Here is a 72,089-nt window from a genome sequence, read left to right as displayed (position 1 = left end):
ATATGCAGTAGTATTGCAAAGGTAGTACAGTAGAATTAAACATACTAGGGATAAGTCTTGACCAGGAAATAGAGAATCTGTAAGCCTCCAAACCTGTTTCAACCATGCGCTGGACATCATCCTGAAACAGATAAATTTCCTAGAGTGAACTGCATTAAGATTTCATCGTGGCGAAATCATGTATCTTCACACAAACTCGGCCGAGTCATAACCGGAACAGAGGGACCGGTACAATACCGATCACCGAATTGTGGATAATTTAATATCCACAACGATTTGCTTTGACTTGACCGATATTGACTGATTCGAATCTGCGATACATACAATTGGCCAAAATATCATAGTCAACTCGGATATTTTTTTTAGATTCCGCCTTTTATGGTATTTTTTATTTTTAGTAATTTTTTCAGATTTTTTAGAAATTTTAGTATGTTATAACGTGCGTATCACCCTGTATCCAACCGATATTCCGTGACACGACTGCGACCCACGACGACGAACTAAGATCTTAATATTAAACAAAATACATGATTTCGCCACTTGCTATCCGCAATCTTTGTGCTAATTGTAAGAAGATTCGAGTAGCAGGCTACTGAGATCCAGGTATCTCAGAATGTACTATCTCTCAGCCAACAAATGCATTCAAGCAGCAGGACACTGGAGCAGAATTCAATACTAGAGCAGAATGTTTACGGGTACCTCTGGATGGAATCTGGAATGGCCTGCATCTTTGAACATTCAGTCTGATAAGCAGTGATGATAGTTGCAGCAGGTTGTTTTGGTTTTCTTAATAAGTTTTTTGTTTGGGTGCATGTTCTTCTGATGCAATGACCAGCTATGCTGCCGGTAACTTTCGGGTCGCTTATCAATAAAGGAACTATTAGAATTGCCTAAAGATTATAGTTATTGGTTTTCAGTTGTAACTGTATACAAAGTTGAGATTCAGATGCTGCATCTGCTTGAAATAGAAGGTAGAAGACCAGCTCACCGACCAAGTCATAAAGGCGAGAACTACTTTAGATTCCTTATTCAGTTTTGTAGGGAGAAGGGACATTGAGAGATAAAAATTTGATCCATTTTCTTGTACTAGTTGCAGTTACTATTGGCATATATCTAGTAGCCAATTCTATCCCACTATCTCTGCTTAAGCGTTACTTCTGGTGGTAGTTGGAAAATTTGAGTGTCTTAAAGCTTCTACCCTTACAATCTACTGCTAAAATCACTTTCATAGGTGATCAATAATACATTAGGAATAATACAAATCATTCAGAGTTTCTAAACCTTTTGATCTTTTAATCTCCCTCACACAAAATTCATTTTGGGATGTGATAACCATTTACTGTCTCTAGTGAAGACCCGAATTTGGCACATTAGTTAAACTAAGTTTGGCTACTGAAGTTGCAATTGCATCAGTATGCCTGAAACCTAAAAGGCAGGAAAGATATATCTACCTTGTATTTGTGATAGTGGTCACATGCTATGTCTCCTGTGGCTCCATTAGATAGACCTGATCATTTTATTCAAGAGTAAAAGTTTTACATACATAGATGATAAAAATTAGAGCACAAAAAATAAAATTTTCTCAAAACAAACATACCTTTATTGGCATGGGTATAGGTATCCCAAATGCTAGGAGTCCTTCCATCATCAAGAGCTGCTCCCTCTACCTATATATACGTATTATATGATCATAAATTTACTGAGTTCATGTTACTATATTTAATCATGTACAAGAAAATGAAACACAGAGAGTAATCAGAGTATTGACTTGATATGAGGCAGTGCCAGCGCCAAAAACAAAGTCAGCTGGGAAGTCTGATCTTGTATAATTCTCCACTCTGGCTACTACCATTACAGCCAGAGACTGCAACAACATTAGCACCATTAGTACTAGAATCAATGGAGCAGAAGTAAAATACATTAGACTCCTCTGTTTCTGTTTCAACATGGTGACTAAATTCCAGAGATTGTTAGTCTGCTGTTTCATATTTCCATTTGTGGGCTTGATTTATTTTCTTTGTTGACTTAAATACACATTCAATCGTTCTCAGAACTACGAGAAATCTCATTTGGCCGTTTATAAGACAGAAAAGTGGATACTGGCAACAACGTCATTGCTTTGATCATTCAGCGACCAAGTGTAATTTTACCACAATAATCAAACGAAATCTACAGTACACAAATGAAATATGTGGTATTTTTGGGAAAATTTGGAAGAAGGGAATAAGGAAAAGTGGAAATTTATAAATATGCTGTAAGTTATGTATTAATATTCATATTTCGTAAACTGTAAAAATATTTTTGCTGCATGCAAAATTACAAATTTACTCTCATGTGCACATACATACATTCATACATACATATGTGGGCGCGCATATTTTGATATGCACTGATGTTCACCAAAATATACATTTTTTATTCGTTAAGGCACACATTTGTATTCAATAGAGTGCACTGTTACGAGAGAAGAATTATACATTTATTAATTATTTAACTAGTAAATAGTAACCCATACTCCATTCACAAATTTCTTAATACTTACACTGTACTTGTAAATTTTCAATCTTCATATTACATTTTTCCAAGTTTTACCTAGTGTTTTTGCAAACTAAACTCCATAAATATGAGTTTAATCTTGTGTGTGTTACTGCTTATCTCACTATTTTTGAGTTAGTTATAATGTTAATGTATTGTGAATTGATAGTACTCAGGGGCGGATTTAAAGGAGGGCACTGGGGCCCTTAAATTCCTATAATACATTTACAATTTTGACATAATTTTAAATGTGTCTCCAGAATTTTTTTTAGAAAAAATATGAAAGAATGGGTCACAAAATTTATATCATTCACTTTCCTCCTCTAGTCCCCATTTTCTCCCCAACAGGGCCAAGTACCAATTATATCAGTCATTCCTTTTGATCCCCACTCCCCAAGTTCCCTTTACTCCTGTGGTCCTCCATTTCCCTTCACAACCCGGCTCCTCTTCTTCCACACCCAAGCCAACTACTCTTTCTTTTTATCACTTCATCCAATTATCATTTACTTCCTTTGTCCCCACTCCCCAATTTCCCTTTCCTCCTCTGGCTCTCGGTTGTCCTCACTCCCCAACATACATACGAGAGCCACTTTTTCTTCCACAACCAAAGCTTGTTACTCTTTCTGTTGATCACTTCATCCGATTTAGAGATTGCATCAGAATCAATTGATCTTCTAAGACCTGGGTCCCGCACATTTTGCAGCTCTTTTCACCAACTTTAGGAGACCATCAAAATCAGGTTCTAAACAATTACTTCTTATTATTATTATTTTAAATTTGTTTGCAAATATATTTCTAGAGCATGAGACTATTATTGTTTTAAAGAAATTTGAAAATTGATTAGTTAATGTAATAACTAATAAATGGGTTATTTGATAAATATTTTAACTTGTGAAATGGTGATTTTATGCATGAGACTTTTTTTTTTTTGCTTAAAAAATTAGAAAAAGAATAGATAAAAAATTTTAGTGTTATTTTTGCCCCCACTAAGATTTTTTTCTGGCTCCGCCCCTGATGGTATTGTTGAATTGTAATGTGATTGTATTGATGTTACAATTGTGGGTTAGTTTATAAGGAAAAATAGATTACAATCTATTACCACATGCCCTGCAAGTATGGTATAATTATATGATACAACGTTTGAATTAATACGATAGATATTGATGCTAAACTATAAAGGTAAACATTAGAACGTGAACATATGCACACCGTATACAAGTTGTTCTTTTGCAATTTGATCATTTTGTCTATATTACTCTCGTGCCCATATTCATACTAGTTTATGCTAATAACAAAGCATGACTTAATCATAAGAAGCTTCACTTGTAACCGAAAAATCACAAGATCGAATCATCACAAGAGTAAATAGAGAATCATTGTTAATCTTCTTTTTTTTAAAAAAAAAAATAGTGTATGCTTTGTATGCTGCAATTATCACTAATAATAACAGAGACCCTGAATCCACATGCATGGGCATACCAAAAATTAGAAAAAAAAATTCTAAAACTTAATTAAGCAAGTCCGATGCCCGCTCCACTTAACTAAAAATTGATTAAAAGCATAATTTTACTTAATTAGGTTTTTAAATTAAAAACTTAATTAAAAAAAACTCTTAAACTGAAAACATACCCTATGCCCACTAAAGTTATGAAATCTCAAATTTCTATATAATATAAAATTAGATAGGTGTCAACTTTTGATGTGATGATGGGTTGCACAACCTAGTGCATTGGACAAATTGAAACTGGCTTTGAAGATTACTTCCTAAGCTCATCCTGAACCTTCCAGTCGTTGTTATGCTTCACATCACAGAGATGTTGATCAGTAGGAAAACTAAGAATGCAAAGGCAAATTTACTATCGTTATGAAAAGGACAATGCTTTAACAAAACAACGCATTGAAAAAAGAAACCAATCCAGGAGCCATCCCTGTATACCCATAGATAACTGTATATTTTTTTCTACATTTTTTGTCTCTTTGTTTTTTGGTAATTGACAACACTACATTTTTGTCTACATCATGTATACAAATTTTTTATGGCTTTGGTCAATATTTCGTGTCGTATACAAATTGAACTGAGCCTGCAAAATTCAAGTTTCTTAATCTAAATGCTCGACAAAGTTTCCTCGTGATATTGTATACTCTGGCATAAGTTAGACCTTGTTTGAAAAGCTATTTCCTTTCAAAAAAATTTTAATTTTTTGTAAATACATTTTTCAATCATCTTTTTATTTCATATAAATCAAATCGCTATAATATTTTTTTTTCTCTTGGAATGTTGGACCAATATACCTTGCATAATATGGTCGTTCGTGGTTATGGATTCAAAGTTTTCGCCCTGTGTAGTTGGATAATATCACCACAAATGTTCGTGGTCGTGCTCTTCTCTCCCATTGTCACTTGGCGAATTCTGAAGTTTTTTCCATCATGTGCCTAGTTCTCATCATATCAGACTTTTTGTTGGTCGTCATTTTCACGGAAAAGACAGTGATAATATTTTTGTCAAGAATATGCGATTTGTATCCTGTATTTGCCGGCTCCATTTATCCCACTAAAATAGTAGTAATAAATTAGCCTTACATGAAATGAAGCGTGAGATACTTGCCTAGTCCTTCTGACCATATGAATGTGACATGTGGGTCATTTATCTAAATTGTGCCTAACTATTTCAAGAAATACATTTTTCGTCCCCCAACATTGAAAGCAATAAAAATCATCCCTTACATTTTGAAAACATACCAATTTCATCCCAGAATCCAATTCCGATTGACCTTCAGGTGCAGTATAGGAAGATAAAATTCTTCCCTTCTGTAAGTAGAAGAGAAATTGACTTACTTTGTCTCTAAAATTTAAAAAAAAAAAACGCATATTTTTCTCGTCCCCTTCATTCAAAATGATGCAAAACTATGGCATCTTGAGAACACACCAACTTTCTCACAAATCAAAGTTTCATCAACTTTTATGGTGAGGGTCGCACTTTTGGTATGTCTATATTATTTTAGGGTTTCTCTCAAATGTACTATAAATAAAATATTTATGTTAATTTATAAGAAAAAAAAAGGGTTTCAGCCTGTTTTAGCTTAAACAAACGGATGATACCTCAAACATGAGGGGAGATACAGCAAGCCACATTGGAGATGAATTTAATTCTACCAGAGGGTATGTTCAAGTTAACTATTGTCGCCTTACGCATAAGATACTAGCTTTGCCATAATATACATCCATGTAGTTATACGTATATATATATATATATATATATATATATATATGTTGCGGCATTTGTTGCACAATGAGCTTGCATTAAACTTTTGAAATCTAGAAAAAAAAAAAACTGCAAAACAGAAAGTAAGGTTTCTTAAGTACGAAGCAGCATAGAAGAAAGTAAAAAATAGAAGGGGATAATCTGATGATCATGTCGATCATGTATCATCTTCCATATTTACTTAAGAAGGAAGAATCAACCTTGCACAATACATGAATGAAATAAAAGATTCTTTCAAAAGAAAAATAGAAGTGTTGAAAACTTGGCAAGCATAAAGTTTGAAATGTCTTCTTGCTAAATTTGATTACTCGTTAGTAAACTTCCATTTTCCAATGTTCACCTAACACATTTAGACTCTTAATTTGTCAACATTCTATTGTTGTAAACACCAATAGCATTAAGTTAGCCAATTTACCCACCCTCCCTCCCCCCCCCCCCCCCCCCCCCTTCCACCCCTTAAAAAAAAACTCAAAAATAACAGTAGAAAAAGTTACAAATGACTGTGATCTACATCTTTAAAAAATTATTTCTTCGACCCTTAATATAATTATAAAAAATGAATAATCTTTTAATCGAATCTTAGGACAAGTACCCTTTCATAGAAAGTGCTACCTTCAATCAACATCTCGTAGCAAAGAAAAAAGAAATGTCATAGTAAAATGTTGATTCTCATTTCAAAAGGTCTAAACTGCATTGCACTGAGGGAATTGACCATTTGAAATCAGTCTTGTAAGAACAAAATAAGTACTCTTAGGCCGTTTTCTGAAATAGTTGCCATGGTAAAACGTCTTGCACCAACTGTTTGATTGGGTGTAAAATATTTTCCCTGGAAAATATTTTCCAAAGAAAATTTTTTCAGAGAAAATAAATGCTTTCCTATTCATTTTCTGGTGTTTGGTTGACTATTTTGGCCTCCTAGAAGTTTAAACCTGTAAGATCCCGAATATCCAACCCACAGCAACACCTTGCGTCCCAGTGCTTGCGTCCCAGTATACGTTTTGTTCCGTCATGCCAGCCAAGCTGCCTGCCATCCGTATTCTTTTTTCCCCTTGTTACCACAGTTGCAAAAACCTCCTCCTAGTACCACTATCACCACCATTGCCACCACTTCCTCCTTGCCAGCCCCAGCACCATCCCTGCCGCATCCTCACGGCAAAAGAAATTTATCATCAATGGGGAAGTCTTATGAAACAACAAGAAGTTTTTCAAAAGGAGTATCAGATTAGTTCGTCAATAAATTAGTATCAGATTAGTTTTTCAAAAGGATTATCGGATATTGCAGAAATTAAGATTCATCGAATTAGTTCGTCAATAAAGGAGCATCTCCAATATCAAATCATGATCAGATAGGTAATCAAATCCAGAATCTGCTTGTGAGATGTAAAAGTTGCCCGTGATTGACAAAGCAAGAATTTGGGTGTTTAGAGAGAGATTGCTATGGAAAAGTGCCGATGAGATCACCAACGAATCATATAGGTAAAGATTGTGTGACAGATTAAGTTCATAACGATGGCCTTTGAAGGGTGGTGGACGGATCATTGTCCGTTCTTTAAATGAAGTCGCAGAACGCGAGGAAACTGACTTCAGTATGGCGAGAAAGGAAGTTGTTTTACAGATGCTGGTGTAAATGTTTTCCGGCAGAAAAGATTTTCCCACACACTTATGCAACCAAACATTGGAAATTCCAAAAATATCTTCCGGAAAATATTTTCAGTCAAATCAAACAGACCCCAAATTAAAATTATTTTCCTATGAACTTTCTCAATTATCTGTGCATAGGTAAATTAATTGGTAAAATATAAGAAATGGACTAAATGATTAGAACAAGCCATAATACAGAAGCGGTGCCATCTTTAAGCTGATTTTCAAATGAAGAACCATACTTTGACAAGACAGTCTTAAGTTGCATTGTTATTATGTATGTCATTAACAGTCAAGCTAATAACTTAAAAGACAATAAAATTAAGAAAAGTAGAGATTCAGAAAAAAAAAAAATCTTTAATATGCAGAAAGTGCAGAGAGAGTTTATTGAGTTAGTTTAGCAACTCATTCCATAATAATTGGCAAAAACTTGAATAGATCTGGTCTTGTAGATCATGTGATCCAAATTTTGTCACATCTTCAATTCTTGGGTTAGTGAGATGGTGTGTACAATTTGAACCTCCGACCAAACCTGGCCAAGTATTTGCCTTTGAAGAATACCTTGTTTCCTTGACATTGGTCCACTATATTTTGAAGGATACTCAACTTCCCTCGCTTTACCACCCCAAACAACCAATTTCTTTTAGGCATCTCTCTTATGGTACAATAGTTTCAAAACTATTAAATACAAAATTGACTACTATTAGAATATAAGAATCACTTCAAAAAGCTAAAAAAAAAAATCCCAAATGGAATTTTTCTTTACATAACAAATACATTATTTTAGGTATACAATCTTGCCCCTACTGATCATAAGTCTTGACTGAGATCTAGTTCAACTACTAGGGTGATAGGTGTCGAGCCTGTTCAATAATAATTACCTACTCGAGAAGAATACAAATTTTGAGTATAGCGGTGAGTAGAGTCGAATCCTCAGGGACTGGGGGTATTTGCCTATTTGAAGTTCAAGTTAACAATGGGGGGATTTAGGGAAATTAACAATAAGTTATGCTAATCAAATAATGCAATTAAATAAAAATTAAATAGCAAACTGCCGAAACTCAAATAATATTAGACGGCTCTAGTCAAGAAGCAACTTCGAAAATGATTCTTCTAATTGATCATCGATGCAAGAATAATTCCACATATAAACTGATAAACAAGTTATAATTGTCAAACGAGCGATGACAATCAATTTCTCCTTAATTATCGATAACTAATGTATGACCGTTAGCTATTGCCCTAATTGCAAGATAATCCTAAGAACGACCATAGAATTAAATTTCACAATTGCCTTAAGATTTAGAGAAACCCTGTTCTAACCAGACAACACGCTACGAGGGTTGTCTACAAATTAGCCCCTATATTTCCCTGACAAAACCGTGATTATGCCAGTTGTCACTAATTTAGAACAATCAAACAATTACGGATTTAATTATTCTAATTGGCTCTAACTTATTGAATTAATCTAACATCCGTACCCGGGACAATTGAATAATGCAACAACCATAGGAAAATAAAGCAGGAAATATACGAATACCGGAAAATAATAGGAAAACTAAAATTGATTATATCTCACAATTTAAGTCGAACCAAATCATCCATTGTTCCTTAACTAAAAAAAGGGATTTAGTTCATCCCGTTGAAGAGAATGCACGCAAAATCGTAGAGAAAATTGTCGCATCCACCTGTCTCCCCCTGAGAGGATTCAATTTGATGGAATCCGAATATTGTCCCCCAATTACCAAGTCAAAAAGATGACATACGAAGGAAAAGAATTCCTAGATAGGAATTGGTCAAAAACCCAAAAGCTAGTCTCCTAGTCTCAATTGACTTTCCTACTCTTAAAACTACCAACAAAAGAAAAAGGAGGATCCCAAGAAAATAGCTCCTAGTCTGCGTAATCTCCGAGGACTAATTACAAAGAGTCCTGTTTCTTTTTGGTTTTCTCTGCCAACGCACCAAACGGCCATCAAAATAGGAAACTTTTGTCCTCCAATTGGAATCAGCTTGTAACTCTTTGCATATTTGCACGTCTCATCCCTCACTTTTTAAGATTTTGTACTCCACCCCTACAATTATATCCAAATGCCAATTATAAGTAGAATACGACAATTAACAAAATATTTGGCACAAATAATGAGGGAAATCAATCAGGAAATGACTAACAATTAGCACCCTATCATAGGGAAGTCTCTGAAATTCTTAACTCGACTCTCAAAATTTCTACTTCTCCTTCCTCTTTGTAAAGTTCGAAATCTTCTTTAAACCAGAAAAAGATCTTCATCTTCATCTCCACAAGAAGTTGACAGACAAACACATCTGCATGCAAGAAACACATTTGACTCTCAAGCTATTTGAAGATGGTTATTGCTCTGTCATATAGACCATTAAACTTATGTTTGTTCCAATCAACCCACTCAACTCTCAGAAGTGCTCATATAGCCCATTCTGTCAATTTTTAGCTAGAAGATATGGAAAATGTTCCACCATGCTCCATGCACCAACTTACTAGGGCAAATTTGGACATATCTCTTCAACCACCTCCTTCCCCAAGCTGCGAAGCAGCAGTCTAGAAAAGGATTGGAAACTGAAGCTAATTACAGACCAATTTTCCACTCTTCTGCAGCAACCTATACAACTCAAGCGCATGGCTTGACGGGTTATGTTAACGTAGCCGGATACCATCATAGGCCAGGAAAATTTATGTCTTGTGGACATTTCATCGAGCAATTTCCTCGCTTCATCACTTCCACCATTTATCAGACACGTAAAAATCGATATATTTTCGGAACACAAGTCCCTTTCACCCATGTAGTCAAAAAAAAGTTTACATGCATGTTCAAGACTTCCACACTTGCCAAAAAAATCAAGAATCCTCTTCTAAGTAAAAATCTAAGGCACAAAATTAGATAGCTTGATCAGATGATAAACTCTTTTGCCTACACACCTCATTAGATTTACACCCTAAATGCAAGTGAGAGAACCCAAAAAATCCCTCATTGAATTCGGGCCATCTAATTGGGGCCGTTCATTGAGGCATGTAGCAAAAGGGCTCTGCTTTGCGAAGGATTCAGTGACTATAGACAGCGGCCTTTGGGGCGTATGTGGGAGGGGGAAAGATGAAGACGACACTCGCAGAGTTCTTATGCCCGTAATTTATTTTAACCACCATTTGTCCGTGGACTTGTAAATGGAGGCTAAAAGATATTATGGGTATAATGATCTTGTTGCAAGACAAATTCCTTGTCGGAAATTCGAACTGGAAGTGTTAATATGAAATTGTAGCCGCTGCAATTGGTGGTGGAAATAGCCATGGAAGGTGGAGCTGGAGATTACTAGGACATGAAAGATTGGAGATTATTTAGTTACACTGAGATTTCCAAAATGTCCCTCGTAAGGTATATTGCCGAGCACATGCAACGTTTTCCGTTTGTTTTTGCTGAGAAAATTGACGGAATGAGTTAAATGAACATTTGCTGGAGTTAAGTTGGGTTGACCGGCGTAAAATTAGTTCAATGGTTTAAATGAGATTTTCAAATAGTTAAAGTGGTGTACCATATCCAAATACAGTAAAAACTTCATAAATTAATACCCGACTCCATTAACTAATAGTTTTTCATGATCCCAACTTGGGCTAATGAGTTAAAAATTTAGACAAAATAATAAGATAATTATTTTTTTTAAAAAATCCTTCATAATCCTTTGATTCCATTCATATCATAAATTAGTAATTCACTAAACTAATATATCATAAAATAGGAGTCTATTGTTGATTTATGAACACCTTCTAGATGGGAAGTCATAGTTTAACAATGAGATATGTAATAAGATATTGTATGTGTTTATCATAAGAAGATTTCTTTTTCATTTATATACATAATGTTGTTAATCTGATTTATTGTATGGATTTAATAAAATGAAAGTCTTTTTGACCTCTTAGTAATAGAAAAAAGATATCAGTTGCATACATACATAGAATACATTTATAGAATTACATTTTATTTGCAAATTAAGTCGATGTGGATTAGTTAATATTCCTTAGACTTTTAGTTTTCTTTTATTAATAGAATAATTCATATTTTTATAAAATAAAATAAAGCTTTAGTTGATTAAATGAGTGTTTCTTTAAACTATAAGTGCACTCCATAAATTAATATATTATTAATTTATCAATTAATTAATATCTCTTTAAATTAATAAAATTTGCATGATCCGCACTTATTAATTTATAAAGGTTTTACTAGAGAATACATTATCAGACCCAAAAAAAAAAGTAATTGTGAGGGAGAGATAAGTGGGACAGAGCATTAAATGTTGTTGCCTAATTAGTAGAGAAAATCATGCATTCTAATTGGCTATTATTAAATGTGGCATGTAATTTAATAAGGTTCATTGACCAAATTTGAAAATATTTTGGGCTCAACTAGAGTTGGGAATGATCCAACCAATTCATCAAAAATTGATGATTTTTGTAAGGATGCCAATTGGACTTTCTCAGTCAGATTTTGACAAACTCAAGTTCGACTCACAAATTATTATAGATTTTTGTGATTTGGCATTTCAAGCTTCAAACACAAAAAGTTCCAATTCCACTCACAGTATATGAGCTTCAGGTTCAAATGGAACTTGGTCCAAACTCATAATTAAATGTATAATTATACACAAAATATATTTTGTAATTATAAATCACTATAAATTTGTATATAAATTGTTAACATTTTAGGCCATAATATGTATGACCATAAATTATAGATATTATTATACATACTTTATATGTATAATTATACTTATAAAAGGATCGAACCTTAATGGGGCCTAAATTACTAGAAACTGAAGGAATGCAGAGTTCATGACCTACCAAAAGCAAGCCCAGCATCCATCAACAGATAACCAAGATTAGTAGTAAATTTACATTCGCAGCATCAACCAAGAAAAAAAGTTTTACTTATTAAGCTTGAAAACATTGGTGAGCGTACAAATTAACCGCCTCCTACAAAACCACGAGGCAAAATCTTAGATGCCAATCATTCATTGCTCTTTGAGAATATTGACTTGGGGCAAAATTACAGCTCAAGCACATTTGACGAAAGCCAGATCTATATCAAAACTAACATATATCTCATATAAATGGAAAAACAATCAACCAATCCACTGCTATCCTGGGAACTATCATCTCTAACTGCTTTCAAGAATAGCAAGAAATTTGAAGTCAGATGTTTCGGATAAACAGAGATAAGAATGAACCAAAACCCTGACACCATCACAATCTAAGATGCCAGCCTTGTGTACACATTGGATGATCCCAAACTTTGAAGGAAGCAAACCTCGTTCTAACTAATGCCCGTAGTAGTAGTTTATCTAAAGTTCTGCCTTGTTTTTATCATACGTTTCAGTGTTGCTAGCCAGAAGTTGCATTCGTCCCAATCACTTGTCGTAAGCTGTACCTGTCGAGGCACAAAAATACACAGCACATTGAAAATCCATATCAACCTAGTGCTTTAACGGAGAAATCAATCACAAATTTCTTCTGACAGGTACCTGAATTTGAAGGGCAGTACTGAAATCACCATTGTCCAGTGCCTGACACAGCTGAATAAGCTTCTCAGCGGCATTTTTTGATATATCACCACTATTTAGTTTCATAAATAAGGCACCCAACTTCCTCGAATTATCCTCAATTTCCCTCCTCTTGCCTGCAGTAGCCCGTGACCCTCCGAAAGCTTCTGATGTCTCATTAAACAGTCTAGTCAAAGTTGCGATCACAGGCTTTTGTTGAGCTGCAACAGCGAACATAAAACAGCTCAAGTATTACAGTGGAAGGGATTCACCATATGTCAACAAGAAAGATAGAAAACAACTAAAGAAAAGAGTTGGAGGAAAAAGTAAATATTAAACATAAGCTTCAATGCAACCACCAAAAAGTCACTACACGGAAAAACAGAACTTTTTGGTTGGACATGAGGACAGGAGTAAAGGATTAAACTTAACATAGTTTTCTTTTCCAAGCACCAAATTAAAAGACAAAGGATACTTTCACAGGCCTCTCTTAATGTTCCTAATAATGGTAGCTGGAATAACTGAATTCATTAATTCCACAATTTCCAGTGAAGAATGATGTTATATTACTGACTGAAATAAAATAATGGCCTATAGCATGGATCCTGGGAGTTAGGTAATTCAGTAAATTCTCTACTCAATGGCAAAAATGATCTCCAAAATAGATGAATTACATAATGCAAAAAAAGTTGTAGAAAGTAGCCATATGGCTTAAAAATTAAGCATATATGTAATAACAAATACTACATTTCGTCCATAATCTATCTAACTGCGAACATATTCCCTTTGGCAGTAGCTCTTTACATCCTAGATACTGGAAAAATTACTCCCTACCTTCTCTACATATAGATAATTCCTTCATTATTGTGCAGTATGAAGTTAAACAAAACATGAGAAACTTGCATAAATCAGGCACTGACTTTCATGTTTTACCCTATTCAGAAGATGGACCCAGGAAATCCGGCTACACACTTGCAGATATTCAAATTAGAGGAATTAAATTTCAACTTGATGTGCATGTTTATTAGATTTAGTCAATCAAGAGAGATTTGCCTCAAACTCAAACAGTCAACAGTCCAATTTCATCTGCCCTTGAAGCTTAGCTAACCTTCCAACAGGGAATTTGCAATTAAATCACTAAAAAAAGGTGGCACTCACAAGAGAACCAAAACAAAAAATTTCTTGGACAACTAGAGCCCGTTTCCGGTCACACTTGCAGTTTAACTTTGCACCAGAAATGATTTCATCAACAATTTGAGTCCACAAGGAATTTGGACAATGCACAGCATCACTTAAGCTGCATCTTTTCTCACTTTGCACTTAATCCAGACATAAATCAATCTCCTGTTCATCATAGTCCAAGGATTCACAACCATACATTGCAGACAAGTGAGAAAGCAAATCATTTAGTGCTGATGATCATGTTTGCTACAGTAGAATGGATTACTTATTTTGTATCTCTGTTAACACATCTTTCAAGAAATTCAAGGGAAGGAAAATCCAGAAGCAGGTTTGTAACAATCGGAGGAAGGTCCTGATACAACCACATAAAAACACAAAGCTCAGGTAGTATTCTAGATTTCAAAACAGAACAGGCTTCCAATTACGCCTCTTTAGGAGGATCTAAAAGGAAACTATTAATCTCAAATTTAGAACTCTATCAAGTCATCTTTGCCAGGGGTCATGCCAGTTTCCAGGTTACTGTCAAATCCAGTCTAACTAATAAAAGGTTCCCCACTCTCAATAGGAATAGGACCAAAAACAATGGCTTCCAAATGTCATTCCACTGAGATGATTCAAGAAACCATCGAATCATTTGCCAAATGCGGGCAAGTAATACCAACAAAACTTTGGCAGATCTGCAAGCAATGCAATTAACAAGGAAACTAATGGGGCAAGCAGACTCCATTCATGCAATAATAATATAATCTTCAAAAGGGAAAAATGCAAAGCAGAAAAAAGCATACCAGGTACGTTAGAAGTATCAGCTGTCTGGACTGTGGGTGGGGGTCCAGGAGAGGTTACTGGTGTTTGAACTGGAGCTGCCTGGTTAGGGCTAGGAGGCTGTATTTGATTCATTCCAGGTCTTTGAATTCCTGAATTACTAATTGGCACAAATCCTCTGGATGCTGGGCTAGGAGCCACAACCTGAGGCATCTTCTGTACTGGAGGTGGACGAACCATCTGGGGACCAACCTGATAATTAGGGTTAGCAGGCCCCTGAAACAAATATGCAAGGCAAGTTTTAGCTTATAACCAAAATCAGTATATTCTGTTTATTATTGTCAAAAAACGTACAGGATATAATTGGGAACCCAGCGTTGGCTGCTGATACTTCTCCACATTTCTCAACATAGGGGTGTCAGAAGGAACAAAAGGTCTCAAGGGTGGCTGAGTATTAACAGGTGGTGGAGCAAAGTTACCCTAAAAGGAACAAAAACAACAGGATATCAGAACTATAATCTACTATCAGATTTTAAAAGCCCAATAATCTCATAATATAAAGTGTGACTTTTTCAACTTCATATTAACATTTTGATGGTGATAGGGGAAATGATATCTACAACATTGTTTCAATTTTATGCACCCTAGTAACAGTGAAAGGAAGAATTTTCAGCAATTTCTGCAATGCAATCATCTAAAATAAAATAGATTGATGTCACAACCACAGAAGGATAGTGTTGCAATAACCATCCATATCCAACTAACTAATTTTGTACCAAGACTACCAGATTCAATAAGACTTTCATAGACAATATTAGACAACCGTCACACTGCCTTGCCCATCAATACAGTCCAACTTTAGAAATAGAAGCTAGCAAGGATGTTGTATGATATTAGTTACAGCAGTAAAAATTCCTCATTCACTTTCAGGCTGTTAATGCGAGGGCTGCAATGGATGCCAGCTGCTTGTGAACAGCTTGCTTGGAGAAAGACACAGCTTCAATTAGGCAGAGTCAAGTTCACAAACTTCGATTAAGCATTGACTTCAATTACTCATACTCATCTTGCAATTTAACCGAGCTTTAAATAACATATTTAAGACCAAAAGATAAAAAATTAAAATAAAATAAATAGGTTGTGTTATGTTTTTTTCCTTCCCATAACAATCCTTGATACCTCTAAAATCCAGTCACCAATCTAGAAAGTCAAAAACTATTCATGAAGAATAGCACTAAATATTACTCCATTCCCTCTGCATGTCATGTCTTCCACAAGGCAAAACCCAATTAGTCTTCATTCTCCCAGTCTGAAAGTAACATCATCTTCTTCTCCCTCCTTGCCTTTATCTTCCCCTTTATTGTTTTTTTTTTTAGTTTCTCTGTGTACAAATTCAGTGGCAGACAGCAACCAACAGCTATCAGCCATCTCGCTTCTACTCTTCAACACTCAGTCTTGCCGATACTTTGGTACAACAGCACCCCACCTCAAGACTTGGTCAGATCAGCAATTTTAGTTTACAACATTTTTACTCTCTTTCCAATGAATTTTTGTAATATAATGATTGCTTGATGTTAGTTTTGTGAAAAGTTGCAAAATTCTAATACCTTTTTTGGTACATATTTAACTGTATTCAGTACAGGATTTTTAATCAAACTTCTTGCCAAAAAATCAAGACAAGCTCGAGCTCAAACTTGAGTTCGACACAGTAAACTTTAGTTTGAGCCAAATATAGGAGATACCCAACTCGATGAAGACAGCAGCCCAAGCTTACACCAACTTTCAAATCATACATGCAGGCCAATAACATAATCTCTCAACATCACAAAACATAGAAGTGAATTTAACCCAACTTTGTGCATATACCTGGGAAGGTTGCGCAACCTGAGATGGCATAAACATGTTGGGCTGCTGGATGCTGGGCTGGTGAGTGGTCTGATATGTGGGAGCTGGAGAGTAACCCCTTGAAAATGATGAAGCAAGTGGCTGTGGATAGTTGTTGTCAGCATATGGACTGCTAGGAACACTAGCCTGAAGCTGTGGTGGAGTTGGCTCCTAAGCAGGAAACGGACAGTGATCAGATATAGCCAGAATATCCAAAAAAACCACACAAGCAGTTCACTCTGAGAAACAATGGAAAGAGTACCGGATAAAAACTGCGAGATGCATCAACACCACCATAACTTGGTTGATCAAATCCATGAACGGGTCCAGGTTCAGGCTGTTGTACATCTTTATCTGTCAAGTCCAGAGGATCAATATCAAGTTTCTGGTAGCAAAAAAAGAAACAAAACCATTGTTTTTATTTCATTGGCAAATAACAAGAATTCTCTTTTCCTAGAGCAATTAGACATTGATATAATCTAATTGAGAAATTGATGCCAGCCTTACTCGGAAAAACTAAAATAATTGTTGTACAGGAAGTATTCAAAATCTGTGTTTGATCAAGTTCGTAGTTCATTTTTTCACAAACTTCATACTAGCTATGAGGGTTCCATTGTATGCGGTCTGAATTCAGTTCATAAAGAACATGTCATGTGTCACTTGTTCATAACAATCACTTCGAGCACTCTAGAAAACAGTAGTCAATTGAGTGAGACCTGTCCATGACATGAACCTAGCTTAGGGAGGCAAAAGACTTCAATTGCAGGATAACAGAAAATAATAAATTCAAACTTAAATCTAGAGGCCTACCAAACTAGTTCTTTCATTTAGCTATTACTATATTTTACTGTCAGATGATTTATCCCCAAGCCAATTGACAGATGAAGGGAAAAAGTATTGTGAGTCAGTAACATGTTTCAAAGTCAGATTTCTCTTCAAGAAACGTTATTAGTTACATTATTGATCTATCAAGTCCAGAACAACGTTGAACAGCCTCCAGAGAATGAGAGAGATGGAGAGGCTTGGCAAATCCATCTCCCGGTAAAATGCTAACAACCTAATTATGTATACAACATGTTCGAAGAACAACTCATACACTAGAAGAAATGTTTGCCAAGAGCTCAAACTTAATAAGCCCTTGGATGAAAAAGAGTTGTCGCCTTACGAACTCTAAAGCATTTAAAAATCAGTCAACGCATCGGAGCAGAATTTGCTCTGCAAAGAATGTAGTCCTAATATTTAAGCGCACATTGAGGACAAGAAACAGAATCCCCTATAAAAAGTGTGATGACTAGAAAAAAAAATTTTGAACATCCAACTCAACGTCAGTATGTAACATGTAAAATACATCTAAACTATGACAAACCTGGTTCAATGGATAATGCAATACGATCTTGTAGCACTTTAAGCTCTGGAGACAATTCCTCAGTGCCAAGGAGCTTTAAGTACTCCATTGCTGTACTTAAAAGGCCTTGACTAGCCAATATTTCAGCATACTTTTCAATAAGCTTGTAGATAGAAGCACTAAATTGCTTCTGCCCAGTTGCCAAAGCCAGGACAACCGTCTTTTCCATCAAATCCTTTTAATAAAAATCCAAAGGCAGAAATTAGTCTTCTTGCTCAAAAAAAAAAAAAAGCAAAAAGCAAAAAACTTAATGAGCATCAAAAGAGAGCAAAGAACCTGAAGAAGCTCAACATAGGATTTTCCATCATGCTCGCTAGCCAGAATTCTCGACCAAATTTCAACTGTTTTGTCAATATTTCCAGCACATATAAAACACAGTGTTGCGGGAAGCGTATAACCAGCAGCCATGAGTCTGGAAGCTAGTGTATCACATAGAAACGTCCACTCGTCTGGCTGTGCAAACTACAATCCACCAAAAATACAGTAAATCCACAGTAAAAGGAAGGAGAAGTGCACCACAGGCCCTATAAAACCTCACAAATTCTACATTTCCCCCCTTTGATCACGTGAGACAATGTTATAAAATCAATAGCCCAAATTTTCAGGTTTTCTGATTGGAGCCTTCCAAGTAAATGAAGTGCTACATAACAGAACTGTAAATTTTAGTTGACTTTTTTTTTGGGTGGGTTGGGTTTTTTTTTTTGGGGGGGGTGGGTGTGGGTGGGTGTTGTTTGGGGTGTTTGAAAGTACTCCAAGGATCTCCAGAAAGGGATGGCAATAGACATGCAGCAGCAAACAGGAGGGATTCAAGCTCATTCACAATTAATAGGTATTAAATGATAAATCATCACTCGTTAAAAATGACTAACACTAGAACAACAATTTGGCCGTGAAGTGCAAAGCAACATGTCAAACTTATGTAAATTGTACACATAATTGAACATGATATTAATTGTCAGTAGGACAACAGCAGCAAAAATAGGCAAAAATTCTCCAAACTAGAAACTTACACTGCAGAGAAGAGCAATTGTTTCTTTCCAGGATTTCAAAGGCCTCATACTCACAAGGCTCGTGAGGTCCTTGGTGACCATCGCGGCAACAACCTGTAACATATCAGCAAACCATATAATGTAAAATCTGTGCAACAATACAATGAAGACAATTGCCACTGATGAAACTAATAACAATCAAACTTTGCCAACCCAAATAAAATCTACTATGATTACCTTCAGGTAAGGAGAATGGCTTGTTTTAAGATATTTATTGCGAGTACTCTCCCACAATGCAGAACCACCTGCATGAGCAATAACCAATGCATCTGCCATTTTACTTGCAGATATGCATTGTGCAACTGCCCCTTTGTAATCGCCAACAACCAAAGCACGTTGAACAGCATCATCAAATGATGAGTCATCAATATCCTCCTGTTCCGTTTCTTGTTGAGATCCTTCCTCAACAGGTACAGAATCACCACCTATAAATTTGCTCTCGGAAGTAGAAACTGGTGTATCAGCTCTGGGACTTGGAAGATTGTTAAAGAAATCCTCCCCATTATCATTGGCATACATGACAGTTTCCTTAGTTGTAGTAAATCCATCCTTATCTTTTCCACTCTCATTGAGATCGAGAGCATTCACCTGCTCAGAAATATGATTCTCAACTGCGTCTGTTTCCTCAGAAGGGGGACTGAAACCAAGGTGGGACAGCAAATTTGATCGTGCTGTCCCATCATCTTCAAACATAACCTTTAAGAAACCCCATATTTCTTTCTCATCCTCAGATCTGGCCAAAGAAGCAAAGCAAAATTAAAGTCAGTAACTCAGATTACAGCTACAATCATAATAGTAGTATTTTCCTTCAACAAGCCTTTAAAAAAAAAAAAAAAAACCTACTCTGATTCTTGAAATTTCTTTTCACACAAAAGCCTCAAAGAAGACCTCTCCCCATTTTGTATGGCAGCTTGAAATTCAGAAGAACGGGTTGCCAAACTATGCTCCGTGACCAAGCTGTGCACATAAACCTGCAATTCACACGCAAGCATCATATTTTACATTTTTTCAAGGTGAGTGAATTAGCTAAATTGATCTGCATAGAGGCACTGAGCATGCCTCTGACGATCCAGCTGGAGCCTCGGTAGAGTTAAATGAAACAAGCTTGCCACCAAATCCAAATGAAACTCCGGCTTTACGCTTGTACCATTTTGGTGCCTTTAAAGGTGCTGAAGAAGATAAATCAAATACAAGATAATCAGCCCAAAAGTACAGTCAAATAAATAGGATAATGGAGCAAAACAGCACTTCAGTCAGAGCTAGGGATGGACACAAAATGGGAATAGATGGCCACATGAAATAACGCACAAGCAAAATTTGCGTGCCACTAGACACATGATGTGTAGTATTGAAAGGCGGTTGGGACTGAAATTTAACCATGGTCCTTTCCCATGCTTGTTATTACACACTGGTTTTCAGAAGTACTTGTCACAATCCTAATAGTATTTCAAGCTACCAACACCTATGCAACCAGTTCCAAATACCAGAAGTGAAATCATACAGAATGTACCCCACCATTCTCGGAAGCAAAAAATCACAAGTGAAACATCTCAACAAGTCAAAAATTCAGAGACACATCAAACCCTTCAAAATTACTTTCTGTAGCTGTTAAAGATGATTTACTCAAATTACAATCAGAATGCTTCAGCAAAGTCAATAAAAAACAATGGATCACAATGGAAAGGAAAATTCCAACTTATTTTCTTATAATAGCATAATATATTGGTCCAAGAGGACAATGAATTCCTGCTACCACATATCTTGTCCACAAGCAAGAAAGATAGTATTCAATATTTATATCAAAGGCAAAAATAGGTGAAATCATATTATCCAGTGGAAATCATACCTGTGCTCAAATCACCTTCCCCAGTCCCATATCGGCCACAGCCCTGCAAAATGAGGCATAAAACCTTAGAAGCAATCCATTATATAAGGTATGATATGATGGTCTATCAGGCAGATCTCGATACTACTATTGAAAACCAGATGTCTCTTGTTTGGAAAAGCAAAATTCCTATTTTACTGCTTCACATTCCTATTGCAATTGTACCCAACATCCTAGCCAAAGCCATAATATGACTATCAAAAAAAAGAAGGCATCAGTTGAAACTAACCATGCTGATACAAGCTTACATGCTTTTTCAAGATATGCATGCATTTACATACATCCATATGCATAAAAGGGCACCATACTTTACGTGTGCATGTTGTGTCCAACATATCATAAAGGGAAAAAGAAAAGATCGATACCTGATCACACCTTTACTTAAAGGTGCATTGAGCCACCCAAAAGAGTATTTCTTCACTCTAAATGCAAATAGGACACTAAAATGTCATGGAAAACATGAACACCACTAAGTAAATAGTGTCCTTTTAGTAATCAGGATATGTCCACCCTAATTGATTATCATAAAATTTATAAACAAGAGCGGTATAAGGATCCTTTGAATCTACAATTTCCACACAATCACCTCCATCACAGATAAGGACCACAATCATTTTGTAACATATACTTGTGTAAGATACCTTAATTTACCACAATCAAGGAAACATGGAGCTTGAATGTATGATGCAAGTTATTTCAACAAGTACCAACAAAGAAATACTTCATTGGAAAACCACTAAAAAGAGTACATAACAAGAATCACGATTTACTATCACAATGTAACTACATAATCGCATAACAACTCAAAAACCTCTAGCATTTAGGTACAGCCTCCTTCAAAGTTATGTCTCAACGGGTGATCCAAGTTATGTCTCCTTCAAAGTTATGTCTCAAAGGATAAGGAGAAAAACAGAAACAAATGGACATTTTATCCTCCACAGATCCAAATACAATTGGATAAGACAATGCCATAGAAAACCGGCAGCAAACATAACAAACATTAAGAAAATCAAAGATACTAACCTCTACGTTATAAATCCCAATCTTTCCATCAAAAGAAGATGCTGATATAACCCCTGGTATCCTAGGATACCAGTGTACGTCAAAATTCCAATTTGTTCCAGCTGGCAACTCAGAAATGATCTGCATAACATTGAAGGACACTTAAACTATATAGTACGTATTGCAGATGCCTTAACCAACACGGAGACACACCCAGAGGAAGACATGGAGGGCGTAAAAAAAAAAGGCATCAACTTGCTTGTTTACCTCTCCAGATCCAACGTCCCAGCAGATAGTGCGGTTATCTTTGGCACAGGTAAGCACATAAGAACTATCAATGGGACACCAAGACATTGCAATCACACCTGAATGTGAGAGACAAAACATGGAGAACTGAATCTCAAAGACTTCATTAAGCCTAAATTCTCATCAGACAAACATGTAAAGAAAAACAAAACTGAAATACAAACACCAGCAATTCGCAGACAAAATTTTGATCTGCAGTTCTGTTTATCTCCCACAAGCAATATAGAAGTACCACTAACCAAGGTGCTACTTTCATACATCCTACTCCCTCCGCCATCTCCTAGCTTTAAAGTGAATGCCAGGTACAGACATCCAACATCCATTTTTGCGAATTAGAATTCATTTACTATTCTTTTCAGTCTACAGTATCAGGTCCAAATTATTCGCTTAGATTTCAAAGACAAATATCTACTAAGACACCCAATCTTATTATGACAAATCTGTTTAACTACTAGGGAATGGCCATATAGACCAGAAACGAACACCAGAACCTGCTATTTGTAGACTTGTGTAGGCTTTCTGCTAACAAGACTCACCAGAAACCAAATATGAGGCAGCTCTATTAAAAGTTCCAATACATCAGTTAGTTAACTAAATCCATTCCATCTCGCTAAAAGCACCCAAATCGCGTTGACACTTGCATTAATATGTACTAACATGAGCTTTTCTGAATTCTCTAATGCCCCAGACAAGGCAAAGGCATCTTTCAGACCTACCTCTACACCAAAATGACGGGAGATGAACTGGCTGTGCTCAATACATCCAACACAAGGTAATCCAGTGACTCCCAACAACACAAATTGAAAAATGACCTGAGAGTAACCCACATTCAGCAAAGGCCCTATGCCTCTAGGGCAAACCATGATGAGCTGTACTCTGTGCTAGGCTTTTCATTGTGTTATGCCTTTTGCAAATTCCATTTTCGTATTGGATCAATTGCCAAAGTGACCAACCAAGAATAGCTTCAATAAACCAGGACATTTAATGTTCATTCTGCTCCACTGAACAAATTGCATCTAGTGGCGAATCCAGAATTAGACATTCAATAGATTCACATTGGTTTATCTTTCCTTTTCCTCCCTCCCCCCCCCCTCTCTCTCACACACACACACATTTGGAAGATGCAATTACATCTAGTAATTAAGGCACACCCATTGCTAATAAAAGAGAGACTTGTAGAAGAAATTTTTTATGTATATTCATGAATAAAACAAATTTTAATTGATTTCACATGTGGACAACTAAAATATGTAGAAAATTTGACAAATAAATAAGTGTGAACTATATCAGGGACTTGCCAACTTGTGGATTGAACCCAAGATAGTTATTTGGTACATGATTAAGTACAAGATTCCTCAACTACAAAAATAAAAAAGCAGAGAAAGACATCTTATGCTAAAATCCCCTTTAAGGGCATTAATCTATGGACTTGTTGTGGAGAGAGATGCAGATGTTTGATAGTTTGGGGTTTTGCCTTGGGAGTTGATCAATTGTAGTAGTAATACACGTGGGTATTGGTAAAGGAAATTAATTGGCAGCGCAAAAATAATATTATAAAGTGACAGAAAAACAGCTATCCCTCTCAATATACAGTAGAGATAAACAATTAGGTCCAGCAACTTGATTTATAGAACCAAAAAAGGAACAGAAGATAACCAAATTTTGATTCAAGTAAAAATTCGATCAGGTGAATGAGTAAAACACATAGTTTTGCAACAAAATCATAAATAACAAGTTTTGCAAATAGCTTCGATAGATGTTCTATATAACTGGAAGAACCAGCAAATACCAAACAAACCATATCCAGACATGAAACCTGAATCAAGACCTCAGTGACAAACTAATTGAACAAGTATAGCAGATTAGAGACTGGCCATCAGCCACTTGTTCTGATTTACTCTAAGTTATCCTGTGCATGCAAGACAGGAAAACTCTTACCATTGAGACAGATCCATCCATGCACTGATAATGATGCATGAAAATCAATGGTTTATGAAGAACCTCTACAATTCCAGCTAAAATGAATTAGATTGTGATTATGTTGGAGTTAAACACATGATGATTATTGTAAGGGCTCAAGAGAGGATAAAATCAATATTAAAGACCATTTTCCTACAGAATTAGATACACAGCTGAAAAGAACACAAGGAAGTCCAGCTATAAACCACTATCATAACGCAACTAAACGGAAACAAGTTGATTAAAGATAAACTGAAATACCTTTTTTGTGCCCCACCAATTCTTTGTTGGGAGACATTACATTCCGCAGATCCCAGAGCTGAACCAACATATCAATGAGTTCGACTTAAAGTATTGTATTTAATGACTTAAAGAAAAAGCCACCGTGCATATGTATTACCCTCAGAGATGGTGAACTATCTTCATCCGAAGCAACAATTAGTTGAGTTGCAGCATCAGGATTCCACTGCAAAACAGAGCATCGTCTCCTAGCTGAATCAGCGAAACTGCAAGTTGCCAACTATATGTGAGCTCATCAATGATAAAGGCCAATAGAGATGGTTACACCATATCAGCAGACAACACCAATGATACAAATGCTTTTCTCATCAAAGGCATAGAGCTTTACCTTAGCACTGGCTTTTGCCTCCGCAGATCCCAAACCACTGAAATTACAGAAAATTTCAAAGTCCAAGTTACAACTAACAGGTAAGCAGCAAACATTTCACTAAAAAGGAGCCATTTCTCACCAGTTGTGCCATTGTATGAAGTTGAGGCCAATATGTGCGAAGTTACGCAGTTCCATGATAAAAACGATATTTCACCTTGAGTGGCAGACGAGCTACCCTGCAAAAGGTTCTAGAAAACTAAGTGAAATACCTTAAGAAAACTTACACATCGAAGCAAGCAAGAGAATCCAAGAAAACTTAGTGATCAAAGCAAAGCAACAGAAACTTTCAGCCAAGTGCAGAAAATACAGACTCAATTGCAGTACTTTTAATGCTAGAGGTAAGTATGGTACCTTCTCACTAGGAAATAAACATAATTTAGCACACCCTTAAATTTAACACAAACCATGAAATCCATCATCCAGTTGTCTTAGTTGTAAATAAGGATTTTGAATAATTAAAACCACATCCCAAACTATCACTTCTTTGAACATACATAAACCATGGAAATCCACAAGTCAATCGCCTTAATTATTATGAGGTTGTTCATTATAATTAACCACACATCAATTTGATAATAACATATAAGAAAGCTGATACACTGATCACTGGATTAAGAAGACACAGGTAGTTAATGGTTCTGTCACACTTAATCCAGGAACATGTATTTCATTTAGTAAAATACATCTCCAAAAAATTCCAAAGCGAATTAGTGGCCCTACAATCTCTACCAAAGTAACTGCCTAACATTTAAAACAAATGGTGAAACTCATCTATCTAGAATGCATAAACTCCCGCTACTTGGTCCAAACAGTAAGACCTCATTAAAATACAGGCAAGCATTAGATTTCACACTTTCCCACTGTCACCAAATAAAATTGCATCAAAAAAAAGGAAAATGTAGTCTAAAAGCTGCATGATGATATTTTTACAATTAAATCAAATCTCCATAGAAACTGCAATTCCATGCGAGGAACTGATGTACCCAGAACAAATTTTGCAGAAGGATTGGCAGCATTGTGACAGTAACCAATTAGTAATAGTACTTCAACAACTTCTACTACTCAGGTTATTCTCTTAGAGTTAATTGTTCTTGAATATTTGTTCAGACATTTCAGGAAGAGGCAAAAAATATTCTGGCAACAGTTTCAATTATCTTTTTGACAAAATTATGATCCATCAAAAGTTGAGATACAAGCAAAAGTAGAAGAGCCATTCTACAAAGAGCAAATATAGTAAAAGGCTATACCCTGAGAGGAGGAAAATGAGTGGGTTCGGTTGGGTTAATAACATCCCATATACAAACATCACCTTCATCAGCTCCAGAAGCAATCAGATTTGGAGTATGAGTACTGAATTCCAGTCCTCGAACCTGAAAATTAGAAGGTTCAAAGGGTTCGCATCATGCATTCTCTGATTGTAAAGAAAAAATTAACAGCCCTACCTCTCCTCACAGAACAAAGAAAACAATGAAAAAGGAGCACTAAAAAAGCAGATTAGCTCACTTACAGGCCCTCTATGCCTTGAAAGATGGCAAAGAAAAGCACCAATTGCCTCGGAGCTTCTATTACCTGATTGAGCACTGAAGAGATCCATAGACTGAGTGAGGATTGGCTATATCGCTTTATACCAATAAAAAAAAAACCACAAGAAGAGAGAAGCGGATCAACAGAGTTAAAATTCACATAGATCAGATACTGCAATATCTTCAGAACCAATGTTTTTCATTTTTTACATCTTCGCAACCAATGTTTTTTCTACTTTTACGTCTTCACAAGCAATGTTGATATTGTTAACCCCAAAGTTTCAAGATAACAGTCAAATCACAGTCTATGAAGCAAGGATTTAACTGCCCTCATATTCATTTGTTTCAATTACCAATCTAATCTGCCAAGATGCCCTTGCATAAAATTTGCTTTAAGTGAAAACTTCTTCCCCTTTTTCAATAAAAGGTCAAAATGCAATTTTCCATTCCCAAATCTCAATTACCTGGATTGATTAAGCATTAGGAAAACTTATGCCATCAACTGAATTTCAACCAACCGTAGCTTACCTAACAGCCAAATTAATTTCCCAATAATTAGAGTAAACTGAGCCAAATAGATTCATCCACTTCAAAATTGATCCTTCAAGCCCCGGTTGGTATCCTGGTTTCCCAAAAAAAACTAAAGCCTCGTACTCTAAAAAGACAAGCATTCACCCCAAACCACAACCATTTTCTAATTCCAGATTTCTAGAACTGCACATTATGAATCAAAAGCACGTCAAGAAACAGATTCAATTATGAAAATCAACGTTTAATGACAGTTATTAAATTCACTGGAATTTTTTTCCATCCAGGAGGTGCTTATGTGGCAATCCAATCAAAGATCACTTGCATCACTATAAATCCGTAGCCTTCCGATCCTCAAATTCAAGAATGCACTAATTGCACAACAAACAACCATCAAAGAAAGCATATTTCAAGCAACACACGGATGAAAAATCAAGCTTTTTCGTCAATTCATCAAATTATAAAAGAAATGGGATTCAGATCGAATTACGAGATCAGACGCTTTGGATTCCACAGTCCAATGTTCCCATCGACAAGTCCACCAGCGATAAGTCCGAGCGAAAATTCCTCAGAATCCGACGGCCCTTTCCCCCAAGACAACCGATTGAACCGCTCCGTGCTCGGAGCGGAGCCAGTTAAGACCAATTGCCGATCATCCAACGCAAAATCCAGCTCGAAGATATCAAGATTCGCCAACGAGCTGAATTGCAGATCCACCGCCCCCGCCATCGTCCCGGCTGCCAAATACGGCCCCTCCGGAGCGAACGCCGCGCAGGCCGATCTGTTCACCACTTTTATAGACGCCATCACCCCCAATTACAAATCTAAATCTCTATGTCCCTATCAAATCCAACGATCTAGGGTTAGGGTTCCGAAACCCACTGTGTGACTGTGTGAGAGAGAAAACCGAGAAGAAGAACAGATCGAAAGGGGAAGAAGAAAGAGATGCAGCGAGTGAGAGTGGTGCCTGATTTTTCGCTCTATTGTTCTTTCTTTTTTATCTTTCTATTACTCGAATTTTTCTCTAGAACTGGAAGATTGAGAATTTGGGAACTAATTTGAGTGATTAGTCATATTATCCAACGAGGGTTTGCCACGTAGACACTTGTATATCAATTTAGCTGGAGGACGGAAATGCCCCTCTGCCACCTCTAATTACCTGAGTATGGGCGCCGTGCCAAGGCTGAGCCACCACAGAAGTGGTGTTAAGCCCAAAAGGAAAAAATGAGAGAATTTTTGAACGGTATGAGTTATGGGCATAGTCATATTGAATTTTGAACTAATTATGCTGCCTGCTCGGCTCCGTTTGGATTAACATTTTTTTGGGGTATTTTTAAAAAATTTTATTGTAACAGTGTATATGAAAAATTTTTATTATCAAAATTTTTTGAAATATTTGATATATTATATAGATAAAATATTTTTGTGAATTATTATGTACTATTGTAACATTATATTTGAAAATTTTATTTTTGAAAAAATGGCCAATCCAAACGGATTCTTGGAATTAACTTATCAAATTACAAGCAAATCTTGTAAAATATTCATTTGTTTCTAACTCAATTTTCTTGACTCCCCCTCGCATGGCATTATTGCGCATGAAGGGCTCCTGCAATTACTGATGGCAATTGCATCATGCAGTGTACGAAATTAATGCAACATAGAAAGACATTAATATTGTTCGCTTGTGCAAGTTATAGTTTCAGGTTAGTATTTGTGGTTTTTAAGTTGACATTTATCATGTTAGTGCATAAATTATACGATTAATCTTCTATCTTACTGCGTATACAGTGCTATGCTTAGATGAATGCCACGGCACATATGCGGAATTTGAATTTCAAACATAAATTTCACTTATGTAGCATTTATCTATCCATAATAGTATACACACTATCAATATATACAAGATTTATTCTAAATTATATAATGCAAGTGTCATAATGCCATTAGTTATTGACTTTTTGTAGTGGATCAATCGTAGCTTTAGCCACTATCATTTAGTAGTAGGAGTACAAGGTATGAATAACCTTTAATCATTCATTGCCATTTATATATTACCAAATTTTAGTCACAAGTTATTCTAACTCCAAAATTCTAAGAATCTTGCATGTAATACTTTGAAGAAAAAGGAAGAAGAAAATAATGCTTCTTTGGAGATTAAAGAAAAATAGTTGTATTCAAGAGGCCAAAAGTAAAATTTAACTATAAATTCATGAGAAAAAAGGACAATCATAAATTGAAGTACCATCACAAAATTGGCGAAACAACATGTGTCTTTTTTTCTGATTTGGAGAGGTTCCAAATTAGATAAATGCATCTTAAGCAAAAATGTCTCATGTACCTGGATATAGCATTCGCGTGTGGAACTTGAGACATAATCCATTAATTACATTATAAGGCAATATACAAGTTAACATATATAATTACATTACAAGGCAAAATCAAATGATCCAAACAGGAACTTAAATGCTTGTCAACAAGAGAAACGTGCCATGTCTTCCAATTTATCAATAGCCCCATGTATTGCCATGATCTTATTCAAGAAAATGTTAACAAAAGAAGTATATGTTGGCTAATAAATATGCATGTATTTATCTATTAGCTTGAATATGTTAGCATAGTATAATACATTTCATGATATCATTAAGTAAATAGTCTAAGTGCATATTCGTGAAATGTGATCATCAAATTATATAGAGTCAAATTCATATACATTGTGCTCAATCTTTTCATATTAAACTCGATACACAGTTAGTTCTCTCTAATTATAGACAATTTAGAAATTTAATTTTAACTATTTCTCTTGTCAAGGGGCCAAATATTCATACTCCCAGGAAAAACTTGAAGGACTGTAATCCTAAATATTCCTCCTCCTAATGATTATGACAAATATTCATAAAAAGTCAAGATTAGCCCCCTTGACTGTTAACAAGTAATGAAAATTTTAACAAAATCAAAGTATTGCTATCAATTGACTGTATCACATTTTCATAGATAAATAAATGAAATGCATATATCTAGCTCTGACTTCTTGTTTTGGATTCAGGAAAGAAAGTATGTGATGGATTATATCTTCTGGCAACACCATGGCTGCCACAGTTTTTTGTTTATCTCATTCTTCATGCCACTTTGCATAAGTCTTAATTTTGAAATTTGGATCCCCCAAAATGTTTCCCATAGAACGCATGTATATTTGTTCTGAAAAGTACACTTTCAATATTGTTAAAGTCATAAAAAATCATAAGACAAAGAATATATGAACCACTTAAATCAAACACAATTGCTCCTCCTACAAGATGTCTTTTTAGTGTTCAATCTCAATTTTCTAATGTTAAGAGTTAGAATAAAAGCCAATTCTAGAGTTTGAAAATTCACATTAGTAGTTTACACTATCAAAGTATATGTGAATTACTTAAATAATTGAACTATCTCCAAGCTCAATTCAAGCTATCCAAGTCACCTCTCCCACCTACAATGAGAATTTAATATACTTAGTTTCGTATCCTTGTGGCATGAGAATGTTGATCCTAGTTCTAGAGAAAATTCTAAAACTATTATGAAAAAAAAAAAGTTTTCTATTTGAGGGGTTGTTTGTGTTGGGGTTTCTAAGAATAGGTAGTTCGCATTTGCCGAATGCGAGCTCACTGAGATCGCATTCAGCAAATGCGATTTATTATTGAATTTCTGATTTTGCAAAAATCTAAAAAAAAAAAAAAAAATTTTGCTTCAGACCTCGCATTTGTCAAATGCGAGGTCAGGCATCCAAACCTCCATCTTTGCACTTTTGAATCAGGTCCGGCCACATCTGCGTTTCCATGTTTCCAATAAATTTCCACACACTTAACATAAATAGTTTGCAAAAAGCGTATAAATGCATGTAAAAGTTAGTACTAATATGTCTGAAGCTGAAGTCCAGGGGAGGAGAGCTGTACGGACTTGCGCAGTGCTGTGAGGATAATGGATGGCATCAGAGATCAAAACTTTCCGTTTGCCATCGATCACTAAAGCATGGTGATCCAACGTAACATTGGCAGCGAACGACGCCAAAACGGCGGAAAGAAAAACAATTATGAACAGGAAGTTGTTCCTCTCATTTTCTGCAAATTTAGCTCCTTCGTTCTGCTATCTTTTTTTTTTGGTTTAAAAAAAAATGCTAGTAGTTGACTTGGAAGGTATTCAAATGGTATGTAATTAATACTAATAAATTAGAATTTTAATGGCGGGTATAAATTTCAGTAGTAGAAGTAGACGGCTTTAAGAAGGGAATCGGGAGGAAACAGAGGAGTGAAGGCAGGCAGCTATGGTGAGCGGGGAAGGTTGTCTGACCTCGCATTTGACAAATGCGAGGTCTGAAGCAATTTTTTTTTTATTTTTACAAAATTAGAAATTCAATAATAAATCGCATTTGTGGAATGCGAGCTCACTGAGCTCGCATTCGGCAAATGCGAACACCACTTAGACAGAATGCTACACTCAAAAAGCCCTATTTGTAGAAAAATTTTAAATTTCATCATAAATTTAGAAATTTCTCCCTAGTTCTATGGTCCTAGTATATAGAGCTCATAAAGAAAGCTTTTTGGATGAACAAGAACAAGGCAAATGGTGCTTGGATGCAAGGCAAACAATTACATGTCTATTTTTCTTCATCCGAACTATTCAAACAAACCGAAGATCATATCTTTGGATAATTGAGCATCCTAGTTCAACTTCAACCTCAACATTGAACAGATATTACTCAAAATTACAAGTCGTTCAGATGGTCCAAACATTTAATAAGCTAACTTCCACTACCTCATTAGGAACTCAACCATAAGGAAAATAATACTTGGGCATCACATGATATATTCTGCACATGACAGTTTAATTACTAAGTTGTCACATTTCTCAATTAGATAATTCTTTTCTAGGTTAAGATTGTGAGAATCCGAAAATTTTCTTGTTTATCTAATATTACAAGTTTACTTAAATATTTATTTACTCATTTTCTCTGAATTATTTATTTCGACCATTTAAAATCCATTTATATGAAACAACGCCTCTTTTATATTTTTAAATCGTTTTGTTGGAAAATTCACTTTTCAAAAATTCGTTTAGTTCGGAACAACGAGTGCACGTCTTTCGAGGCTATACTTGAATCGGAAGTGTATTAATATTGGAGAGTTAAGAATGATCAATGGTAGATTAAGAAAGGTTAATTGAGGATTTAATACTCGACTCATGTAAAGACTCACAAAAAAATTTATCTATTTTAACTCCAAATTTTAGCTCATTTAATTATTTACTTGGCCATTTGCTCCGATTATTATTTTCTAACCTTTTTAGACCTAATTAAAGGGGTCTATGGCTTAGTTATATTCTTAAAGTGACTCGTTTCAAAATTTAATTTGCGAAAGCTCGTTAAGTGAAAATAGTAAATATGCGATTGGAGTACATGATTGAATCGAGTACAATAAGTTTGAAAAATTGGAGACTTGTACAATGGTCCTAAAATAGGTAATTTTAGGTTTAAGTACTCAAGTGATAGTTAGTGATACGATCGTTATAAGAATTTCTCGAAGGTTTCACTATATCGCGCCTAAATTGGAAATACGCGTTTTCACGCGCGCGATCAATTGAGGTACTTTAGACCCTTATTTTGAAACAATTAAGAGTGAATAATATTTGTATGAATATAAGTGCACTAGAGGTTTAGTGCACTAGTGAAACAAATGCGAGAGGAATCGAGCACGAATCGCGCGCAAGTGCGCGCGTGTAAAAGAGTTGACTTTTGCATCAACATGGGCCACACGTTTGAAGCTTCGCAAGGAAGCTGAAAATTGATCAAATTTCCCTCTCTCTTCCCTCTCATGTCAGCCGGCCAAGGAGAGCAACAAGAATACCAAGTTCTTTCAAAACTCTCTTCACCAAAATCATCATCAAACTTCACTCAAATCCTACCAAATTTTCACAGCACTTAGCTCTACACCTAAGGATCATTTTGAGCTGCAAAGGGGAGCTGAAAATCACGGTTTTGCTGGAGTAAAGGAGGCCGAAATTCTGCTTGAACATCAAACCAAAGTAAGTGATGATCAACTCATAGAATCTTGTCTTTTGGAAGTCATATAGCATGATTAAGCTCTAGCATGCCTTTGGTTAGCTTGTTTATGGTGTAAAATAAAATGGGTGGGCTCTATGAACTCCCACATTTGTCTTGGGGACTGATCTCATGTTTGATGATGGATTTAATGTTGGTTTAGTGCTCAAAATGGTAGATTAATGGTGTATTATTAGTAGAAACTTCAAGGGGTGCATGGAGTAAAAAGTTTCGATTCTGCCCCTACTTTGAACGTATCTATTTCTAAGAAATTTTGGGGTTTTAATGGCTCGTATATGATGTTTATATGTTGTATAGATGGTGTACAAAATTTCATTGAAAAATATTGAGGTTTGATTGGTCAAATGAATTATTTTCGTAAAGGTAGCAGACCTGGAAACTGTTCCCGTAATGCTCAGACCAGCTTTCTTGTTTCGTTCATAACTCTGTGCTCCGACGTCGAAATTGAGTGCCGTCAGTGGCATTTGAAACTAGACATTTCCACCTTTCCAACGGAATAAAATTCATGTTCTGATTCCATGTATGTGAGCCGAACCAACCATTTAAATTCGGCTGTTCTGTTTCTCTGTTTTCCTGAAACGAAATGCTGAGGCTGCAACCTGTGGCTCGAATTCGAGCTAGTTGTGTGCCGAATTTCAAAATGATTTCTTCTGTGAAATTATAGCTCTATGAATTTATTTTCCAACGCCATAAACCATGCTCAATTCCGAGTTAATTTGAGTGATTTGTGATCAAAATATGGAACCTACCCTGCTCTTGAAAACCCTTACTTTTGGACAAAATTGATGCAAGGCTTGGCTTAGACTTGCTAATTGAATTTCTTGGTGTTAATCACCCAAAAATGTTGTTTTGGACAAAATTGATGCAAGGCTTGGTGTAGACTTGCTAATTGAATTTCTTGGTGTTAATCACCCAAAAATGTTGTTTTGGGATGCCCTTAGACCTTTTCTATGTAAATAGACCATGGTTGAGGTACCCTCTAGGTTAAACGTTTTGAAAACGGCAAAACGGAACTTACAAGGTAAATTGCCTTGGAAATTTTGAAACTTTGGTGATTTAGTTCACCAAGTTTCCATGCATATTTATTCATGAAATTTGGTAGAGGAGTAACCCTAATATGGTAGTATGTCCATACCAAATTTGGTGCTATTCCAAAGCCGTTTCGATGTTCAATCAAACTTCCAAAATTCATGATTTAAGCTAAAAAACCCTTGTTTATCAATAAAATTTTGGTAACTTTGGGTCACCATATCTCGGCGTTCGAAACTCCGTTTCTTGTTCCGCTTGTTTTGTTGTAAACTTGGATTACAACACTATTAGAGTTACAAATTTCAACGGCTAGTTTCACTCAAGTGAATTTTGCCGAATTCTCAAAGTTGGCCAAAAACCAACTTAAATCTGCCTTATGAATCAAAACAGCAACTTTGAACTCATTTTTGAATGTTTTCCATTTGGGATCTTAGAAAAGTGTATTCTAAGAAATTTTAGTACTTTCAAAGAGGTTTCCAATGGCATCCAGTTTTCCAATTTCTGACATGTAGAATCGGAGATACGATTTTTCAAAGTATCGTATCAAACCTAAATTTTTTTCCCAAATACCAAGGGAAGGGAGTTTTCAAGTACTCCTTATTCCTTCAATATTTCTTGAACGTTTTATACTTGATTTTCCAAAATGAAACTCGATTACCGTGTACTTTAAGAAACTCCATTTAAATCTCGATTTACGAGTAATTGAGGTTCATTTTCATGAAATTTCCTTAGATTGTACTAGTGTACAATCTTTCTTGATAATTGGGATATATGAGTGATACTCCACTATTATGTGCTTAGGCGCACACGAGGACCCTCAAGAGGATCCCACGGTGAACGCTTAAATTTCGGTTGAAACTACTTCTACTTGGTAAGTGTCAAGTGTATGGCTACTTGAACTCTATAGACTTGATTCATGCTTGGCTTACCTGATTACATGTTTAGCCTACTTGATTTTTGAAAAAATGGAGTCGAGTGTGTACTTTATCGCACTCGTTCTCATTTGAAACAAATGACTCATGTTTAACATGTTTTGCCTGGTTTACATGACCTGAAATACATGCTTAAACCTGTCAAATACTTGAATACATGACATGGTATGCTATGGCTGCATACGTCGTTGGAGTGAATCTCCTCGACACTTATATGATACAAGAGGGACGCCCAAACTCATAGGCCGACCTTGGAACTCGAGCAGGCATGGGGTTGGTCGGGAACCTTGGTGAGCCATGAGAATCACATGATAAGCTTGATCTATTTGAGAGATCTTGCTTGGCATACTCGTGGAGTATAGTCTTATAAATGTCGTGCGGGTCCGAAGCGGTGTAGGGTGGACGGATGAGAAGTAAGTGGTGATCTACAGTTTGGAAATATCAACCCGGTTGACGGAGAGTCATCGCGGGAAGATATACGAATGAACTGGCAAAGCAAGTGGAACTTAACTCTTGAGAGCTACTATATCCTTGAATTGTTTCTGCTTATTTTCACTGGCTTTATTAATTACTTGTAATTATCTCCTGAACTGTTATTTGGGACTGTTATCTGGACTACGTGCTTGCATGTGTGTTCTTGGCCTCACGAGCGTTTTGCTCACCTTGTAGATTTATTTTCCTTAACAGGATTGAACTCGGAGATGTATTGGAGAAACCCTCCTGATGTACTTTTGTTTAGGATTTCTATTATATGTTGACTATGCCCCTAGTTTTGGGTTGTTCTTTTGGAATTGAAATGTAACTTTTGGGGTGTGATGTATATTTGAGATTCATGATGTACTTTGAACACCCGACGTGCGGGTTGGATAATGGATGACTATTGTTAAGCTTGAACGCTTCCGCATTTACTATATTTAAGTTATTTACTTGTGTTGTGTAGATCGATAATAAGTTTGAATAGAATTGCTTGAGTCCTGGCGAGAGCTAGGCAGGCGTCCCGCGGATACCCTTTGGTTCGCCTTAGGGAGAAGTGGGGGCGTTACAGTTGGTATCAGAGTTTAGGCTTTAGATCTCTGTAGTGTATCCTAGGTTTAAACGTTTAGGATGCCGGACTGTGGAATTGGATTGAATGTTAAGTGACTGCTTGTGAAAATGAAAATTAGAACCTAGGTTTGAATTAGTGGACGACAAGGAGTCTTGATCTTGTATGATACATGTGGGATAGTACGAAATGATCAGATCTAGTTTATTAAATATACTTGGACTTACATGAGTTTTTACTTTTAAGGGTAAGTTACGGGAGGTAAGGGTGATATTAAATGGTCTCGGAATGCCTTCCGGTTGCCCATTCTTGAGAAAGACCTAAGGGAGCATTGGAGAGATAATCCAATTCACGAAACTAGGATTTCATGTGATTTTCAAAGGACTTGCTCGCATCCAAATAATGGGGTGTTAATAGTGATCGATCATTAAAAGTGGCTATCCGAGAAAATTAGGGTAACTCGAGGGGATAATTGAGAACTGGGGGCAATTGCGGATGCCTAAACTACTAGAATTTCTAAAGTGGAGATTGAGATATTTCAGGAGCGAGGAAGACAAAGGCTCCTTGTGAGAAGCTTTAAAAAGCTATGACCCGACTTGTTAGGGTAGTGTCCGAAATTAAAGACAGGATGGATAAGTCGATGACTGGGTATGTTACCTTGGTTGAGCAAGTGGAGAATGATAAGATATTCGATAAGGGACATGAGATCTAAAACTCCTAGTACTGGAAATGAAAATGATTCTACGGAGGTAGTAAGATTTTTGACTCCGCCAATCACTAAATTAGTGATTTAAACTATTTTAATCGTTTTGCCAAAGATAGACGAGGTGGCACTCGCTTAAAGGCCATTGCATTTTGTATCTTGTTTTACTATGTTTTCTATATTTTGAGGCAATTAGAACGTTACTCATGACATGCTTGACTTTACTGCTTTACGATTTCAAATCCATGATTGAGTTGTACACATTTGCGATTATTTCGGTGTCTTTCCTTTTATTCTTGTATTTATTTGGCGTGATAAAGGTATCACTTTTCAAACTCCGTTTATGTGCACTCACTTTATGTCATGCCTTTAAACATGTTAAATTTATGGGTGGCCAAAGGAGTGAAAAAGGATTAAGGGCGAGGAGTTAAGTAACTCCAAGCTCAAGGGGGTGATTATAGAACGATTGCTGGACTGAACCAAAATCCTAGAAATGAAGGGAAATAATCGTATAGTTATTGCTATTAACCAGATGATTGATGCTCTAGCACGATTAGTGGAGCACTAAAGCTCTAAACCAATCAACCCACCTGGGGACCCAGCGAGATGTGAAAATGAAATGATTCTTGAAGTGTACCTATCTAGATTTCACGGGGAACCTAACCTCGAAATAGTAAGATTGATTTAAGAGGATACGATAAGACACTAGTGAGAGTAAGATGTTATGATCTCTTCTCGAACAACTTCGTAGACAAGTATTGGAGAGTGAACTAAGACATGAAAATTTTATATTAAGGAATGAGGTCCCTCTATCTGGTTGTGTTTGTATGTAATAATAGTAATCTCATGGAGATTTAAGAACTCGCCCGTATTAAGCAGAGAATAGTTGAGAATTGCATTTCGGAGTAACCTATAAGCAAAAGAATGCAAAAGTATTAAGACTCGAGCTTCCATTATGAATAGCTACTTATTTTGAACCTTTGATTTACCTGGCAGGCTAGTATTTGACTTAAATCAACTGGTAAGATGACAACTTTGGAAGAAATGTGTAAGGAAATGGATGTTCTTCGAAATGAGGTAGAATTTCAAAGAAAATTGGCTGACTACTGGGAAGGACGGCGGAAACAAGAATATGCAGAGAAAACTGAGTTGCTATGCCAGAACGTAGAATTAGAGAAGAAATACAAAGAAAATCCTCAAACTGGTCAAACCGTCATTTCTCACGTGAATTGTGGATACTGTGGCAAGATTAACAATACCGAGGACAAGTGCTGGAGAAAATAAGAAAAATGTCTGAGATGCGGTAGTACCGAGCATAAGTTTTCGAATTGCCCCAGTGCATCTAGAAAGAGGAAATGCTCAACGGCCAGTTAGACTCGTCACAAAATAATCGAGTGTCAGAAAGGGGTCTAAGTGTTGGAAATTTTCGAATAGGGGTAGATAACTCCACTCGAGGGATAGAGCTTATAACTTTACCCTAGATTAGACTAGCACTTTTGGAGATTTAATCTTTTGTATAAGGGAAAATCTTTTGTTATTTTGTATCTTGGTAACTCGGCATGTTTTGCTATACTTCCGTTGTTTCCCTTCCCCTTTTGAAATGGTTTGATAAACTTATCCCAACTTGATGTATTTATTATGATCTTTATAACATATGAAACTTTACTCCGCTTTTAATTGATTTTATGACTTACATATATATTCAAATCTTGCCCCACACTTTAGATTTATAATAAGACATGAACGGCGTTAGACGTGATCAAGATTGGGCTTGAGAATATAGACCACCCTGAGGTCTTGGAGGCGACCAGGGATTGTGACCAAATTGAGAACTTGATGTTGAAGTTGAGATCCAAAGTTTGATCGCCAATTTGAGATATTAAAAGTGGTGAGATTTGGGTTAGTGAAAGGAAATATTTGATGGATTGAATGAGACTAACGATTAAGGACCGGATATCATATTTGGAATGGACGCTTGAGGCTATATATATATATATAAATTATCGAGATTTGAACGATGTGACTATTAAGAATAAATACTCCGTAGTCTCACATAAATGAGAATTATAATCAAGGGCCAGGAGCAGCGCATAAGGGATTTAAAGTAGAGTTACTACCAACCGCGAATCCTAGGAACTGATGTGTTTAAAACCACTTCCAATTCAAGATGGGGATGCTTGAATTTTCAATTATGCCCTTTGGGTTGACTAATGCACTAGCAGCAATTATTACCTTAATACATCAAGGTTTTAAATCGTAATTGGATTAATCTGTGGTGGCATTTATTGATGATATATCGGTATATTCTAAGATTTAAGGAGATCATGAAAGATACTTGCTAATGTTTTACAAACCTCAAGAACGCACCAATTTTCGTTAAGTTCAATAAATGTGAGTCCGATTGGAAGGAAATAGCCTTTCTAGGTCATACAACATCTAAGAAAGGAATCGTTATTGACTCAGTTATAGTGGATGTTGTTTAAGAGGAAACGACTAGAAAATTCTATCGAAATTTGGAGTTCTTGGAGGTAGTCGAACCTTTCCTTTGATTTGATCAAGGAATTTTCCAAGAGTGCAAGACTTGACAAGTTATTTGGGATTCTAGATGTAAGGATGATTTTGAAAGTGAAAAATGTTTAATCGATAGACTTGTGTTAGCCCTACTGAGCTGAGGAGGCAATTCTATGATTTATACAGATGTTTCAAATGATGGTTTAGAATGTATACCACTAATACATGATAAGGTGATTGTATATGCCTCTAAAGGTTCAATATCACGAGAGAAAGTAGCCAACTCATGATTTGGAGTTAGTGGCTATGATATTCGCATTAAAGAAATAGAGACATTTCCTATATGAGGAAGACATGAAGCCGATTAAGCTACCATCCGACTTGGAAGTTAAAATGCATATTGGTGATCAAAAATTTGATTGTTAATTGGGCGGATAGAAATTATGAGATACGAATTGGAAAGTGTAAGTTATTGGTTAACTTGCTAAGAATGACTATTGAGAGATGTGATATTTTTCTAAGTTTGAATTTCGAGGACGAAATTCCTTTTAAGGAGGGGAGGATGTGAGGACCCGAAAATTTTCTTATTTATCGAGTATTACAAGTTTACTTAAATATATATTTACTCATTTTCTCTGAATTATTTATTTCGACCATTTAAAATCCATTTATATGGAACAACGCCTCTTTTATATTTTTAAATCGTTTTGTTGGAAAATTTACTTTTCAAAAATTCGTTTAGTTCGTAACAACAAGTGCACGTCTTTCGAGGCTATACTTGAATCGGAAGTGTATTAATATTGGAGAGTTAAGAATGATCAATGGTACATTAAGAAAGGTTAATTGAGGATTTAATACTCGACTCATGTAAAGACTCACAAAAAAAATTATCTATTTTAACTCCAAATTTTAGCTCATTTAATTATTTACTTGGCCATTTGCTCCGATTATTATTTTCTAACCTTTTTAGACCTAATTAAAGGGGTCTATGGCTTAGTTATATTCTTAAAGTGACTCGTTTCAAAATTTAATTTCCGAAAGCTCGTTAAGTGAAAATAGTAAATACGCGATTGGAGTACATGATTGAATCGAGTACAATAAGTTTGGAAAATTGGAGACTTGTATAATGGTCCTAAAATAGGTAATTTTAGGTTTAAGTATTCAAGTGATAGTTAGTGCTACGATCGTTATAAGAATTTCTCGAAGGTTTCACTCTATCGCGCCTAAATTGGAAATAAGCGTTTTCACGCGCGCGATCAATTGAGGTACTTTAGACCCTTATTTTGGGACAATTAAGAGTGAATAATATTTGTATGAATATAAGTGTACTAGAGGTTTAGTGCACTAGTGAAACAAATGCGAGAGGAATCGAGTACGAATCGCGCGCAAATGCGCACGTGTAGAAGAGTTGACTTTTGCATCAACATGGGCCACACGTTTGAAGCTCCGCAAGGAAGCTGAAAATTGATCAAATTTCCCTCTCTCTTCCCTCTCATGTCAGCCGGCCAAGGAGAGCAACAAGAACACCAAGTTCTTTCAAAACTCTCTTCACCAAAATCATCATCAAACTTCACTCAAATCCTACCAAATTTTCACAGCACTTAGCTCTACACTTAAGGATCATTTTGAGCTGCAAAGGGGAGCTGAAAATCACGGTTTTGCTGGAGTAAAGGAGGCCGAAATTCTGCTTGAACATCAAACCAAAGTAAGTGATGATCAACTCATAGAATCTTGTCTTTTGGAAGTCATATAGCATGATTAAGCTCTAGCATGCCTTTGGTTAGCTTGTTTATGGTGTAAAATGAAATGAGTGGGCTCTATGAACTCCCACCTTTGTCTTGGGGACTGATCTCATGTTTGATGATGGATTTAATGTTGGTTTAGTGATCAAAATAGTAGATTAATGGTGTATTATTAGTAGAAACTTCAAGGGGTGCATGGAGTAAAAAGTTTCGATTCTGCCCCTACTCTGAACGTATCTATTTCTACGGAATTTTGGGGTTTTAATGGCTTGTATATGGTGTTTATATATTGTATAGATGGTGTACAAAATTTCATTGAAAAATATTGAGGTTTGATTGGTCAAATGAATTATTTTCGTAAAGGTAGCAGACCTGGAAACTGTTCCCGTAATGCTCAGACCAGCTTTCTTGTTTAGTCCATAACTCTGTGCTCCGACATCGAAATTGAGTGCCGTTAGTGGAATTTGAAACTAGACATTCCCACCTTTTCAACGGTATAAAATATATGTTCTGATTCCATGTATGTGAGCCGAACCAACCATTTAAAGTCGGCTGTTCTGTTTCTCTGTTTTTCTGGAACGAAATGCTGAGGCTGCAACTTGTGGCTCGAATTCGAGCTAGTTGTGTGCCGAATTTCAAAATTATTTCTTCTGTGAAATTATAGCTCTATGAATTTATTTTCCAAGGCCATAAACCATGCTCAATTCCGAGTTAATTTGAGTGATTGGTGATCAAAATATGGAACCTGCCCTGCTCTTGAAAACCCTTACTTTTGGATAGAATTTATGCAAGGCTTGGTGTAGACTTGCTAATTGAATTTCTTGGTGTTAATCACCCACAAATGTTGTTTTGGGATGCCCTTAGACCTTTTCTATGTAAATGGACCATGGTTGAGGTACCCTCTAGGTTAAACGTTTTGAAAACGGCAAAACGGAACTTACAAGGTAAATTGCCTTGGAAACTTTGAAACTTTGGTGATTTAGTTCACCAACTTTCCGTGCATATTTATTCATGAAATTTGGTAGAGGAGTAACCCTAATATGTTAGTATGTCCATACCAAATTTGGTGCTATTCCAAAGCCGTTTCGATGTTCAATCAAACTTCCAAAGTTCATGATTTAAGCTGAAAAACCCTTGTTTATCAAGGAAATTTTTTTAACTTTGGGTCACCATATCTCGGCGCTCGAAACTCCGTTTCTTATTCCACTTATTTTGTTGTAAACTTGGATTACAATACTATTAGAGTTACAAATTTCAAAAGCTAGTTTCACGCAAGTGAATTTTACCGAATTCTCAAAGTTGGCCAAAAATCAACTTAACTCTGCCTTATGAATCAAAACAGCAATTTTGAGTTCATTTTTGAATGTTTTCTATTTGGAATCTTAGAAAAGTGTATTCTAAGAAATTTTAGTACTTTCAAAGAGGTTTCCAACGGCACCCAGTTTTCTAATTTCTGACGTATAGAATGGGAGATACGATTTTTCAAAGTATCGTATCAAACCTGAATTTTTTTCCCAAATTCCAAGGGAAGGGAGTTTTCAAGTACTCCTTATTCCTTCAATATTTCTTGAACGTTTTATACTTGATTTTCCAAAATGAAACTCGATTACCGTGTACTTTAAGAAACTCCATTTAAATCTCGATTTACGAGTAATTGAGGTTCGTTTTCATGAAATTTCCTTAGATCTTCCTTGATAATTGGGATATATGAGTGATACTCCACTATTATATGCTCAGGCACACACGAGGACCCTCAAGAGGATCCCACGGTGAACGCTTAAATTTCGGTTGAGACTACTTCTACTTGGTGAGTGTCAAGTGTATGGCTACTTGAACTCTATAGACTTGATTCATGCTTGGTTTACCCGATTACATGCTTAGCCTACTTGGTTTTTGAAAAAATGGAGTCGAGTGTGTAATTTATCGCACTCGTTCTCATTTGAAACAAATGACTCGTACTTAACATGTTTTGCCTGGTTTACATGACCTGAAATACATGCTTAAACCTGTCAAATACTTGAATACCTGACATGGTATGCTATGGCTGCATACGTCGTTGGAGTGAATCTCCTCGACACTTACATGATACAAGAGGGACGCCCAAACTCATAGGCCGACCTTGGAACTCGAGCCGGCATGGGCTTGGTCGGGAACCTTGGTGAGCCATGAGAATCACATGATAAGCTTGATCTATTTGAGAGATCTTGCTTGGCATACTCGTGGAGTATAGCCTTATAAATATCGTGCGGGCCCGAAGCGGTGTAGGGTGGATGGATGAGAAGTAAGTGGTGATCTACAGTTTGAAAATATCAACCCGGTTGACGGAGAGTCATCGCGGGAAGATATACGAATGAACTGGCAAAGCAAGTGGAACTTAGCTCCTGAGAGCTACTATATCCTTGAATTGTTTCTGCTTATTTTCACTGGCTTTATTAATTACTTGTAATTATCTCCTGAACTGTTATTTGGGACTGTTATCTGGACTACGTGCTTGCATGTGTGTTCTTGGCCTCACGAGCGTTTTGCTTACTCTGTAGATTTGTTTTCCTTAATAGGATTGAACTCGGAGATGTATTGGAGAAACCCTCCTGATGTACTTTTGTTTAGGATTTCTATTATATGTTGACTATGCCCCTAGTTTTGGGTTGTTCTTTTGGAATTGAAATGTAACTTTTGGGGCGTGATGTATATTTGGGATTCATGATGTACTTTGAACACTCGACGTGCGGGTTGGATAATGGATGACTATTGTTAAACTTGAACGCTTCCGCATTTACTATATTTAAGTTATTTACTTGTGTTTTGTAGATCGATAATAAGTTTGAATGGAATTACTTGAATCCTGGCGAGAACTAGGCAGGCGTCCCGCGGATACCCTTTGGTTCGCTTTAGGGAGAAGTGGGGGCGTCACAAAGATGGTATACATTATGTAAACAATAATTCTATTAACTTTAATAGATATTGTTTCACAACATATGTGTAAAATAAATGGTTAAGATGATCCAAATTATGCAAATAATAGTTTTATTAACTTTGATAGATATCATTTCGCAATATATGTGTAAATTGTGTGCTAATTCAACTTGCAGCAACCATTTGAATTTGATTCATGTTTAGTTTTCAAATAAAATATTGGTATGCTTATGTAGAGTTTTTCAAATTAAAGTTTGTTTATATGCAATTACTGAGTTTCCTTGAATGGAAAAAGTTCAAGCAATTAGTTTAGGAATTTTCATATTGCCATTGCTAAGATTCTTGTGTTTTTTTTTCATCTTTTCTATTAATGAATCTTGAATTATGTAATCAAAGAGCTATAAACTATGAATTATATGATGTTGATGGCTTAAATTTTACTTTTAAATAATAAATGTATTTTTATGATTTTGATAGTATATAACAAATTAGTATTTTGGTAAAAAATGTAGGGTAACAAATGGAGGAAGTACTCTAACAGCACCTGATTTATCAAACTTTGTTTAAAGTAGTTGCCTTGTAAGTATTAGATTTTCACAAAGAAAGTTAAAATTTATTGAGCACTAAGTTGTACTATGCCTTTCATTTTTTCTTAATAAAACAGAAACTAATATTATTAACAGACTGACTGAAAATGATCCAGCATGATTTGCTTGATAAAAAAAAGCTGCACTAATGTTAAAAAATGCATAGAATACGATGCAGATATATCTGATATGAGGAATCATTAAATTTAACAAAGTTACATCAAATCTGAACAATTGAATAAGTTACTTCATAAATATCTATGCATGTTTGTTCTCTCAAATCTGCTATCCAACTAATTCAAGCTCAAAACTGATGCTGAGATATGATGAGAAGACCCAAGAAATTCCAAATTTAACATATAGAAATGAAAAAATTATTAGATCTAAGAAAACTAACAAAAAACTAAATAAAACTCCCATTATGATAGTTTAGGAGAGAAGAAAACTTTCACTAGTAAAATAGTAGGATTTTTTTTTTTGAATTAAGATGATCAGATTTTTTTTGAAGCAAAATATCTATTGATTTTTTGGGTCGATTGGTTAACTAACCAATTGAGTGTTTAAATCCTTTTGTAAACGTTTTTAGCATCTAGATTCATTATTTGTTTAGAACCATGCATAATTAATTGAGTAAAACATTTGGTTCCTCCTTTAACTAAATCAAACCAATTTTTTTAAAACTTGTAAAAGTCATCGTATGATAGAACTTCAAAAACTCTAAAGATCAAGTAAGAGGGTTTTGGTCAAAAAAAATAAAACTTTTGCATAACAGAATCTTCTACAGAGATCTAACAAAAATTTTTTTTTTTCAAATCACTTCAGCAGCAATTAGTACTATATGAAACAATTGTTTTGATCACATTGATCATTTCTTGACAAAACAATGGGAATTCTGCAATGGTTGGAATAGTAAAATAATAGGAGATGTGTATAAAATAGAAATACAATTAGGACATTGATTTTGATGAACCTATTGTCATGGTATCCTTTAAAAACTTTATAGCTAAAGATTAGATCTTAAAGATTATATTATCGGCTGACATAATGAAGGATGACCACAAGAACAACGAGAAGAATTTGTTGTGAATCTACTGACGAAGATGAGATAGGTATGGATGGCATTCGAATATGAATTCAATTCCTCAATCATGAATCAATAGTTGTTAGCTAAATTTGAAGAGTTCATTTTTTGATGAATTTATAGTAGTTTTACTGCCACCAAATTTGTCAGTTACTTTTAACCAATGTCAATCCATATGTGAAAATTGAATTTAATGAACTTTCTTCTATTAAGAATTTTCACTTGAAGGCTAAGCAAGTAGATACTCATGCACTAAAGAAGGCAAGATAAAATCTATTTTAATAATAGTAGACCAAGAAGATAGTAGATTTCATGTTTTGTCAAAATCCTATGCATTGTACAAGGATTTTAAAAAGACATGAAGCTATTGGAAGAACTAATTCTTGAGAGAGCAGAGACATTACAAAATTCATGAAAGCATTGTAGCAATATTTTACATATTTATCTGTATCGAGTTTTTTCATGAAACTTGAAGATGAGTTCTTTTAAAATGAGGGAGTCTAATATACATGAACTTGAATTTTTATCTAGCCTTATGCCTTCAATAAAGTTGTGCGATGAGCCTTTGAGGGTTCCTAGTTAGAGTATTCTTCATAGTTTTCTTTACTAATTTCAAGTACTTTCCTAGTTTTCTAGTTGTTTACATTTTTTCTCTAATTAGGGCATTGTTCATTTGAAAAATAAAATTTGAAAACCAATTTAGTGGATCATATTATCTCAGACATCATCTTAGAGGAGCTAAACAGTCTTGTTTTATTAAGGATGTAATGCTATAAAAGTCCTATAAAGGGTGAATCTTTTGCCATATCAGTTGAGGACCTAGAGCCAAATCTAAGATCGTATGAGTCTATATAGTTTTTTGCTTAGATAGACTGCACAGGCTCTATAGATGCGCTGAGCTAGATGCTAGAAGAGCTTTAAGATGGCCATCAACATCTTTTAGTGATTTACAGGGTTTTTTGTTGTTTTATTTTCTTAAATATTTTGGTTTCTCTATGCCTATAAATATGTTATAACTTAAGGTTGTCATAATAGGACCTTAATTAATTTAAAAAATATTTAGATTGATTCAAACAATTTTCTCTTAAGTTTCCTAAGTTTTTTTAATTATTAGACAATATATCGTGTATCTTTTTCTGAGCATCATTTCCGCTCTATATTACCATGCTTAGAATAAGACTTGTAAACACCTGCAAGAAATCCTATGAAAAATGTGACTTTTTAAACCAACTCAACTGTACTTTTTCTAAAAATGATACAACTTACTACTAAGTCAATAACTAAAAATTAAATGACTCAATCAATAAACTTTCATGGTTCTACACTGCTCTTTTTTAACTTCTTGCCTCCAATAATTTTTATCTTTTGAAAGATAGGAAGAAGATTGAAATCTTACTAACATCATATTAAGCTGAAATGCCCGCATTGAATAATCACTTAGATAAAAAGTTAGTATAAATTAAATACAAAATATAATAGCAAGACAATTTTAAGGAGCAACATAAGAAGAAGGATCCTACAAGGCAACTAAAGAAGTTGTACTAATTCAATTAATTTCATCTTTACGCTAATAAATATCACTTTAATCAAATCAATTGAAGTTCAATAATCTCACACAAAAAAATTGATATTAGTTTCTGATAGCAGACATGGTATCACTGAAAGTCTAAAAGGTTAACAATTTAAGTTATAAGAGTGTAGAAATTCGGATCTAATTCTTTCACAATCTAAATTTGTTGAATGAAACAAAGCTACCAAAATCTAAGAAAATGTTAGAAAATTTTATACGATTCTAGAGAATAGACTAATAATGCATTTGGATTATCTAATTCTCTATTTCTTAGTTATTGTTGGTAAGGAATAGAAGAAAATTTTTTGGGCATCTTTTTTTTGACTAAACTATATATTACAATTCAAATCTATTTATTTTCTCTATTATAGGGGTGTTATGAGAAAAATTATAGGACATTTTGTATCTACTCGCCAAGTAGTACAAACACTCTGAAATTATTTTGAATCCATAAGTAGATATTTTCAACATTCTTATCAATATTTTCAAGAAAATAATAGATAACGAAGATAAAAATATAATAAGCAAGCCGATGTTTGTAGTAATGTCCAAACTAATTAGTTCAATAAATATAAAGAAAAGAAAGAATTTACTAATAGAGTGAATTGTAAATTGTAGCTCTAATAATACAAAGCAAATGATAATATATAATCCAAATTTGTCGCATCAAGGATGATAAGAGGATGAAGGGCTATCACTTAAAAGGTCTTTTGGTTAAATTACTAATGAGTCATGTTTTTTTTATTTGTTTTGTCAATAATTGGGTAATTTATCTTTTTCACCATTTCCTTGCTCATAGGGGTATTTGCAGTACTACTGATAGTGCTTTTTCTGTAATGATGATTGCAAGAGTCGGGACTTCTGCTTAACATAGCATTTAAATCCATATTTTGTGAATTTATCAATCTAGTAGACAACTCCAAAAACAAATCATTTCAATAGATACTGCCCCTTTGTATTGATGTCTGGGCCCTACAAATGTACCAATCTAAGAATCATTGGTTTGCAATATAATTCAACACTTTATTATGTTATATATATTCGCTACTTTAGCATTTCCTAATAAAATTTATTTGCCCTTTCTTTCTAGCTTTTATTTGCCCTTTTCCTATTTAGATCTTTTATTGTAGCATCAAGAATGAGGTGGTGGATTTACATTTGTGTAGGATGCGTTTTATTTTTCAAAGAAAGTAGACGCTGAAAATTATTCCACTCTGAATCTAATAATATGCACAACAACAATTATCAAAGTTGTTGGATATGATGGTCATGTAGTAAGTGCCTTTCTAGTGTATTTGAACAACTAGCATGCATCCACACATAGAAATTTAAAATTAAAAATAAAATCCACTCAGACTGTCTATTTATTTTTAGATATGCTAAATTAACATTTGTTATGTTCTAAGAATTATTACATATATAAGTGTGAGAAAATTTGATGAGAAAAGTGATGTAGCAATTAAAACACCAAGTCACAACTGTGATGTAGATATCCATCTTTTTGTCAATTTCATATCTCTCCTGTGACGATCCCACATCTCCCTAGGGTGTACCTAGGGTATCAGTGGACTGTCTGCCCAACTCTCATCAGGATTCATTAACAAACCTTGCTCAGGACTCTCCCATGTCCAGACTTACCATAAGATACACTAAATGTAACTAATACATAAAGTTGTCTGTCGAAATAACTTAAAATACAAAAGAGAGTTTAATCTTACAATTCACATTCAAAATAATATAGTACCATGATCATTTAGTCTAACTAAAACAAAAGCTAAGTGCTAATTCCGCGAATCACGAACCAACCTGCTAAGAAAAACAATAGAAAGGCATGAGCTTGCGTCCAGTGAGGTCTAGGAAAGACATGCAATTCAAGAGAGCAAAGATTTCACATTTTCTTAGGTCAACAAGAAACATAAACAAGAAGTACTATATAAGCACATCAATAAAATCGATATGTAAACCAATAAGAATACTGTGAGGACCTGAATTTTTAGTTTACTTACTTTTATATTATTTTACTGCCTTATTTAATTATTTATTTACCCGTTTACTCTGAATAATTTATTTCATCAATTTTAAATCCATTTATATGGAACAATGTCTCTTTTATATTTTTAAAACATTTCGTTAGCGAATTTAATTTTCCTGCGGCTCGTTTAGCGAGAAATAATGAATGCACGTTTTTTAAGGGAAATTCGATTCGAGAGTACATTAATCTTGGAGAATTAAGGATAATTAATAGTAGACTAAGAAAAGTTAACTGAGAGATTAGAGATGTGTGAGTTAAATTAAGCTCTATTAGGAGCACTAATTGCTCACTAATCGGTTTTTGACTTTTGGGGTATCAAGACACCATTATGTCATTCATTTTGTCACACCATCAAATCACCCAACTACCACCCAAAACCTTTTTTCCTCCTCTCTCCCTTGGCCGACTTTGCCTCCCTCATTTCCTACCAAAATTTCAACTCCCTTGTCTTCCATTTTCCTCCAAGAAAACACTCCAAATTTGCTTCTTCTATTGATTCTTCATACAAGCTTGAAAGGTGATTTGATCAAGGAAGAAACTTTGATGATTTAAGAGCTCATACACTAATGATTAGTCTTCATCTTGGAAGCAAGGTAATCATCCAAAAGTTCTCATCTTTTTCCTCTCAACTATTAATAGAAAGTTAGTCTAGCTAGTTAGTTGTTGTGTTGTTGATGGGTTTACAAGAACCTTGACACTAGGTAGTGGACTTGAGGTGGCTTTATAGGTAGAGGCCTTGAGAATTTTGTATGTTTATTTGCTTGTTTGATGCTTATTTTGAGAAGATATGGCTTAGTTTTAGTTGGAAAGTTGGAAAAGAAAGCTAGAAGATGAGAGATGCATGCTGTCTGAATTTTGGCTTATTGAAACCCTCATGTTAATTTTGAATTTTGATGTTATTTTGGTGCAATAATGCTTGATACATGTTAGTGGTTATGTGTGTTGAGTATCTTCCAAAAAACTTTTCAATTGTTTGTGTTAAAGTAGGGTTAAAATGAAGAAGAAATCTGGAAAATTTTCTGATCAGGAGACCCAACTAATGTTCACGTTTTGGATCATAACTTTTTTTCTGGGAGCTAAAATCGAGTGTTGTTTATGGCATCCGAAACTAGACTCCAAGAGCTTTCCGTCGGTATGAAATGCACCTCCTAACTCATTTCTTATGAGCCGTAGTGAATCGGCAAAGATGACTGAATTTCTTCGCTGCTTTCATCCGAGGAACAGTCATAGCTGCAGTTTGTAGCTCAATTTTACTTATCTTACAAAATAAATTTTAAGACAGTTCCTTCCAGTGATTTGCAGAATTTTGAACCTAAATTTCAATGCCATAAACCACGCTAAATTTTGAGTTGTGTAGCATTAGTTATGATCAGATTTTAAAACTCTGTCAAGTACGTCAGAACTGAAAATTTCGTAAAACAGGTTTCTAAAAATTAGTTTTCTTAGAACTATTGTATCTTGGTGTAGAAAGGTCTGAATTGAGTTTCATTGGTTGCTTTTGAAACTAGATTTGGATTTTTAATTTTGGTATAAATTTCAAGGGCTAATTCCATTTTTAAGAATTTTGCCGAATTTCCAAACTTGACTGAAATTGCAAGCCTGTTTTGCCTTTTCCTGTCTAGAACAGTGAATTTAAACTAAAATTTGAATGATTTCAGATTGGATACTGAGAAAAGTGTCTTCTAAAGAGTTTTAGTACATTGAGTCTAGTTTCCAATGGTATAAATTTTCCAATTTTTGAATTTACGGAACTCGAGATATGATTTTTCCAAATAGTGTCATACCAAGCTGAAAATTTTCTGGTTTCAAACAAAGTACCTTTTTAAGTACTTCCGACCTTCCTTTGTAATTATTGGTCCGTTTTAAGTTTAATTTCATGGTTGGACACAAGGTTTCTTTGGAACTTTAAACCTTCATTTTTAATCTTGGTTTCCAAAGGGTTAAACCTCTCTTGATACGTTTTCTTGGTTGTTCAACTTCCTTAGTTAATGATACCTCTCTTCATACTTAAATTATAGACTTCAACCCCTATTCTTATGACCTCTATTTCCATGAGTTTGAACTCTAAAAAGAGAGCGTTTTGACTAGAGTAATTCTTGGTGAATTTCACTAGTATTATACTCGAAGTTTGGAACCTTAGCTTTGATATTTACTATGAAAATGAGTGGAGTTTTGAATGAATTTGACTCCATTAGTTTGGAAAAAAAATGAACGCTCTTTATATTCTAAAGTTTGGACATGAGATTTGAAGTTTTGGGAGATGAAAACCATCCACCCCTTTTTTCTCGATTTTCGTGTCAAAAGTGAAAATGGTACTTTCTGTTGGAATTGAGATTATTTATCATGACTTGAATAAAAAACGACCTTCAAACTCTCTTTGAGCATTATTTCAACGATTTAGCAAGAAAACCTTCTTTAACTTGACTCGAACTTGTGACCTTGAAAGTGAGTAACGAGAAAATATCTTTTTTATTAACTTTGGTCGAGCACCTAGATAATTGTGATTGTGCATGTCTCAGGTGGTCATGAGGACGCTGAAGAGCTCGTCTGACTTCTTGCTTTACCCTTGTCTTGCCCTTGACTTGTGGTGAGTGTCAAGTGCATGTTAAATACTAATGTGATTGAAATGATATATGTACAAGTACTATATATATGATATGTGAACTTGCCGAGACGAGGGTGTACGTTATTACCCTCATCCTCCGTCTCTTAGGATTGAATGATACTTGTCAAATGAATATATATGACTTGCACTTGTACATGAAATGTTTTAACTCGTGAGTACTGAGCGGCTAGATGTATCACGCTCTATTTGGGTGGGAGGTACCGCTCATCCCGACTCAGTGCTATGAACGATTCAAAGTCGATTGGAGTGTTGTCTCATCGACCAAATATACTTGTAGGGACGCCCCAACCCATTGGCTAATCTCGTAACTCGAGTCGGCAAGGACTTGGTCGAGAAGCTTGGTAAACATTGAGAAATTTTATAGTTTGATCTTTTGAAATCTCGTTAGGCATACTCGAATAGTATCGTCACTTCATATATGTTTGGTTCCAGATCTGAGTGGATGTTATGTTAGATGGAGGAGTAAGTGGAGCACTACGGTCGTGTTATTACTTCGGTTGATGGAGGGTCAACCCCAAATGGCTCAAATTGATCGAGACGTGGGAATAGCTCCTGAGAGCTCCTGTATGCTCCTTGTGTGTTAATTCCTACTTGTGTATTGAAATGAAACTTCATGTTGAAAGTGCTTTCAAGTATGTTATTTGATTGATTGGTACTACGTGCTTGCTTGTTTAAGTTTTCTTGGTCTCGCTGAGCGTTCCCTCATCCCTTTAAGTTTGTTTTCCTTAACAGGTTTTGGAGGTGGATTGGAGGATCTAGACTAGCGATTTGGTGAAAGGTAGTATATGTTGTATGAATTTGGTGACTCTTAAAGTGTAACTTTTGTTACTCTTTGTTAGTGGATTGTAATTATAATTGTTAACCTTAGAAGTTGTAACTTGTATACTTGAAGTACTTCTTATTTAAGTCGTTGGATGTTTTGTCGCTCTATATTTAACTTGAACGAGTGCATGAGTCCTGACGAGAGTTGGGCAGGTGTTCCGCTGATTCTCTAGGGTTCGTTCTAGGGAGTGGTGGGGGCGTCACAGATACTGAGTAATGGCAATCACTCAATCAATCAATAATTCAAGTAGTTGACACTCTGTCAACTTTCATGTCCATGTAGAATCACCAGTTCATAGCACTCCGTCCACCTTTCACCCCTTATCGGGCCCGCACACCACAAATTTTTAAAATTGGTTTTACTCGAGTATACCCAGTACAGTATGGATCCAACACACATATACTATCCAAGGTTCGCCAATTGAAACGACCAAACCCTTGTCGGCTCAACCTCGAATAACTAGCCATTGGGTCGAGGCCCCAACATATCATTAATATCACATCATAATCACCTATAGCAATAACAGTTCAGTAGGGTTGAGTGCGACAAAGTACACATTCAATCGTTCATAAACAAGTTCAAAGAATGACAGTTCATAGTCATATCACATATCTCAAACTCATTGACATATCAAGCATATATATAGTGCTACCATGTACTTAGAACACTCATCAAATAGCACTTAAGCGTCCACAGAAGGATCGCTTGCACGATCAGATTGCAACCCTGACAGACAAATGCAACATATAAGTGAACTTATAGTGTTCACCAAATCAACTCACTTAAGCACAAAAACTTTATTTTTCAAGTTAGTCAACTTTGGTGTCCAAGACACTTCAACCCATCAAGCTTTCAAATCGCCAATTCAGGTAAGAGAATACAACTTTCCATTGGGCAAAAGCATTTCAAGAGTTGAAACAAGGCTTCCTGATCCTACAATAGTTTTCTAGCAAGCAAATCATTGTAAAAGTCCACTTTTCAAATACCTACATTCGTAATTTTGTCCCAAAACATCTTGCAAACAAGAATCAAACTTTAATAAGTTTTCTTGAACTAAACCAACCAAAGTTTCATTAAAAGCAAGGATTCACAGTCAAATTAGTCCATAAAACTGTCAACCACTAAACTTTGGAGGAAATCTTACTTTCTTTCCTTAAAACTTCAAAATTTTGATCCAAAAGCATTATATATACCAAGTCCAAAGTCCACTAGAACCCTTTGAGCTAAATTCCACCCAAAACAGTTTTTATAACAAAAAATTAAAGTTAGAGCTTTAGTTCACAAATTCGGTCGGCTTAGGCCATTTTTTTCAGCTTTTGGCGACTTTACTTTTTCCAACAAATAGCCCACATCACCACTTCATTTTCGTACAAATTTTTTCAACATACTTCCACTAAGATACATAGAGTTAAGTAGCATTAAATTCTCTAAAAAATTTCCAGCACTAGTGCACAAACAAGCCACAAATTCAAGGAAAATAAAGATAAAAATTTACCCATGACAATCAATCATCTAAACAAAATTTCAATATATATATACTCCAATTTTCACCAACAATCACCATAAATCATACTCAAATCCTCAAGGGTTTCCCTAGGATCTCAAGAGACAAGAATCCACTATAAATTATACTCAAATCCTCAAGGGCTCATCCATCATTAACCCATAGGATCTCAAGAGACAAAATCCACTAATTTCTAGCCAAATATATCAAGATTTAAGTAATCCAAGATCAGTGAAGTATCTAATACCAAACTTCCATAGAACTTTCAAACCCTCATAGGCTTTCAATAAATACCATAAATCTACCAAAATCTAGACCAAATTTCTTTGAAAAGCAAAAGAATGAAGTAGATTAGTCACTTACCTATTCAAAGCTTCAAACCCTAGCAAAATTAACTCAAGATGATGGCAAGATCAACCCTAGGAGCTTCTTTCTCTCAAGATCATCCAAAGGTGCAAGTAGATTGGTGGAAGGAAAAGTTGGATCTTCAAAATTTTCAAGAAGGATGAACATTCTCTCTCTCTCTCTCTCTCTCTCTCCCTCTCTCAAATTTCGGCCAGCCTAGTGAAGAAATAAAGGCCTTTTGGTTGTTCTTCAGAGGTAATATGCAAGCCACAAGAAAGGTTTGTAAAGTCAACTTTGAATAGTGTCCAATAGTGTCTCCTACTTAAACTTTCTTATTATCCACCCTTAGCTTTTTTAACCTTCTTTTAATAATATCTTAACTTATATTCTCCTAGGGTTTTAGCCAAATTCACTAATAAGTCACGAAATCAACAATTTTTAAGAAATTAATCTCTCGAAGGTTAAACTAAGCAAGCAAGAGAAACTCATTTATCACTTAACAAATAATTCACTAAATGAATGTAGATTTTATAAAAATATAATTTAAATAGAAATGCAAATAGTTGGGAGGTAAGATAATAATTTTTTTTCTGGGTCATCACATGTCCACCATAATTCAGATGCATAATATCAACAAATCAGGTGCACAACTCAGGTGCTTATCACCATCATCTAATATAAAACAACGGTTGTAAAAAAGAAAATATTCATGGGCATGTATATGATAGCATCATACCCTTTATTTAAAACCAATCCAAAAGTGTTGGAATTTAATTTTTTTTTCATTCTACAAACATATAAATGAACACCAATATTTCAACAATCTGCTTGAAATACTTTTAACTTATTTTAATAGCCAATTGTTCTTGTAATTTCTCCTTCAAAGTTGTAAATCAACAAATGATTACCTTACCAAAATTTATATTAAACCATCAAAACATAATCTCAAATTAATAAACCAAACAGCAATCTATCTAATTGATGTATCTGTTATTCATTTATTCATGCTCATATTAAAAGTATGGTAACTCTTGGTAAAACTAGTGTTAGTAACTGTTGATTTCGGTTTTTTTCATTTTCAATTTGCCTTTATTTATTTAATGAGATGACTTTTGGAACTATCCTCCTCGAAACAGAGAAGTCTGTTCCAACCCTTTTCCCATTGCAATAGAAAAGCATCGTAGATCACAAAATGACTTGCAAGTTATTGGAGGGCATTAGGTCCACAATTTGTACTCAAGGTTTTTGCAGGACTGCTGCAGATGTGTTCATGTCATTGAAAAAATACATCCCCAAATATCAGAATGATTCTACCTCGGATTTTGGGGCTAATGCTGATGCCACAACTAGGGGTAATGCTGATGGCGCTGCCTTAGGAGATGAATGGTGGAACTTTTAAAGTTTATTTCCAGAGGTAAAATAAGTGTTGACAATTCCTTGGTAGTGTTCTAGAGGCCAGAACTATTCTATTTCCATGCCAAGCATTAAAGTGGTTACACATTTCTAGAGGCCAAGCATCTTTAAAGTGGTTACACATTTAAAGTGGCCAAGCATTTCTAGAGGCCGGTGTCTTTCAATATTTCAGTTTTCACATCAGATGTTAAATGATAAGCACTCAAGGCACTTGACGAGGAATGTCAATAATAACCAGTGAGTGCACTTGGCTTTGTGAATTAACAAAAAAAAAAAAAAAGATGACTTTTGGAACTAGTCTTTTTTGATAATTTTTTAAATTTAATTAGATAGAATGAAGGAATTGATGAGTTTTGTTTAGATAATTATCCTACATTAAGTTCCTTTTATCTTTTCTTATGAGGCTATATATAGTTAAAGTAAACATAAAAAACAATGTGACCCAATCAAATGTACGTATCATGATTATAAGTTACAAATTTTGTAGAACAATGTATGCTTGTTTAGTTTTTGAAATTTTTTATGCTTATAATTGTTACAAATAAATTAAATATAGGAAACAATGTCACATTATTCGATCTAAAAAAAGACTTTATGACCTCATTTAACTATTATTTCCTTGGATATTTGAACCATTTTCTTTTTTGACTATTTATGTCATTAAATCAGATAGAAACATAATTCAATGTAGGTAAGAGAAAATGTTTGAATTTAACTAATTATTGTCTCACAAACTAACTTCTTTGCTCAGCTAAGAAGATATTTACATTTTTTGCTATAAAACATTCAAATACCATGATTACATATATTTGAATTGTTTTGATAAGTGATTTACTTTATTTATTTATAACTAAGAGCAAGGTTCATTTTCTCATGACCTCAAAAAAATGAAATTAATTGATTTTGAATATTATGAAATTCTTATAACATGCCAAGAGACTTACACCACTATGAAAGGCTGATAAAAATACTTGAAGGTAATTTCAGAGAATCAGTGCACATAATTTAATGAGTCGATATTGTACTCCCACTAAATATTTTTTGACATCCCTTCAAATGATTCAATTTTCAATTGATTGATTAAACATTTTACACTTATATCTACCATACAAATTTTTAGCATGTTTGGACACGTCTAAATAAAAATGAAATAAACCATGTACTATGTTTATCTCATACAATAAACCATTATACTTTTACCACTTCATCATCATTTAAGAGAGAAACTCTAGATTTTGCACATTATTCTTCAATTTTCAATTCTAAAATTGTCAATTATTTGAGTTCAATTAACAAATTGTGCCTTTATACTCCCTAAGAAAGGCATAATTTTGCCATTTTTAACCACATATCTCAAGATCACTTGAGTTTAATAGACAAAGTACAAAGTTTTTATAAGATGCTTTTTATTTTGACAATTAAATAAGACAAATAATCCTATCATGTAATTAACTTCCTCACCGGATTTTTTTTGCAATGAAGTTGTACTTTTTTATGCAACTCAAATACTAAAAATACTAGTTTTGTAACAAGTTAATTACCAACAAAACAAGATGTTTCTCTATATTTAATTTTTTTGGCCTTTGGTCCATAAGCATGCTCTAATCAACTATTTTATAACGATATAACATTATTGAAATAAATGTCTAGGTTTTCAAGAAAATGGAGTAGTATGAATTTAACTTGTATTCTCTACATCATAACCTTATGTCTAGATTTAAATTGCCTTTATTGCTTTTGAAAGTAATTGACGTATCCGAGGTATGCATACAATAATAAAACTCAATCCACAATTAAATTTTAAATTTATAATCTCTTATACTGTCCCATATGCGATTTTTTGCAAGTATACGGGTCATGAATGAGCATAGGGTAATTAGGGTTGAACTCATAGGGAAGACAAACAACTACTGGCATTACTAAAGTTTTTCTATTATTTAGACTATCAATAAATTAAAATAAACAAATCTAAGCTACTAATGAGTATAAAAATACAAATGAAAGCTCCCCGAATAATGGAATTCCTATCTGCTCATGCTAATGCAATTTTTTGACTAATTGAGTACTAAAACATCGGTTCAATCATTGCATAATTTTCTTGTGTATGTGATACCCGCTTTTCCCGGTATATCAACTACACTTATAGCTAATATGTATCTACTTCTGTGGTTATGAAGTCAACTATAAACTCATTTATTTCTATGAAATTACTACAAAAGAAGTCATAAAAGTGTACTTGTACTTTCGTGAGTGTACTCCCTAGGTTTAACACTTCATGAACTAGTGTCAAATTCTAATTTTCAATGCAAATCTAATATTTTGAGATTATCACAATCAATGGGCAATTAATCATGATTTTGAGATCAAAAGTGCTAAATAACTTAATCAAGATAATGGTCCAAAACAATAAAAAAAAATCAACATATAGCAATCATAGACAGTTCAACCAAATATCTAAGGTATAAACTTTAAAACAACAACAACAACAACAACAACAAAGTATCCAAACTAGTAGATTCACTAACTATAGAGTTAAATACAAGATAAAGAATTTGGATCACTAGAGCTTCCCACCGTACCCCTTCTTCATCCCAATCTTCCTCCTTATTCAGCTTTTATTTGAATGGATACATAACACAAGTTTTAATCTAATCTTACAAACTAATAAAAATGAAAAAAAACTATGAATGTGGCGGTTTGCTTCTTGCCTCAAAGGGCAAGACACAAGACAAGACACAAACCCTATTGTTTCTCCCTTCTGTTCCAAAACTCTATTCCTCTTTAAAACTAACTAGAAACTAGAGCCCCCTCTTAAGACTAAAGGCTCCTTTATTTACAATGAGCAAGTCTCTTGAATCTTTTTCAAAAATTCTCTTTATCTTTAAGTGTCAAAAAGTTGAGATGAAATGACATAAAATTGACAAAAGTTGATGTGTTGGGTCCAAAAAGTGTCTACCAAAACGTCATGGATGCTGCAAGAAAGAAGGATGAAAAGCTGTGCAACTTGTAGATTTTTCCCGTTTAAGTATATAATGCGGTGTATGAAGCGAATTTCACTATTTAATGTCATATATTGCTAAATACACTTCTTTGCAAAATCCTCTGATGTGTATTTGGCGCTATTATTTGGCTTGACTTCCTTTATCCTACAATGTATATTGTTCAACACCCTTTCTCTTACAAAATCTTCTAGTGGGTATCCGATTTGGTATCTAATTCAAAATTCACTATCCGGCCCCGTATATTTTCATCCAATCCGGAGATAACTATTTGTAAACGGTTCCATATTTTTCTTACTCTTTTATTCCTATAAAAAAGTGACAAACTTTAACAAGTAAAATGCTTGAATTCACAAGTCTTCTCAAAATTATTCAAGAATATCAAATATTGTCAAAATAGTCACTCTCATTACCTTATGAGCTCAAACTTAATTACAAATAAAATAAAATATACACAAACTATTAGGTAAAATAGACACTTATCATACATCCACACTTGAATCATTGCTTGTCCTCAAATAATGCATAAAAATAATTCAAAGTCAATGTTTCCAAAGTAGTGGAGTAGATGAAATAGAGACTTATGTGTAAAGCAAGAGAGATGATCACTATGTAATTTTTGAATTCTAATTCTAGTACTCCATAATATCAAACGAAAGAGAGATTATCATGCCAACATTTGACCAAATCCAATACCATGTATCATCTCTTATCTAATCATACTTGTCATGCATCTAGCATATTCAACAAATGTAAAGATTAAACTTGTAACCATTCCTTATAACTTATACAAACAAGGACAAAAAATTACGAAAACTTTCACACTTTAATCACATACTTTCTTTTTTTTCCCTTATTTTCTTTCTTTTTCTCATTTTTGATAAGCATTACTCGAGTAGTGAACTTGTCTTTTGACGTGAAAGCAAACATTGGTAAATGCATGCCTCCGGTTACTCAATCAAATTACAAACTCTCATTACTTTACATACTCTTAATTCTAACACCATTTTATGCAAACGCTGACATTTGTAAATGCAAACTTTTGGTTACTAAGTATTTTCAATCTTTGGAGTAAATACTTGTGTGATCAATAATCATATCATTTTCTTGTTTTTCTTTTGTGAAAGCAAAAACACATTACTTGATCCTTACAAAAACTAGAACTATGAGGAGAATCACAAGAGAAGTTTCACATCTGTTAATCATATCAATCACACAACTTACATAAACAAATCAAGAACAATACATTTCATGAATTTAAGGAAATCCCAACATTATAAACTACACTTTATAAGACATTAAATTTCCTAAAAATTAAAATTCTTTACCTATATAACTACAATCTCAAAGTATCTTACACATAATCTCATATCAATTGGCATAACAAACTAACGACATTATTGGCACTAAGGATTTTTAAAAATTTTGACAGAATTTTTCTTTATATTTGGGCCATTCTCCCTGCCAATAATTATAAAATTTAACATTTCAAGCATATCAATATTACCAACTATCAAAAATTTCAACAAATACACCAATTTTCATATAAATACCAAGAAATGCATTCAATTCCAACTATTCTTACCCCCATAGTTAAATTACACATTGTTTTCAATGTGAAAAAGTAAAGAAAAAGAAAATGGATAGTCCCTTAGTATAGTAAGCGACTTGTCATGGTTACAAGTCATTGATTTTGAATCTCTATTGAAAGTGCGCACCTTACCTTTATTTTTTAAACTTATAAAATGAAAATAATTACACTTAAAGCACACTAAAAAGACATAAAATTTAACAAATCTCTGGGTTGCCTCCTAATAAGCGCTTGTTTATAGTCATTAGTTTGACTATTTTGCCTCTTTGTCAAAGAGATTTTGTCAAAAAGTAGTCCACCAACTCAGGTCGTGGTGGATCTACAAATGGCAGTTCAAATGAATAAATCATATATCCAAAAGATAAGAGAATAGGAAAGAGTATACCGATCTCAAGTGTTTAATGGATATCACCTTGAATGTGTATCGTTTGATGACTCATCAATGGATTTGCCGCAGGGATTGTTTGGACAATTTATCTTTGAAACCTGCACTTTCTAAACACTCCTTAAGAGGGGTTAAAAATGAACTACTAAAACTCATCCCTTGACCTTTAAGGTTAGTTTCAAAAGAATTATTATACAAGGCGGACATTTTTTTCATCAATACCACAATTAGATTGATAATAATCATCAAAAGGTAGTCCACTTTCATGGATTTGCCGCGAGGATTGTTTGGACAATTTATCTTTGAAACCTGCATTTTCTAAACACTCCTTAAGAGGGGTTAAAAATGAACCACTAAAACTCATCCCTTGACCTTTAAGGTTAGTTTCAAAAGAATTATTATACAAGGTGGACATTTTTTTCATCAATACCACAATTAGATTGATAATAATCATCAAAATGTAGTCTACTTTCATATGTACATTTCTACCATTCATGCTAGTATTTCATTCATTTGAATAAACAATTTTATACAAAACATTCAAATGATCATATATTCTACCAAAGTTTAAAGTAAATTCTTCAATTCTATCCTTTAACCTAGCAAAACGGTTGTCTATCTCATTGACTAGTTTTTCAAGTTTTAAAGTCATATCATTAACAAATTTTACTATAGTTAGTTACCAAAATAGTTTAGAATGGTTAGTTAACTTTTTCTCTTTCTAACTCTGTAGAAAAAAGTGTATTAGCCAACTTCTCAATTGCCAATTCCCAAAATAGTTTATAAGCTTGTTGGACATCAATAAGTTGAAAATCATAAAAATTTTAAAAATCACTAGAATCATAATGATCATACCAAATATAATGATCACCCCAATTAAGATCGTGATAATCAACATAAGAAGTATCATACTCAAATCCATCAAAGTAATCTACTTGTTGTGCTTGCATATATTGATAATCAACATGATAACCTCCACACAAGACACAAATCATATAATTAAAATTCGAAACATTTAACATTCCCATATTGTTCCATCGACTGCATCAAATTTTTTAATTTAGCATTTAACCTCAATATGCCATCATCAAGGGACATATCTGCGTGATTATCATGAATTTCTCTATTGTTGTAGCCTTGAAAGTACAGAGAATATATTTCCTCTCTTTCTCTTCTCAAGCATTGTCCTTCAAAAGGAGCTATCCTTCTCATTTCTTAAAAAATGCCTTCAAAAACCTCAAAAGTAAGATTAGGCAAGAAAGATAGATGCTAGTAACACACTCGACAAAGATAAAAATAAAGCACACAAACAAACACACCAACACACATATGAAAAAATAGGACAAAAATAACACATGAAATTAAGAAAACAATGTCTAAATTAATAGAGTCACTTTTCACACCAATATTGTCACAAATATTCTCTGACAATAATGTCAAAAACTTGATGTGTGCGGGGTATGCATACGATAATAAAACTCAATTCACTATCAAATTTTTAATTTATAATCTCCTAAACTACCCTACACGTGATTTTTCACAAGTATACGGATCATGAACGAGTATAAGGTAATTAGAGTCGAACCCACATGAAAAATGGACAACTACCGGCACTATTAAAGTTTTTATATTATTTAGATTATTAACAAATTAAAATAAACAAATCTAAACTACTAATGGGTAGAAAAATACAAATAAAAATTTCTAGAATAATGCAATCCTGATCTACTCATGTTAGTGCAATTTCTCGACTAATTGATTACTAAAACATCGGCTAAATCATGGCATAATTTTCTTATGTACGTGATATCCGCTTTCATCGATGTACCAATTATACCTATAGCTAATCTATACCTACTTTTGAGGTTATGAAGTCAACTATAAACTTATTTACTTCTGTGAAACTACTACAAAACAAACCACAAAGGTGTACTTCTACTTTCGTGAGTGTACTCCCTAGGTTTAACACTTTTATAAATTAGTGTCAAATTTTAAATTTCATTGCAAATCTAACACCTTGAGATTATCATAATCAATGGTCAATTAATCATGATTTTGAGATCAAAAGTACTAAATAATTTAATCAAGATAATAGTCCAAAATAATCAAGAAATCAACATATAGGAATCATAGACAGTTCAACCAAATATCTAAGGTATAAATTTTAAAACAACAACAACAACATAGTATCTAAACTAGTAGATTCACTAAACATAAAGTTAAATACAAGATAAAGAGTTTGGAGAAAAGGATAACCATTGTCACTAGAGTTTTCCACCGTGCCCCTTTTCCATTCTAATCTTCCTCCTTACTCAATTTTTACTTGAATGGATACGAAACACAAGTTGTAATCTAATCCTATAAACTAATAGAAATGAAAAAAAGTTACGAATATGATGGGTTTGTGTCTTGCCCCAACCCCTTTTGTTTCTCTTTTTTGTTCCAAAACTCTCTTCCTCTCTAAAACTAATTAGAAACTAAAACCCTCTCTTAAGACTAAAGGCTCTTTTATTTATAATGTCCAAGTCTCTTGAATCTTTTCCAAGAAGCCTCTTTGTCTTCAAGAGTCAAAAAATTGAGATGGAATGACATAAAGTTGACAAAAGTTGATGTGTTGGTTCAAAAAGTGCCTGCCAAAATGTCATAGATGCTACAAGAAAGAATGATGAAAACTCTACAACTTGCAGATTTTTTCCGCTCAAGTATCCGATGCTGTATCTGAAACGAATTTCACAATCCAGCACCGTATACTGCTAAATACACTTCTTCAAAAAATCCTCTGATGAGTATCTGGCACGATTATCTGGCTTGACTTCCTCTATCTGACGCAGTTTACTGCTCAACACTTTTTCTCTAGCAAAACCTTCTAGTGGGTATTCAGTTTAGTATCTAACTCGAAATTCATTGTCCGGTCTCGTATACTCTCATCCAATCCGGTGATGACTTTTCGTAAAAATTCTCGTATTTTCCTTACTCCTACATCCCTACCAAAAATGACTAACTTTTACAAGTAAAAGGGATGAATTCACAAGTCTTCTCAAAGTTACTCAAGAACATCAAATATTGTCAAAATAGTCACTCTTATTGCCTTAGGAACTCAAAATTAACTACAAATAAACTAATATACACAAACTATTTGATAAAATAGACACTTGTCAGTAATCAAATGACTTATAACTTTTAAAAGGATGATACGTCCTGTTCATGTGCAAAGCAAGTGTGTTTCATTACTGGTAGTATAAATAGTAGAATCGAAAAACATACCCTCAACAATACTCCATAAGTAGACATAATACCTTACATCCAATTTTAGGTGAATCCTATGAACTTAGGGAAAGATCATCCATGATGATCCTTCAAAAGTTTAATCCTCAATTAATTTCTAGAAGAATGAATTCTTATTTTATTATTTAGTGAAAATGATATCAAATTCACTTTGTGGTCTAAAGACACAAAATAACTAACCTAATTTTATCCTTTGCTAAAGTTCATGTAAAGACTATAGCTTTAGAAAAGATAGAAACCAAAAACTGATGTTACACTAGTATAAATTTATAGGGTTTTAGATAATGGCGGAGCTGCATATTGGCCAATGGAAGCATGTGCTTCTATTGGCCAAAAAATTACATCCTTAGGTATAATATTTCTTGTAAATCTTAATTTTACCTAAATAATTTATGATTGTTCCCTTACATCCTTATGTGTATTGGGGTATAGGAAAATGTTGTTTTTATCCCTAACTGTATGTAAAAAGTCAATTTACATGTGGTTGTAACTAATAAATTTCATGGAAATTCTTAACTAAACAAACAAGTAATAGATATTATTTTAATATCAGTTACAAGTATAAGTCCAATACTTTAAGTAAATTAGTCCACTTATGAGTTTTTTATACAAAAAAAACTTGGATTACTTAGCTTCTCTTATATTATATATTTAATACATGTGTATATGAATATTATCAAGTGTATATAAATTAAATATTAAGTAAAAATTAATTTGTATTATTCACTATAATGGTCTTGTAATATGGGATGAAATAGTGGTTGAAAAACGTATTTAGAGAATAACAAAAAAAATACTGGATAATTGGTTACAAAAAATTGTCCACTCCATTTACCGAACTAAAAAATTGTCCAGTGAAATATCATCCTAACTCTGCTACTAGTTTTAAGTGAACCATAAGAACTCAAGAAAGAATCACTAGAGGATTATTAAAGTTGAATCCATGATCCATGTATAAAAAATAATTTGCTGTCTAAAAAATTTAGAAAATATGATTGCCTAACTCACTTTTTATCATGTGGTTTAAAGTCACATAATGCAATAACCTAACTATACCTTATACCTTTATGGTCCAATCTTTTCTTATGAAGACTAGAACCTTAGATGACATAGAAACCAAAACTTATTTTATACTACTGGGATTCAATGACCTACGAATAAGAAAAGGGGAATGCCAACAATATTTAATATAGATTTACACATTACATTTTATGATCGCACTTTTTTCTTTTAATGTGTATAGATAAATGATACATCCTGTACACAGGTTTAGTACAATTATATACATTGAATACATTATTAAATTAAAGTACATTTGGCACATCCGAAGGGAGGTGTGGCAAATTTGGCGGTTGCTAGGTGATTCTTCTCGGCTAATTCATTGCTACAGGGAGGCGAACACATTTGCTGATATTTTATCTAATGTGGGAGTTACCCACCCTGAGCAGCAGGTTAGGGTCTATGACCATGCACGCTTGTTGCCGCAGTTGGCTCGTGGTGCAATTCGGCTAGATCGGTTAGGGATGCCTTCAGTTAGGAAGCTAAGAATTGGTTAGCCTTTGGGGTAAAGGTTTGTTTACTTTGTGTAATTTCAGTTCTAGTTAATAAAATGCGGGGTGGCGCCCATCCCCGTGTACGGGATTAGCCAAAAAATAATAATAAAGTACATTTGGCAATTAAGTATAACCTAGTTGGTAAGATATTTCACCTGTAACTGACAAGTTCTGAATTCAAGTTATTAAGAGGGATAAGTGGAGAATCGCTATTGACCTGCTTCTAAAAATGAAAGAAAAAATTATACTACATTTTGTGCAAGAGTAAATATGAATAGAAAAGTGCATAAATGCAATTTTTTATCAATATTTCAGAGGATCCAAAAGTGGCATGGTTAGATTTATATAATATGTTATAGCACCATGCCTTTTTACTTTTGTATCATGGAAGGATATTTATGTAAATACCTCTATTTTTTATATAAATACTAATATTTAGATATCTCACCATAAAATACTTTGAAATATACATAGAAAACTTTAGCTTATAATAAAATTTTTGAAAACATGGACAAAATAAATGCATAAGAAATATTCATGAGCATACAAGCAAAATAGGCACATACACAAAAATTTGTTAGTTTGTACATATATTTTTTCTTATGTTACAAAGCTAATGCAAGAGTGGTCCTTTTGTATCTATACTTTCTATATATAAAGAGATAGCATGCTTATGGTGTAAACAATTTGTATCACTTTATATAATTCTGTAGTTACTAATATTCCATTTTTATGGTGTTAACAATTTGTGTTACTTTATGTGATTTTATAGTTATTGATATTCCATTTAAGTTTAAAATTTCAAACTTCCCCTTTATCCTTTGCATGATAGTTTTTGAGTTTTAAAGATTCAAACTTCCATTTCTTCCTCTACGATGATATTTTTCATTTTCTAATGTACCAAAGAATGTATATATTTTTCTTTTTTTTTAAATGTATATATTCTTTATTGCAAAGAAAATGTGCATTTCTCAAATAAGCACACATATAAAGTGTCCCTAAAATATTAATAGCATGAAATCTAGCTATCCCGCTTTTCGATACTTCAAAAAAATGCTAAAAAAATATTTATTGCTTATATTCTTTCTTGTGCAAAATCTATTATTATAATTTGCATAATGTACTTAATATATGTAATTAATTTATTGGACCGATGTATATAATGTAACATACAATCGTATGATATTTTATCAAATAATAAAACATGGCAAGTTGTCGAGCCTGTACGATAATAAAAACCTACTCAAGAAAAATATAAATTTTATATATAGCGGTAAATAGGGTCGAATCCACAGGGATTGGGGATAATTTATCTCTTCTAGAGTACAGAGTAAGGGGGTTTTTATAAAGTTGAGGTTCATTAAACAATCAGACAAAAATAAATAAACAACCAGTAAATAAAACAATTCACGTAAGTAAGCAGGAATTAAATTAATGGTAGACAAACTCCAGCCAAAGATACAATCTCTCAAACACAGTCCATTCATCCGATCATTGATGCAAACATGGTTCTCTCATTCATGAATAGGTCAGTTATAGTCGCCAACAAACTCTGACGACTTTTTCTTAGTTTATTGATAACTAAGTACGACTGTTGATTATCTCTAATCAGGTAATAACCCTAGGTACGATCGTAGGGTTTAATTTCCCAATTACATTAAAAATTAGAAAAACACAACCCTAATCAATAACACTAAGAGGGTTATTTAAATTAGACTGGACGTTCTCCTAACGTATGTAAACGCTAGTTACCACTAATATTAATCGACTAAACAATTACAGATTTAGTTGATTAATTTGGTAATAGATTATTAGGTCACTTTGATATTGGGCTCTGGACATTCAGTTAAGGAAATAATCTCAAGAAATTAAAATAGAGAATGCACAAATATCAATAAATTGAAGAAACAAGTAAAGATTAGTTCAATCTCACAGATGTTCAGGACTGCTGTGAGGACTCGCAAAATTTTCTTATTTAAATTCTTATTTCGAGCTCATTTAATTATTTATTTGGTCAATTGCCTCGAATATTATTTTCTAACCTTATTAGACTTAAATACATGGAATTATGGCTTCATTATGTTTTTAAAGTGACTCGTTTCAAAAATTAATTTTTTGGAAGCTCGATTAATGAAAATAGTGAAAACGTGTTTGAGAAATTTTAGCCAATTAAGAGTACATTAAACTCGGAAAATTGGAGACTTGTACTATGATCCTAAAATAGGTAATCTTATGAATAAATACTCAAGTGATAGTTAGTAGTGCAATCGTTATAAGAATTTATTGGAAGTTTCGCGTTATAGCGTTAAAATTGACGGTACGCGTTTTCACACGCGCGACTTTATTTGAGGGACTTTAGACCCTTATATCGGGACAATTAAGAGTGAATAATACTTACATGAATATAAATGTATTGGAGGTTCAGTGCACTAGTGAACCAAACGCGCGAGAAAATCGAACCTAAAACGTGCCAAACGAGCCCTAATAAGAGTTGACTTTGGAGTGATTGTGCACCACCCATTTAATCTTCTCTTGGAAGCTAATTTTGATCAAACTTCACTCCACCTTCTCTCACCTAGCAGCCGGCCAACACCCCCTCTCACTCACTCTCTTGCTTCACAAATTCCTTCATCAAATCAACCCAAAACCTCAACCAATCTTCACCAAACTTGAAGATCATCTAGCATACTACTTGGAGGTTGGATTTAGCTAACAAAAAGGGCTGCATTTTCATGGTTTCTTGGAGCTCTTGAGGGCCGAAAATTTCTGGGTTAAGGCACTAAGGAGGTATAACTTCATCCTACACTTTAAACTTGGACTATGATGGTAGAAATGCATCTTTAAGCTATTGCATGTGTATGGGTGGCTTGATATGGTTGTAGAATGTGAAAGTGGGCTCTTTGTATTCCCACACTTGGGTTGTTGTTGCTGATTATAGGATTAATGTTGGATTTAATGGTAGTTTAATGGTTATAATGATGGATTTTTGGAGTATTAATGTTGGAAACTCAAAGTAGAGGTCATGACCAGAAATTGCAGAATCTGCCCCTGTTTTGTTCGGCCATGATAAGGCCAATTTTTGGTGATTTATTGGCATGAACCTGATGTGTATATGTTATATTATATGTGTAGAAATTTTCGTTGGAAAACATTAACATTTGGATGGGCAAATGAATTTATTCGTGGACTAGGCAAGCTGGAAAGTTATTTTCGGGTAACCCTGTCCAGCGGTAGCATTTTGGCCATAACTCTGTCCTCGGGTGTCGAAATCAAGTGCCGTCGGTGGCGTTTGAAACTAGACATTCCAGGATTTAATTTGAGATAAAATGCACGTTATGATTCTCTGTGAGTGAGCAGAACCAAACGTTTTAAGATAGCTGTCCTGTCTCTCGGATTTGCTGGAATGGTTTGTAGAGGCAGCAACTTGAGGCTCAATTTTGAGCTGGTTTCTTGCCAAATTTCAGAACGATTTCTTCTGTAAACTTTTAGTCCTATGAATTTATTTTCTAACGCCATAAACCGTGCCTCATTCCGAATTAAATTGGTTGAGTTGTGATTAAAACAAGTGGACTGCCCTGTTTTGGAAAAACGTAGTATTTGGACTGATGTGGGACAAAAACTTGGGAGTGATCTTATTAATTGAAATTTTGATGCTAAACCATTACCAAAGGTATCATGGATGTATCTTAGACCTTTATTTCACCAATGAACCATGGTTGGATAGCTTTCTTGATTAAACGATTTGAATTGGGAAATGAAGTCAAAAGACAGGTTGCTTTAGAAATTTTCCTGAACATTGGATGATTAATTAACTATCTTTCCGAAGGTATTTTTCCCTTAAATTTGATAGAGAGATGCCTTTCATATAGGAGTAACATATTGCAAAATTTTATACCAATCCAAGTTCGTTTTGACTCTTAGCTAAGGTTCCAATTTTGAAAACTCAAATCTGGAAATTGTTCACCAGACTTGAATTTTCCTAACTTTGAGCTACCGTATCTCGGTGCTCGAAACTCCAATTTTCAATCCGTTTGTTCTGCCCTAAACCTTACTTACACCTCTAATTGAGTTATAAATTTCAAGGGCTAGTTTGCAACGAGTGAATTTTTCCGAATTTCCAAAGTTAGCGAAAAACCAACCCCGGCTTAATTCTGAATGTTCTGGAACAGCAACTTCATGCCCATTTTTGAATACCTTCCACTTAGATTCATGGAAAAGTGTCTTCTAAGAACTTTTAGTACTTTCTAAGAGGTTTCCAACGGTACCAAGTTTTATAATTTTGGATCTACTGATTGCAAGATCTGATTTTTCTAAATTTGACGCGCAAAACTGAAATATGCTGATTTCTTAGAAAATGAAAATTTGAAAACTTGTTACTCCTTCTTGATGATAATTGATCGCTTTAAACTTGATTTCATGAAGGAAATCAGTTTTTCTTGTGTTAATAAAACCTCACTTTTGAACATTTATTTTAAGTGGCTAAGGTTCTTGGTTTGAGGTATTGACTAGTCCAAATGAGCGTAACTCCTTTCTTGATTAATACGTGATTGTGAGTGAAAAATACTTGTTAATTGCTTCAGGTGCTCAAGCGAGTCTTGAAAAGAATCCCGGAGGGGACAACTAAAGATTTTCTCGCTCAATTACTTTTGAATTGGTGAGTGTCAAGTGCATGACTTATCGTGTTTACTTGATTTACCTGCTTATATACGTGAATATCACTTGATGAGACGAGTGTGTACTTTATCGCACTCGCTCTCCTTTACTTGAACTTTACTTGTATTAACTTGGTTTCAAAGTCGATTGAGTGAATCTCGTCGACTAAAATATACCCGTTTTCGTGTGCGTGTCGTGTTGCCATGCATGTCGTGTATGTCGTGCGTGTCATGTTGTCGGGTGGAGTGAACCTCCTCGACTTATGGGGACGCCCAATTCTCTTAACCAATCTTGCAACTCGAGCCGGCATGGGCTTGGTCGAGAAGCTTGATAAACCAAGAGAGTAACAAAACACAACTTGATCTTTTGAGATCTTGTTCGGCATACTCGTGGAGTATCGCCCTTTTCGTGCGTGTTCAAAAATCAAAACTTGATCTCTTGAGATCTCGTGTGGCATACTCGACGAGTATTACCTTTTTCGTGCGTGTTTGGTTTCGGATCCGAGAGGGTGGAATGTTGGTCGGAGGAAGTAATAAGTGAAGTTTCTACGGATAAAATACCCACCCGGATAACGGAGTGTCATCACGAGGGGGTATCGGATCGAGCCGTGGCGAAGCAAGAGGAAAATAGCTCCTGAGAGCTCCTATATCCTTGAATTGTTTCTGTTTATTTTTCTCGCTCGAATTGTAAATTACTTGAATATTGGGATTGTTATTTGGACAACGTGCTTGCATGTGTGTTTTCTTGGCCTCACGAGCGTTTCGCTCACCCCGTAGATTTGTTTTCCTTAACAGGAATGGATGGAGTGAAACTCGTTGGAACCCTTTGGATGTACTTTTGTATTAGGGTTTCAATTGTAATTGACTAGACATTTTGGCTATTGTATATATTTGGGAATTGATGTATCTTTTGGATCCTGACGTAAGAATTGGTTAACGAATGTATTTTGAACACGTGGTACAAGACTTGGATATTCGATTATGGAAGCGATTTTTTTTTCCTTATTAGACTGGAATAAATTATTATTTATTGTTAAGTTTGAATTGATTTGTCTCGAGTCCTGGCGAGAGCTAGGCAGGCGTTCTGCGGATACCCTTGGGTTCGCCCTTGGGAGAAGTGGGGGCGTCACAACTGCATCATTGAGTTGGTCTTTGACTAGATTAGAAACTTAGCCACGTCTCATGGAGAAATTTCCACGCGAATAAGTTGAATTCATTGACATCAATCTTTTTTCCCCCAAAAACAACGTGATATCTTGTTTGAATCCGAATAATAATGGAACGAAGAAGATGATTTTCTACTGTCTTGTAGCTAACCACCTTCTAATGAAAACCTATGTGACTAGTATATCCACTAGTCAGTTTCCTAACATAATAAGGAAAAGAAAAAGATAAGGCAACCACCGAGATTTTCTTGTTTCTTGTTTCCTAATACTAGTAAACTACTAGTCAACAAAAGGGAAAGAATTGGTTCAGCACAACTTGGAGCCGTATTTGTCAATTTCCTGGAAGCTTCCCATGTGCACAC

The 72,089-nt window shown here is 34.5% G+C and overlaps 2 protein-coding genes across 3 annotated transcripts in view; both read right to left on the bottom strand.

The window, feature by feature from the left end:
* Nucleotides 1-2,046, bottom strand: part of LOC113728992 (cyanidin 3-O-glucoside 7-O-glucosyltransferase (acyl-glucose)-like) — a 5,869-nt gene extending 3,823 nt beyond the window's left edge. Inside the window, exons 1-4 of the mRNA XM_027253325.2 lie at nt 1,769-2,046; nt 1,598-1,667; nt 1,452-1,507; nt 46-121 (exon numbers count right to left, since the gene is read on the bottom strand). Coding sequence (XP_027109126.2) covers nt 46-121; nt 1,452-1,507; nt 1,598-1,667; nt 1,769-1,987 — 421 coding nt within the window. The 5' untranslated portion in view covers nt 1,988-2,046. The remainder of the gene's footprint in view (nt 1-45; nt 122-1,451; nt 1,508-1,597; nt 1,668-1,768) is intronic.
* A 10,492-nt stretch (nt 2,047-12,538) lies between these two features.
* On the bottom strand, nt 12,539-28,380 carry LOC113732382 (protein transport protein SEC31 homolog B-like). 2 transcript variants are annotated; one of them, XM_027258102.2, is made up of 22 exons: nt 27,640-28,380; nt 26,606-26,678; nt 26,346-26,468; nt 25,178-25,274; nt 25,057-25,093; nt 24,829-24,934; nt 24,690-24,747; nt 22,431-22,528; nt 22,185-22,304; nt 21,123-21,165; nt 20,336-20,445; nt 20,120-20,247; nt 19,454-20,009; nt 19,238-19,330; nt 18,504-18,689; nt 18,189-18,402; nt 17,085-17,176; nt 16,805-16,993; nt 15,296-15,421; nt 14,965-15,217; nt 12,980-13,218; nt 12,539-12,885 (listed from the first exon to the last, which is right to left on the bottom strand). In XM_027258102.2, the coding sequence occupies exons 1-22, from the start codon at nt 27,954-27,956 to the stop codon at nt 12,796-12,798; spliced, it is 3,348 nt and encodes a 1,115-aa protein (XP_027113903.2). In that variant the 5' UTR covers nt 27,957-28,380; the 3' UTR covers nt 12,539-12,795. The 2 variants fall into 2 exon arrangements, with proteins under 2 accessions (XP_027113903.2, XP_071936426.1); XM_072080325.1 differs by lacking the exon at nt 15,296-15,421 and having other exon boundaries at nt 27,640-28,175.
* Between the last annotated feature and the right edge of the window lie 43,709 nt (nt 28,381-72,089).

The sequence above is a fragment of the Coffea arabica genome, chromosome 2e (assembly GCF_036785885.1).
Source record: "Coffea arabica cultivar ET-39 chromosome 2e, Coffea Arabica ET-39 HiFi, whole genome shotgun sequence".
NCBI lineage: Eukaryota > Viridiplantae > Streptophyta > Magnoliopsida > Gentianales > Rubiaceae > Coffea > Coffea arabica.
The sequence above is the reverse complement of the archived record's forward strand: the minus strand, read 5'-3'. Positions and strand labels throughout refer to the sequence as shown.

What these genes read in the sequence shown, in the direction of transcription:
- LOC113732382 (XM_027258102.2), bottom strand. Translation starts at nt 27,956, where the DNA reads ATGGCGTCTATAAAAGTGGTGAACAGATCGGCCTGCGCGGCGTTCGCT. An exon ending in ATAGTTCACCATCTCTGAGG is followed by an intron (nt 24,748 to 24,828) that starts GTAATACATATG and finishes ATGTTGGTTCAG; the next exon opens with CTCTGGGATCTGCGGAATGT. An exon ending in TGGGTTCCCAATTATATCCT is followed by an intron (nt 15,218 to 15,295) that starts GTACGTTTTTTG and finishes TATTTGTTTCAG; the next exon opens with GGGCCTGCTAACCCTAATTA.